At 45.3% G+C, this 71541-nt stretch overlaps 3 protein-coding genes and 1 pseudogene across 7 annotated transcripts; 2 read left to right on the plus strand and 2 right to left on the minus strand.

Moving 5' to 3' along the window:
* The first annotated feature begins 10224 nt into the window (after nt 1–10224).
* LOC100279748 (phosphoenolpyruvate carboxykinase homolog 2) lies at nt 10225–15031 on the plus strand. Its single transcript, NM_001152706.1, is given in 11 exon segments — nt 10225–10282; nt 10416–10691; nt 12075–12277; nt 12378–12531; nt 12623–12808; nt 12905–13203; nt 13447–13620; nt 13700–13765; nt 13867–14215; nt 14314–14482; nt 14625–15031. Coding segments are annotated over 10 exon segments (1980 nt in total). The 5' UTR covers nt 10225–10282; nt 10416–10455; the 3' UTR covers nt 14769–15031.
* A 5181-nt stretch (nt 15032–20212) lies between these two features.
* On the plus strand, nt 20213–27347 carry LOC100276880 (Protein CHAPERONE-LIKE PROTEIN OF POR1 chloroplastic). 3 transcript variants are annotated; one of them, XM_008660174.4, is made up of 5 exons: nt 20213–20429; nt 21222–21408; nt 21509–21609; nt 21970–22414; nt 22963–26786. In XM_008660174.4, exons 2-5 carry the CDS (start codon nt 21260–21262, stop codon nt 22973–22975), a joined length of 708 nt encoding a protein of 235 aa, XP_008658396.1. In that variant the 5' UTR covers nt 20213–20429; nt 21222–21259; the 3' UTR covers nt 22976–26786. The 3 variants fall into 3 exon arrangements, with proteins under 3 accessions (XP_008658396.1, XP_008658395.1, NP_001144055.1); XM_008660173.4 differs by lacking the exon at nt 22963–26786 and adding an exon at nt 26808–27300 and having other exon boundaries at nt 20247–20446; NM_001150583.2 differs by lacking the exon at nt 22963–26786 and adding an exon at nt 26808–27347 and having other exon boundaries at nt 20258–20429.
* Nucleotides 27348–30752: 3405 nt separating this feature from the next.
* LOC111556098 (Alpha-glucan water dikinase - pseudogene) lies at nt 30753–33107 on the minus strand (annotated as a pseudogene). Of its 2 annotated transcripts, NR_152446.1 has the most exons (6): nt 32158–33107; nt 31904–32072; nt 31719–31833; nt 31514–31592; nt 31351–31442; nt 30753–31116 (listed from the first exon to the last, which is right to left on the minus strand). The product of NR_152446.1 is annotated as an Alpha-glucan water dikinase - pseudogene, transcript variant 2 (transcript). The 2 variants fall into 2 exon arrangements; NR_152445.1 differs by having other exon boundaries at nt 30764–31116; nt 31904–33101.
* Nucleotides 33108–33510: 403 nt separating this feature from the next.
* On the minus strand, nt 33511–37114 carry LOC100193384 (uncharacterized). Its single transcript, NM_001138513.2, has one exon. It carries the CDS (start codon nt 36785–36787, stop codon nt 33860–33862), a length of 2928 nt encoding a protein of 975 aa, NP_001131985.2. The 5' UTR covers nt 36788–37114; the 3' UTR covers nt 33511–33859.
* Nucleotides 37115–71541: the final 34427 nt, after the last annotated feature.

Genomic DNA, 71541 nt, shown 5'->3' on the forward strand with positions numbered 1-71541 from the left:
TAGCAGGCGGTGTTGACCGCTTCGGCCCAAAATCGGTCCGGTGTCTTGTACTCATCAAGCATGGTTCTTGCCATGTCCAATAGAGTTCGATTCTTCCTCTCCACTACACCATTTTGTTGAGGTGTGTAGGGAGAAGAGAACTCATGCTTGATGCCCTCCTCCTCAAGGAAGCCTTCAATTTGAGAGTTCTTGAACTCCGTCCCATTGTCGCTTCTTATTTTCTTGATCCTTAAGCCGAACTCATTTTGAGCCCGTCTCAAGAATCCCTTTAAGGTCTCTTGGGTTTGAGATTTTTCCTGCAAAAAGAATACCCAAGTGAAGCGAGAATAATCATCCACTATTACAAGACAATACTTACTCCCGCCGATGCTTATGTAGGCAATCGGGCCGAATAGATCCATGTGGAGTAGCTCAAGCGGCCTGTCGGTCGTCATGATGTTCTTGTGTGGATGATGGACTCCAACTTGCTTTCCCGCCTGACATGCGCTACAAATCCTGTCTTTCTCAAAATGAACATTTGTTAATCCTAAAATGTGCTCTGCCTTTAGAAGCTTATGAAGATTCTTCATCCCAACATGGGCTAGTCGGCGGTGCCAGAGCCAACCCATGTTAGTCTTAGCAATTAAGCATGTGTCGAGCTCAGCTCTATCAAAATCTACTAAGTATAGCTGACCCTCTAACACACCCTTAAATGCTATTGAATCATCACTTCTTCTAAAGACAGTGACACCTACATCAGTAAAAAGACAGTTGTAGCCCATTTGACATAATTGGGAAACAGAAAGCAAGTTGTAATCTAAAGAATCAACAAGAAAAACATTGGAAATAGAATGGTCAGGAGATATAGCAATTTTACCAAGTCCTTTGACCAAACCTTGATTTCCATCCCCGAATGTGATAGCTCGTTGGGAATCTTTGTTTTTCTCATATGAGGAGAACATCCTTTTCTCCCCGGTCATGTGGTTTGTGCACCCGCTGTCGAGTATCCAACTTGAGCCCCCGGATGCATAAACCTACAAAACAATTTTAGTTCTTGACTTTAGGTACCCAAATGGTTTTGGGTCCTTTGGCATTAGACACAAGAACTTTGGGTACCCAAACACAAGTCCTTGACCCCTTGTGCTTGCCCCCAACATATTTGGCAACTACTTTGCCGGATTTGTTAGTCAACACATAAGAGGCATCAAATGTTTTAAATGAAATAGCATGATCATTTGATGCATTAGGAGTTTTCTTTCTAGGCAACTTGGCACGGGTTGGTTGCCTAGAGCTAGATGTCTCACCCCTATACATAAAAGCATGGTTAGGGCCAGAGTGAGACTTCCTAGAGTGAATTCTCCTAATTTTGCTCTCGGGATAACCGGCAGGGTACAAAATGTAACCCTCGTTATCCTGAGGCATGGGAGCCTTGCCCTTAACAAAGTTAGACAAATTTTTAGGAGGGGCATTAAGTTTGACATTGTCTCCCCTTTGGAAGCCAATGCCATCCTTAATGCCAGGGCGTCTCCCATTATAAAGCATGCTACGAGCAAATTTAAATTTCTCATTCTCAAGGTTGTGCTCGGCAATTTTAGCATCTAATTTTGCTATATGATCATTTTGTTGTTTAATTAAAGCCATATGATCAAGAATAGCATTAACATCAACATCTCTACATCTAGTGCAAATAGAAACATGCTCAACATTAGATGTAGAGGGTTTGCAAGATTTAAGTTCTACAACCTTAGCATGCAACATTTCATTCTTAGTTCTAAGGTCGGAAATGGTAGTATTGCAAACATCAAAATCTCTAGCCTTAGCAATCAAATTTTCATTCTCTAATCTAAGACTAGTAAGAGATACATTCAATTCATCAATCTTAGCAAGCAAGTCAACATTATCATCTCTAAGATTGGGAATTGAAACATTACAAACATGTGAATCAACCTTAACATTTAAAATAGCATTTTCATTTCTAAGGTTGTCAATCATCTCACGGCATGTGCTTAGCTCACTAGACAATTTTTCACATTTTTCTACTTCTAGAGCATAAGCCTTTTTAACCTTAACATGTTTCTTGTTTTCTTTAATTAGACAATCCTCTTGGGAGTCCAAAAGGTCATCCTTTTCATGAATAGCACTAATCAATTCATTTAGTTTTTCTTTTTGCTCCATGTTAAGATTGGCAAAGAGAATACGCAAATTATCCTCCTCATCACTAGCATTATCATCACTAGACGATTCATATTTAGTGGAGGAGTTGGATTTAACCTTCTTTTTGCCGTCCTTTGCCATGAGGCACTTGTGGCCGACGTTGGGGAAGAGAAGTCCCTTGGTGACGGCGATGTTAGCGGCGTCCTCGTCGTCGGAGGAGTCGCTTGAGCTCTCGTCGGAGTCCCACTCGCGACAAACATGGGCATCGCCGCCCTTCTTCCTGTAGTACCTCTTCTTCTCCTTTCTTCTTCCCTTCTTGTCGTCGCCTCGGTCACTGTCACTAGACATAGGACATTTAGCAATAAAATGACCGGGCTTACCACATTTGTAGCAAACCTTCTTGGAGCGGGACTTGTAGTCTTTCCCCCTCCTTTGTTTGAGGATTTGGCGGAAGCTCTTGATGACGAGCGCCATCTCCTCATTGTCAAGCTTGGAGGCGTCTATTGGTTGTCGACTTGGTGTAGACTCCTCCTTCTTTTCTTCCGTCGCCTTGAATGCAACGGGTTGAGCTTCGGATGGTTCGCCAAGCTCGTTGATTTTCCTCGAGCCTTCTATCATGCACTCAAAACTTACAAAATGCCCGATAACTTCCTCGGGGGTCATTTTAGTATATCTAGGATTACCACGAATCAATTGAACTTGAGTGGGATTTAGAAAAATGAGAGATCTTAAAATAACATTTACCACTTCGTGGTCGTCCCACTTCTTGCTCCCGAGGTTGCGCACTTGGTTTACCAAAGTCTTGAGCCGGTTGTACATGTGTTGTGGCTCCTCCCCTTTGTGAAGCCGGAACCGACCGAGCTCCCCCTCGATCGTTTCCCGCTTGGTGATCTTGGTGAGCTCATCTCCCTCGTGCGCGGTTTTGAGTACATCCCAAACCTCCTTGGCGTTCTTCAACCCTTGTACTTTGTTATATTCCTCTTTACTTAGTGAGGCGAGGAGAATTGTTGTGGCTTGTGAGTTGAAGTGCTCGATTTGGGCTACCTCATCCTCATCATAGTTCTCATCCCCTATGGATGGTACCTGCGCACCAAACTCAACAACATCCCATATGCTTTTGTGGAGCGAGATTAGATGAAATCGCATTAAATCGCTCCACCTAGCGTAATCTTCACCATCAAAAGTTGGTGGTTTGCCTAGTGGGACGGAAAGTAAAGGTGTATGTTTGGAAATGCGAGGATAGCGTAGGGGGATCTTACTATACTTCTTGCGCTCTTGGCGCTTAGAAGTGACGGAGGGCGCATCGGAGTCGGAGGTCGATGTTGATGAAGTGTCGGTCTCGTAGTAGACCACCTTCCTCATCCTCTTGTGCTTGTCGCCTTTCCGATGCGGCTTGTGGGAAGAAGATTTTTCCTTCTTCTCTTTGTGATGAGAAGAAGATTTCTTCTCCTTCCCTTTGTTGGAGGAGCTCTTCTTCTTCTCCCTCCTTTTGGTGCGGGACTCTTCCGATGAAGTGCTCCCGTGGCTTGTAGTGGGCTTTTCGCCGGTCTCCATCTCCTTCTTGGCGTGATCTCCCGACATCACTTCGAGCGGTTAGGCTCTAATGAAGCACCGGGCTCCGATACCAATTGATAGTCGCCTAGAGGGGGGGTGAATAGGGCGAAACTGAAATTTACAAATATAAACACAACTACAAGCCGGGTTAGCGTTAGAAATATAATCGAGTCCGCGAGAGAGGGCGCAAAACAAATCGCGAGCAAATAATGAAGTGTGACACACGGATTTGTTTTACCGAGGTTCGGTTCTCTCAAACCTACTCCCCGTTGAGGAGGCCACAAAGGCCGGGTCTCTTTCAACCCTTCCCTCTCTCAAACGGTCCCTCGGACCGAGTGAGCTTCTCTCCTCAAATCAAAGCCGGGAACAAAGCTTCCCCGCAAGGGCCACCACACAATTGGTGCCTCTTGCCTTGATTACAATGGAGTTGTGATCTCAAGAACAAGTGAGAAAGAAAAGAAGCAATCCAAGCGCAAGAGCTCAAATGAACACGGCAAATCACTCTCACTAGTCACTAGGGTTTTGTGTGGAATTGGAGAGGATTTGATCGCTTTGTGTGTGTCTAGAATTGAATGCCTAGCTCTTGTAAGTGGTTGAGAAGTGGAAAACTTGGATACTATGAATGGTGGGGTGGTTGGGGTATTTATAGCCCCAACCACAAAACTTGACCGTTGGCTGGAGGCGTCTGCTCGATGGCGCACCGGACAGTCCGGTGCACACCGGACAGTCCGGTGCCCCTGCCACGTCATCACTGCCGTTGGATTCTAGCCGTTGGAGCTTCTGACTTGTGGGCCCTCCTGGGTGTCCGGTGCACACCGGACATGTACTGTTTGATGTCCGGTGCACCGGCATGGGCAAGTCTGACGTCTGCGCGCGCTGCGCGCGCATTAAATGCACCGCAGGGAGCCGTTGGCGCCGAAGAGAGCCGTTGCTCCGCTGGTACACCGGACAGTCCGGTGCACACCGGACAGTCCGGTGAATTTTAGCGGAGCGGCTGCCACGCGAATCCGAGGCTGGCGAGTTCCGGAGACCGCGCTTCCTTGGAGCACCGGACATGTCCGGTGCACACCGGACAGTCTGGTGAATTATAGCGCGCCAGCTTCCGAGAAATCCCGAGGGTGAAGAGTTTGAGTCTGAGTCCCCTGGTGCACCGGACAGGTACTGTTCACTGTCCGGTGGCACACCGGACAGTCCGGTGCGCCAGACCAGGGGTGCCTTCGGTTTCCCCTTTTGCTCCTTTATTGAATCCAAAACTTGGTCTTTTTATTGGCTGAGTGTGAACCTTGTACACCTGTATAATCTATACACTTGGGCAAACTAGTTAGTCCAAAGATTTGTGTTGGGCAATTCAACCACCAAAATTATTTAGGAACTAGGTGTAAGCCTAATTCCCTTTCAGGAGGACATCTCACCAACATTTTCCAATCCCAGTTCTTCTTTAAACGATTTGTCTCCCACATTCCTGGCTTTTTTGCCAGTTTTTTCACAAGTAGGGTCATCCAGACCTTGCCTATCCACTGAAGCTCTTTTACTGAGGTTAATAGAATCATCATTCCAACCCTCCTCAGTGATATCATCAATCTTAAAGAAAATGTCATAAAGGAAAGGTTTAACACCCACCTCAATGATAGGAGGAATCATAGCGACACTCTTGACATGGACTTTGAATCTAACCATATCCTTAGTATCTAAAGATAGGATATCCACTTCTTCGACAGCCCCTATAGTAGAACCTAATTCACATATAGCCTGATAATTTTGCAGCTCCTCTGGCACATTTTCGGACACAACCCACACTGCATGCAGTTTAGAATTAGGTTTGGCTTGAGAACTCCAATGGGAAACAAAAAATTTCGCTCCTGACATTTTCATTTTGAGTTCAGGGAAATTAATCATTTCGTCAAACTTCTCTTGAGAAGGAAACTGCATAAGGAATCTGGCATGACACTTGGTGGCTTTCCAAGTCTTGCCCCAGGGAAAGTGAAACCCGAAGTCTTTCTCAAGATCTTCAGCAGAAATCAAACCCTCCATAACAGTCACCAAACCGATGAAACTTCTTTTAGGTTTTCTGGACAGGGGTTTAGCAAAATGGGAAGAGTAAAACCCTAATCCATCAGCCGCCATACCCACAATAGGCATACAAGGTTTGTTCTGTTTAGGCAACACACAGCGGGCAGTCTTGTGGGTTTCTTTGTGACAAATGTCACACCACAAGGACCGAAAGCAATCACGAGCATGGTGGCCATCAACCCCACATTTTTGACAAAAAGGACGACGCACAACCTCAACCTCTTTTTTCAGAGCCGCGAGAGGGGTTTTGAGGATACTTGTGTGACCTCCCTCGCCAGCAGACGAAGCGCCAATGTCTTCCTTGACGTCTGATTTTCCCATAATCGGCTTCAATCTCCAGCTGGGATTCCGGATCTTGTTCCACGATTGGGAACCTTGAGGAGTCTCTTTCTGATTCCACCGGTCCCAGTTAGGGTTTCGCCCCTTCGGATCCATCTTTGACACCGACACCGCGCGAGACAGCGCCGACCACTCCTCGTCCACAAGCGGGGGACGAATCGGGGATTCAAACCACCCACCGCGGAAGCTAGCACGAAACGACGACGGCAGCGACCAAAGTCGCGAGAGCGAGGAAGCAAGATGCGGAAAAGAGTGCGAGCCAACAAAGTCCGACGGAAACCCTAAGACGGAACAAGAAGACTTTACCTCACCTCGATGAGAAGGCAGCGAGGAGTTCTGGGTCGCGGCAAAAGGGCTTCCATCCGTCGCGTGATTTCCCACCGCGAGCGACCCGAGCCGGACATTGTGAGCGCGCGGAGAAGACGGCCCAGAAAGTTTCCGGTCCACGATGCTACAGGAGGAGGAAGACAACAGCTATTTTTTTTCTTTCGAGCCATGTTATAGAGGTAAGATCCAAGGTAGCAATGATAGATCTCCACTCAAGAGACACAGCTTCTATGACGACTTCTGAAATTTTGGCCCGTGATGCTAGTTTTGTCTATCTATGTTTTCTTGTGTTGGAGCCGTGTAGTTTTGTAGATCTGTGCTTTTTTTTCTTTTTTATACTCCATCTGTATTAAAATAGTAATTGTTTTAGCTTTTTATTCCTATGTTTATATTTAATGGATGAATATAAATTTAGACACACATATGTACACGCATACATTAAGTGTTAAGTATTGTGTGAATTTAATAAATTTCTAAAAACGAATTTTATTTTTTGAAAGACGAAGTATAATATAAAGTCTGCCGGCCCTAGGACCTTGTGTGTACACCACAACTTTGTGCGATATAGCAGTAGCCTGCCTGCCATACTGCTCGAGCCGTAAGTTATGCGTAGGTGACGTTGCGCACCAAACCACACGCTTGTCCTGTCCCGGGCAAGAGCCTCGAACTGCCCGGCGGGCGCGGGCCGCTACACCGCATCGGCATGGCGCGGGCCGCGTCCACACCCCCATCAGCCGTCACCGTCACCGTCACCGGAACGGGGTGATCTCGACGGCTCTCCGAGAGCATTCGTGGCTCGCGGGGGCGCGTCGTAAAGCGACCGGTGGCCGCGCCTCGCTGGCTGCCGGCCGCTACCTATGCCTGCGCCCTGCCTCGCACACGCGCGTATGCCCCGGCTGCTGCTCGGCCAAAACTCGTCCGTGATGTGATCGTTTCGTGCGTGTATTGGGCATTTGGGCGGAAAAAGCGGGGAACATGTGCGCTACTGCGCTGTAATAAAAATCAAGGGAAAAAATTTGGTGCAGATCTCCTGCAAACCAGAATGTTTGCAGTTACTCATAAAAAAAATAAAAAAAAGGATAAATCGCATCCACAACAGTAATAACACAACTAAAACATTATCTAATAGACCTACAGGTGAGATGTATCCGCGTTTTTTTGTAAAGAGCTGTAAACATTGTAGTTTGCAGCAGACCTGCACCAAAAAAATTTTCCAAATCGCGCCGCCCAGTCACTTCCGGCGCTTACCTAGCCGAGCGGGCGCGGGACGAAGTCGTTTCTATTCTTGCCACGCGCGCGCGGTAACCAACCTACTACGATACCTGCCCGGAGGACTCGTTCAGGTCGCCGGAGTAGAAGTAGATCATGGAATGGAAGCCGCCGCCGCCGCCTCGGCGAGGGCATCCGGTGGATGAATGAAGACGCCTCGTCTACCTGCAAGACGAACGAACCAGGCGGCAGCAGGGGAGGGTGGTAGATGGATGGATAACGTCAGCCACGGCGCGGTCCGATGCCATGTCTGTGTCTGACCAGGATAAGCGTCGGATACGACACGGACGGGTTCTGACCTGCAACTTGACACCTCAGTTCATTTAACCAAGCAATTTAGTCAATTGATAAAATATGGTAATCTGCACACGGGACGTATATTTATGTACGTATACGGAGCACGGTGTTGGGGGGGGGGGGGGGGGGGGGGGGGGGGAAGTGATAAACAAATTTCCTAGTCAACCCCTCTCTTCATTATTAAATCAAGTGAAACACTCATACCACACTGGCACGCGGTGCACGCATCCAGCTCGGCCACGTTTTCCTTTCGCTATATCAAGCCAGCAGCTCCTGCAAAAGAGGATGCACATATTATTATTATTATTATTTATCGTAAAGAAACGAAATGTTCAAAAAAAAAATATAGCAGAAAAATTTACTGCTAGAAGAAGATTCTACTACCTGACGAAAAGTCAAAACAGTTTCCACACCTCCATTTCGGTTCTGCATCCAAATCTACTGTAGACTTTAAAGAAAGATCAGACCCAACACCGCATTACTGTTAATCACCGGATTGTGTCGGGAACCTGTTTACCTCCTTCCCGTGAGCACCAGCACCATAATTGAGCCCCCTCCTTTTCCGCCTTTCCCCTGTAGCATCCTCGTCCATTCATCTCATGGTTAGTGAATAGTACTTAAACTAGAATCTATCCCCCCATTAGCTGCGCAATCGATCGATTGGAAACGGTAGTCATCATAAATGAAAAGGCTAAGGAAGAAACGAGAGGAGCTTAGGGTGATTGTCGAACACCTGTCAAGTTGATTAATAAATATCCTAGCCACAGCTAGCTGGTTGACTTGATCGCGCACAGCAAGTTCATCGCATTTATACTGCTGGGTTGTACCTGCCTAGTACGTATACTCCAGCTGATGACAGATCAATTGCAGAAATAAAAAAGAACTAAAATCTGCGAAGGGGCAATAGGTTGTCGTCCCTATCCATCCATCTCATACGCACGTAGTACGCAGCGGCAAACATGGAACACAAGGACACGGGGCTCGTGCTAGTTGGGACTCGATCAAAAGTTGACACTGCTCCAGCTGGTAACATATATATATTTTTTTCCAAAAAAAAGGCATGCTGAGCTGCTCAACTGTGTATGTCTTGCTTGTTGGGTGGTGTATCCCTGATGTTGGAGAACTGCACCGACTCGGTATGGTCACGTTATCTATGATGATAACGCTAGCTTAAGGTCAAACGAGCTACTGTGATGATAATGATTTTGATATTGATTTTTAACAACAACAAAAAAAACACTCTTAATTAGCTTCATGAATTATGGTATGAGCAGTACACACCTGTTGTTTACAAAAGATGCTAGCCAACGTTGCGAACACACGTCAAGCTTATCAACTCGAGAGGAATTAACGAAGGAAAGGACTGAGACATGGGAATTCTTGTTTTTTTTCTCTTTGCAAAAAGTCAGATTATTAAATATATGTTGAGTTTAAATTCCAGTAACTTTTACTTGTAAGCTTTTGGCAACAATCCACTTGTCTTTTCACAAACATATCTTAGTACGTGTTTCACTAAAAAGAGAAGAAGAAGAAAAAAGTGCATGCACATACATCCAAGGTAAAAGAGGGTCTGAACGACACCAAGTTTGAAGAAGATTTAGTATTATACAAGATCAAAGATACATAATAAAACCAACAAAAAGCGACCTCAACTCATGTTGCCCCTCTTATACACATCAACAAGATAACTCGTTGATTTGAAATCTAATTTGATGGTAATTTTCGACGAACCATCAAATATTCACCGCTTACATTCTTTTCCAAAGAAACCATGTCATCTAAGGCATTGTTCGATTATTCTCATCCCATACTTTTTTTTTTTGCTTTAGGAAAGTCAGTGGTTTCCTTAACTGCTTTCTCTACCTGGAAAAAGTTCGCAAGGCACAGCACAGCACAGCTGTCGCAATCGCATCGTTTTGGCTAGGCTCCGGTTAGCAACTTTGTAGCAATACAAGAGAGGGGACGAAGTGGTGAACAACCGACGTTATTGTATTTGATACTCCTCTCCGAACAAGTAGCTAAGCAAAGGCAGATTCAGATAGCCGTGCTGCTGCACAAATGTGCTGCAATAATGCAGATGAGGATGATTTTTTTTTGTACACAAAAAAGACCCAAAATCCAACCCGGAACCAAACCGCCGCCGCCGTTGAATGGTCGGGTAGAGAAGGCAACCATGGTTAAGTCCAGGCCCTTTAAAAGCCGAGCCGGGGGCTCGTCCCATCCGCCCCACACCGCTTCACTCGTTTCCTTCCGATCCATACACACCGCGCACGTACGCGTACTCCATCGTCCCGTACGTGCCCGTCCTCTCCTCCCCGTGTGTCGTGTGTGCCTGAGCTCCAAGAGATCGAGAGCATCAATGGCAGGCTTTGGTCCCCAAGGCTGCTTGCTAATGCGCGCTCGCTGCCGTGTTTCTCTGTGTGCAGGGTGCAGGCGGGTTCACGTCACGACCTCGGGCGAGACGAGATGGCGACGCCGAACGGGCTTGCTCGGATCGAGACGAACGGGGCGACCAAGCCCGACAACGGCGTGTGCCACGACGACAGCTCGGCGCCGGTGCGCGCGCAGACCATCGACGAGCTGCACTCGCTGCAGCGGAAGCGGTCGGCGCCAACCACGCCCATCAAGGACGGCGCCGCCTCGACCTTCGCCGCCGCGCTCTCCGAGGAGGAGCGCCACAGGCAGCAGCTGCAGTCCATCAGGTGACGCCCCGCGCCAAGCCTGGTTCTCGCTTGCTTTCCTCTCAGCCGTTTACTAGATACCTAGCCTACTATATATTAAACGAATTGGTAAAAACGATTTATTCATTGGATGGGGTTTGGTTCGTTACTAATGAAGAAGAGCTTCACGACAATGGCCAATCAGGAACATGAAAGGCTGAGCGGAGATGAATTCCTTTTCCTTTTTGGATAGAAAACAAAAACAAAATATTTTGACGTCTGCTGAACATCTTGTGAAGATGAACGAACGGAACACATCAAACGGAGTTCTGCTTCCGACGGCCAGGCGGAAATCACAGCCCGGCCCGCCTACTTTCACAAATCATGCCGTGGGCCCTCCTGACATATACTACTAGCACCTGTACATTTCTAAATTAGTAGAGTCCTCCAGATTTTCTAAACCCCAATCCCCGACTAGCTACAGCTAAATAAAATAAATCGATATTCTAGAAAATAAAAAAATCAATGCTAAAAGGAGAAGCAAAATAGGGTGACGCTCACGCCAGTTACAGTGTCATCCACACGATACAGTGTCTAGCTAGTTTATACCTTCCGTCCCACGTCTTTTTCCACACAAAAGCACAAGCACCCTCGGGAGTGAGACACAGAGGCGGGAGCCGAGGGAATGCCGTGACGCCGCGCCGGATCGGTGGGTCGGTTCCCAGTCTGGTTTCACCTAAAAACTGAGTCCAACATTGAATAACCAAGAACTCCTTCCGTTTCGTTTTAGTTGTCCCTAAATAATATAAAATTGAACTACCGAACCAAACTTTTGAAAAAAAAACCCGAACTTTTCGATCGGTTTGGTTCGGTTTACGGCTTTCAGTAGAGGATGTGCCCATCCCTCGCATCGATGTAGCGCATTTGATGTGATTTGTGGACTTGTGCTACTTCGATCTTATGCTGCGGACTGCGGCTATGGCAGGTGACGTATTTTCCCATTATTTATTTCTTTAGATTAGAAAAAAATGAAAAAAAAGGAGAAAGGGTTAGAGGAAGGAGATAGAAATAGATGGTGGGCTGATACGGTGGTCCGCACGTAACGAACAAGCATACGTACAAACACGCACCTTACCTGAGAGCCTGACGCGACACCACTGTCGCCATCGGCCACGCAACTTGCTCCACAGGAAACCTAGCAATCCTTTTTTTTCCCCGCAAACCTGCACGTCATGATTTCGGGGGTCGAGGCTGTGTTCATACAGATAGATACCAGTGTCCTCCCGGTCTCGCGCAGCACTTTGCGGTTTGGTGCTGATAATCGGGAGCGTAGCGTAATTAACATGCCAGACTGCTAGTTAACAAGCATACTTAAGGTTTAACCTTTTTTTTTTTTTTGCTCACCCGATCTCGTGATGGATGCAGCGCGTCGTTGGCGTCTCTGACACGTGAAACCGGGCCGAAAGTGGTCAAGGGCGACCCGGCCCGGAGGGGCGAGGCCCCCGCGACGGGTGCACCGCCGACGCCGCAGGCGCACCACCAGCACCACCACCCCGCCGCCCCCACCATCGCCGTCAGCGACAGCTCCCTCAAGTTCACCCATGTCCTCTACAACCTCTCGCCTGCTGGTACGCGTCGCGTGCGTATGCATGGACAACTTCTTCTTCTTAATTTGCTTGTGGTGCTTGACTGCTTGTCGATCATAAACTGGAACCCAAAAAAAAACAGAGCTGTACGAGCAGGCCATCAAGTACGAGAAGGGGTCGTTCATCACGTCCACCGGCGCGCTGGCGACGCTGTCCGGCGCCAAGACCGGGCGGTCGCCCAGGGACAAGCGCGTCGTCAAGGACGAGGTCGCGGCGCGGGACCTGTGGTGGGGCAAGTGAGTGCTCTGCTCTGCTCTGCTCCGCCGCACACCACACCCTTTCGTTCTTTTGGTTCGCTGGCTGCTGACACCTGGTGATGCCATGCAGGGGCTCGCCCAACATCGAGATGGACGAGCACACGTTCCTGACCAACAGGGAGAGGGCCGTGGACTACCTCAACTCCCTGGACAAGGTGTTCGTGAACGACCAGTTTCTCAACTGGGACCCCGAGAACCGGATCAAGGTCCGCATCATCTCCGCCAGGGCGTACCACTCCCTCTTCATGCACAACATGTAAGCCTGACACTGACACAATGCAACACAAGGCTACTCTATCTACGGCCCTAGCGAAAGCGTGACACAATGCATATGGGGGGTCGCCGGTCGCAGGTGCATCCGGCCCACGGACGAGGAGCTGGAGAGCTTCGGCACGCCGGACTTCACCATCTACAACGCCGGCCAGTTCCCCTGTAACCGCTACACGCACTACATGACGTCGTCCACCAGCGTAGACATCAACCTCGCCAGGAGGGAGATGGTGATCCTGGGCACGCAGTACGCCGGCGAGATGAAGAAGGGGCTGTTCGGCGTCATGCACTACCTCATGCCCAAGCGCGGCATCCTCTCGCTGCACTCCGGCTGCAATATGGGCAAGGACGGCGACGTCGCCCTCTTCTTTGGCCTCTCAGGTAACATGGATGGTTGTGGTGCCGTCACCTGCCCCCCCAAGTCGCATCTGACGTCATCCGCTTAGCTTATCCTTCTTTTGTCTGTACTGTACGTATACGTAGCAGTAGATGCCTCATATTTGCTGTTATGTGATGTCAGCGTCACTGACCTAGTGCATGTGTCCTGAATGCGTTGCCATACCATACCATATCTATCTATCTATCTGCTGATTCTGGAACTCTGGACTTACTTTCTCACTCCAGGTACCGGGAAGACGACGCTGTCGACGGATCACAACAGGCTTCTGATCGGCGACGACGAGCACTGCTGGAGCGAGAATGGCGTGTCCAACATCGAGGGCGGCTGCTATGCCAAGTGCATAGACCTATCGCAGGAGAAAGAGCCTGATATCTGGAACGCCATCAAGTTCGGAGCCGGTACTTATTGTCTCAACTCTCGGTTTCTTCGTGAAAGCTGAATTGGGTGACTGACGGAATAATGCTCCTGTTGCTGCAGTGCTGGAGAACGTTGTCTTCGATGAGCATACTCGTGAAGTTGACTACACCGACAAATCTGTCACCGGTAAGTAATAAATGTCATGGTCTCCGTACACAACAGACTCAAATTTTCGAGTCACACACAGGCATCACACACCGAAAAAAAAAACCATTCTTGCATCGTAGAGAACACTCGGGCTGCCTACCCGATCGAGTACATCCCCAACGCCAAGATACCATGCGTCGGTCCACACCCCAAGAACGTGATCCTGCTGGCGTGCGACGCCTTCGGCGTGCTCCCGCCGGTGAGCAAGCTGGACCTGGCGCAGACCATGTACCACTTCATCAGCGGATACACCGCCCTGGTCGCCGGCACGGAGGACGGCATCAAGGAGCCACAGGCCACCTTCTCCGCCTGCTTCGGCGCGGCCTTCATCATGCTCCACCCGACCAAGTACGCCGCCATGCTCGCCGAGAAGATGCAGAAGTACGGCGCCACAGGGTGGCTCGTCAACACCGGCTGGTCTGGCGGCAGGTGCGTGCGCCGCCGTCATGGTTTGCTTGCGCTGCAGTTGCAAGGCTTGAGTTCGTTCGTTAATTACGTCAATCAATAACCACATCCTCGCTTGCCAGGTACGGTGTGGGCAAGAGGATCCGGCTTCCCTACACCAGGAAGATCATCGACGCCATCCACTCCGGCGAGCTTCTCACCGCCAACTACCAGAAGACCGAGGTCTTTGGCCTGGAGATCCCGACTGAGATCAAGGGCGTGCCGTCGGAAATCCTCGACCCAATCAACACCGTATGCATGCTCTGACACTAACCAGCTCGCTTCGCTTCTATTCATCAGCCAGTCATCTTGAACTATACCGCCTGCTGAGAAAAGAAGAGTAGCCGATTTTTTTTTCGAACTTGACAAATGCTCTCTGTGTGTGTGTGTGCAGTGGACGGACAAGGCCGCGTACAAGGAGACGCTCCTGAGGCTTGCCGGGCTCTTCAAGAAGAACTTCGAGGTGTTCGCCAGCTACAAGATCGGGGACGACAGCAACCTGACCGACGAGATCCTCGCCGCAGGCCCCAACTTCTGAACTAAAGCAGTGGGTCCGGATGAATAAAACGGTGGTATGCGTGTGAAGAAGAAGATGATGACGACGAAAATAGTGTGTTGGATCGATGGGCCAGCACAGTGTAGACTAGCTTTTGTATATTATCTCGGGTTGGAAATCTGGTGTTGTTACCTAAAATGTTGGTCTGTTCTATCGGCTTGTTGAAAACAGTTTGCGCGTGCTTGCATCTTGGCCCCCCTGTATTCTCTGTGGTTTCAGAATTTGAACACGAAACAGCTTGGTCTCGGGATCATGTTGGTTTCATATGTCATTGCAGTATCGCACCGACACGACACATACCAATTGATTTTGCCTGGAACTGCCATATTTTGTGGCCATCGCCCATCGCCACTAGAAGCTCCAAAGTGGTGTCATTGGATTGGACCCACCCATCTTCTCGAACACAACTTGGAGTGCAAAGCTATACGGCATATGCTGACAAGTTGAAGCATGGCCGAAACAAAGAAGTTCCAAGAAAAAAATGCCGGTATTGGAGGAGTTTCATAAAAATATGCTGCCTTAATTTTTTTTTGAGTTGCATTGGGCTAGCATGGATTATGGTCTCACATTGTAGGATGTTGTAAAGCCCGTTGGTGCTTCGAGGATGAGAGTTAGTGTTGTAATGGATAACTCGCTACCTCATAGTCGACCACGTCGTATGATCCTCTATGCTCATTCTTAATGATTACATAATGTAGAATGATAAATGCATGTGTCAAGGTGTAAGACCTCGAGCCTTTGGACCTACGAGTCAACGAGGGAAAAGGGATGTTCTAGGCAAACCACTTATGGCCTGTTGGTACTTGCCTTCTCGGCAAGTTGATCCAACGGGAGAGTGAAGAGAGTGTTTACAAAGTTCAACGGGAAATGGCAATGGCTCTGTTCATCTGGCCTCTCAAGGGCACAGTACGGGGGTATTTATAGGTACCCGGGTGTCCCCCGTCCTCTGGCAAGGACGTTTATGCCCTCGGGTACTCGGACTATCCTCAGAATATTCCCACAAGGGTAGGTTACAAATCGTCATTATGGAAAAGGCTATTACAGATGAGGCCTGTAACACGCTTATCCGTGCGGGGCCCGTTACAGTGGGCCGAATCCCACATGGACCTCCGGACGCGATGAGGACGTGGGACTAGCAGACTTCGTCGGAGTCCTGCCTTCGTCTTGCAATGGAGAGGACGAAGGGCAACCGCGCCGGTCATCATCCGACCGACGCTCTCGGCTCGCTCGGGCATGGTCTTCGTTGGTGTAGCGAGGCGACGAAGGCATCGACAGAAGGATAGCGACTTCGCCTTCGCCCCAACATGGCCCATTGACCTCCGCCTCGCCCATAGAGCGCCCCACGAGTCGAACCACGGGGGTCGGATGAGCCAAAAAACTGGCAGGGGGTCAGATGAGCCGAACAAGATCCACTTGAGCTGATTCAACGTACTCAGGCTAACTGTACCGCCATCTTTACGCGCTCCCCATTATCACTCCAACCAAAACTCATCCCTTTTTACTCATGACCTATGTCCCTTAAGTTGAAGCCTATCAAGGAGCTCTGCGACTCCGCAAAGGAAATAGGGAGAGGACCTACGAACGGGCTACAAAGTAAAAACGTCAACGTAGGGGAAAATATGGACAAACCCAAGTAATAATGACCACCTGGGGCTCACATCACTGATGCGGACCACACCATCTCTACAAGATATCCATGATAAGATCAAGGACCCATGCAACGAAGGGCGCTGACACACGACAAAAGTTACCGAAGGATTAATCTTCTTTATCATTTCACGTTCACTTCCAGTAGCGACCATTGTTAGAGGCCCCCTCCATGTGCTATAAAAGGAGGGGTTGGCCTTGCGAGTGGGGGGAGGGACAAAAAGAGAATGAAACACAACTACACGCAGTAAAATAGGAACACTCACACCTCACGGAGACTTAGGAACGCTTTCTCTTTCGCCCGTTTGTAATCCCCTACTGCAAGTAATCAGTTGTCAGTAGTGCAAACCACCGAAGACTGGAGTAGGGGCATTTAGCCCGAATTAGTATAATCCTTGCGTTCACTGCGCACATCATCTAGGTCTATAACATGCATACATAAATTTACTTGTCGGTGCTTGTTCGAAATACCGACAACACGCATGGTCACATTGAGTACTTGGTGAGAAAAGAACTGACCTAGGATAGCGAGTATATGAAATCGAACCTTTAGGACCTGATATACCCTCTCTATGTCCTTCTATGTGCACTTCTGATATGCAACAAACATTGGCTATTTTAGAATATATGTGAGATAATGGTCTTCACAAACACCTACCATCGAGGGTAGATGCGATTAGTAGGTAGTACTCTTGACTGTACTCATGACCATTTATCGTGAAGTTCACATTTGGTGCTTCACCCTTAAGCACGTCAGTGAACAACATGGACTAATTGAGCACATTGATGTTGTTGTTCGACCTCGCCACCACAGTGGGACAGTTTCTACACTTACAATACATGCAATCTATATTTCCTATCATAACAGAAAACCCTGTTTTCTATAGACTATATAGATTGTATGTTTATTTCTCTAGTTTAGCTTGTTAGACTAGTGATAAAATTAGAATATAAGTTACACAACTCTTTTGAGGTAGAGATAATAACACATATATCAAAACTGTGGTTACACATCTAGATTTTTTTTATTTTCTTGTGTAGATTTTGACTAAGTAAAAGTTAGAGACCATAATTTCTACACTTTTAAAGCACGAGTTTCATGCATCGCGCGTCACATGTGAAGTGTGTAGGTCTGTTTCTATCCCTCCCTCCTCGCCTATCAATGGATTATTATACCACATATGGGACATGAGAAACTAACCAAAACTACCACGATAGGAAACCACACGTAGGACAATGCTTTCATATAGTATCCTAGATGAAGAAGAACGAACGAGCAAGCAAGCTATATATAAAAAAGAGGGTCGAACTTATTTTCAACCCATACATTTCTCAACCTTTTAACTAAGATAGATTATAATATAGTGTTCTTATCGATTTAATATATAATATATGGATCATATATTTACTTTAATATTAAAATTATTTTTTATGAGTATTAAAGATGATTGTGTACCCTCAGTACGAACCGGCATTATACTAATTAGAAATAATTTATACGTTGACTAATTTATTACTTCTCTAGGCAACGTAATCTATTATCTTGTAAAGTCGAATCGCATCAATGAAAAGAGAGGCTATCCAGAAAGAAAAGGAAGGTAGCCGACGCTTGTTGTAAGGTGTTTAGTTTATAAAGACTAATTTTTAGTCCTTATTTTTTAGTCTATAAACTAATAAATATAGAAACTAAAACTTTATTTTAGTTTATGTATTTAGCAATTTAAGGATTAAAATAAAATAAGATGAATAGACTAAAAATTAGCCTTTTGAAACCAAACATCCCTGTAATCTCTTCTATAACCTTAATGCCCTATTACCCTATAGCAAGGCCATGTAAATTATATTTGTATTTGTAACCTGACAATGCATCTTGGCAGTCCAAAACTAAAGGAACAAAATCCAGGTGGGCAGACATGAGTGACGTTGTGTAAATCCATTTGAGTCCTGAACGAATCGAAAATTTGCCAACAAATGGCGGCCACACTTGACTAAACAACAAGAACCGTACACCAGTACCACTTTGGTGGTACGTTAAACCGTTGACATATCAAGCTATATATGAGCTTTCCTTTCCAATGTGACGGCACGGCACGAGCATACCTGGGCGACTATTGGTGGAGCTCAAGTTCAGCGATAATGTAAATGCTGCAGCCTGCGAGGTTTTGACTTTGACGACTACGAACCTTTTTTTTCATATCCGACATCAAGATAGTACTAACTCCGTTCTTGAATATATCGACTAGTTCATTTTTAAATTAAACCGTGATAAATAAAAAAAGAACAAAACGAGTAGATATGTGTACTAGTACAACACAATTTTCTCATTTTTTTCCTTGGATTAACATTTTTTTTGTTGATGAGAGAGGATTGAAAGCGACCTGTCTGAATACTGGACCCCAGTATGATAGGCACTAGTATTTTTTTCTTACACGGATGCATCAGGTTGTCAACATCATGTTTAGCACAACTGGATTTTAAACACAGCTGGTTTGGATGCATGATTAAACTTGAGCATGGGCCAACCGACCCGATCAACCCGATCCTACTCGTCTGAAAAAACCCTAATCCGAACTAATCCGATCAACACAATGAGCGAGTAAGAGCCATAGTTCTTTATCCGTAATAATCCACGAGTCGGGTACGAGCATGATTTTTTTTATCAAAAACTGACCAGATCTGAAAATCCGACTAGATACATCTAAAAGGGAGGCACGAGCAAACTCGACCCGATCCAACACTAGGCACGAGTGTCGTGCCAAACAACCCACAACCCGATCTTGACTCGGCCCGACGTTTGAACAAATCTATGCATGATTCCCATAAGGACTAAGAGGGTGTCCCTCAATCCCCTCCAATCCTATGGAGAATGAGTGTATTCAAACTAGCCCTACTGGATTTTAAACCCTATCGCCTTTCCACTGGAGGTACTAACTTGAGTTACCTAATTACAATATGAACTCAACAGAAAAAGTGATCAAAATCCCAATCAATCTTACAAAAAATGTCTCAAATTACATAACAAATTGTCGCCTTGCAGGGAAGCTTTGATCTTTTGAGCAACTTCAATCCTTCATTTCTCACTAGTCTAATACTCGTGCTAACACTACGATCTTGGGGGAAGGGGAGGGAGAGGGGCCAGCCAGTGGTGACAAAATGAGGTAAGGGGAGGGGGAGGCAGGGGGTTATTATGCGTCTGTGCGTGTGAGGGACAATGGAGGAACGATGATCTAAACAATATTTTCCATTAGATTTGAGTGAGTAAGATGAAGAAGGGTTATCCAGCGATCTAAATCGTTGATTTTGATAGTATATTATGTGTGGTGCAATTCGTTTGGTGAATTTATGTGGGGTTATGAGTGATAGTGATTTGGTTAGACGGATTTTGTAAAGTAAAAACTGATAGGTTATGTTATACTAGTTAGCTGTTCATACATCACTACGATTTCTATATATAATATAGCTGATCTTGTTTTACAAGGGGTATAGATAGGTTAGCAATCAATCCTCACTTCGTGATGACGGATGAGGCGGGCCATGACGTTGACGTGGCCTAACGGGACCCGCCTGCAGAGAGGGACGGTCTCGTCGTGTGCAATCCCGTCCTTGTCATCCGCCCGCCGGTCGCCTCAAGGGAACTTTATCTTTTGCTTGATGAAAAAATTGGCCCGGGCCAGGGGAAATTTCTCTGCCGGAGGGAGCCGAAGTTAGCTGAAAATAGGTGGCCCAATCTGCAAACTGCAATTTAGTTTTACGTGGGCTGGTCCAACTACGGCTGGGCCTCAAATTGAGCCTTTTCTTTCCTGTGCGCGAGGATGCGCCAGCCCGTCCCCGCCCCACTGCTGCCCATTCCTCTCATCCCAGCGAACGACCCTCCAGCACGCCATCCGCTTAGCCGCCCCGGAGCATTGCCATCGTCGCCATCGTCGCCGCCACCTTCTATCCCGGTGTGGAGCGGGAGAGAACCCGTCTGCACTCAGAAGCTGGTTTAATCCGGTGGTGGGAAACCCTTCGATGTATTTTTTTCTCAGAGTTTCGTTTTCTCCCGCGAGATTATTCGCTTCTGCGAGTAATTAAATCCAAACTTTTGTTTCTCTCCATCGGTTCCTCGGGTTTGTTTGTTGCTTGGCGGAGTACTGATCTGGCAGTTAACCATCCGCGGTTCTGTTGGCATCGATTAACCTCTTCAGCGCGCGCTAGGTCCATCTCAGTTGGTGCCGTAGGGCTTTGGGTGCGGGTGCGGTTTAAGTTCCAGATAAGAAAAAAATGGGGGTTCAGAACCCATAATCCCATATGCCCCTGTTCATTTCGAATTACTATGATTCTATGACTTGTTTGTTGCATTGATTGAAATGGTCGAGATATCGTATTGGGTGGTAGCTGTACATTAAGGAGAACCATATGGTCTAGTGGTAGTGTGAAGGTTTTGCTGCTAGCAATTGTTTTTTAGTCCTGGTTGTAACTGCATTAGTTTAAGTCCTTGTCAATGCTCCTGTAAGGGTGCGCTTCATGGGCCCGTGTTGTATCCCGTTTTGGAACTTTATCGTTCTTATTATTAAATTCAAAGGTGTATACTATCAAAGAAATGTCTGTGGTCATGGGTTTTAAGTCCCCAATCTCCTTAGAATCTAAGACAACAGAGATGCATTTGTTTAGTGGATGATATCAAATTATGGACATTTGACCACAGAGAAATGCACCATAGATGTGCATTTATTTTCTTCCCAGTGGTGGTGTTGATTTTGCTTTCTTGTTTACCCGTTCTTGATATAGTACTGTTCTGTTTCATAGGGAGCACAAGTCGTGTCTAAAATATTCAGATTGCTAAGATGTTGGGTCATGGTCTAGTAACTGATCCCTCAAGAACCTTACGATGTCCAGTTAATTCAAGGGTATCAAGTGCACCCTTGGGGCTTGTTTCTTCGTTGAATTTCAACAGGGGATGCAAGGGAAAGAACAAAATATTCAATGTGGATAGGTATGGTTTCTTACACTTCTTGCGACTCAGCCTCAAAGCTTTCGTCTAGTTTCTGTTGTGATTAAGAAATACAGTTTCTCATCTAAATCATCCAATGCAGACACACCAAGTATAGTACTTCTTTCTGTTATGCGCCAAGAAATGCCAGAATCACACCACTAGCAACTGCATCATTTGGGGATATGGCTGATTCTTCAACTCGTGAGTATTTGTTACCCATGTATATGACAAGAGAATCTTACATAATTAGTTTACCTACATTTGAGATTATGTGGCACTTTTTCATATTGAATTTCAATAAACATGAGATATGGTTTTCTAAGGAACATCAAAGTAGTAACTTGTTCTCCAGAATAATTGATCTTACATAAACATTGAATGTTTTCATTGCCATCATGTATGTAGGGAACGAGTAATTCCGGTAATCAGTATCACCTGTTTCGCTACCAAGCTTTGTTTTATAGATTATATGTACCTGTGATTGACCTTTTGATTTGTTGTTTGTAACAGTTCTGTATAATAATCTTTGAGCATTCTTTTGACTGCTTGATTTTATTTCAGCTATCTTTCCCCGAATCCATGTAAAAGATCCATATCAGCGTCTCGGAATCAGCAGGGAAGCATCAGAAGAAGAAATTCGAGCTGCTAGGAACTATCTGATAAGCAAGTATGCAGGCCACAAGCCAAGTGTTGATGCAATTGAGTCTGCCCATGACAGGATTATCATGCAGAGTTTCTTTGATAGGAAAAAACCAAAAATGAATCTCAAGAAAAAATTTAGGGAACTTAGTCAGTCACGTGCAGTGAAGGCTATTCAAGGCAGATTTCAAACACCACGTAGCAAAGTCATTTGGCAGACAGCTATTGCTTTTGTCTTGCTTGGAGTGCTTACCCTTGCTTTCCCTACCGAAGAAGGGCCAACCCTCCAGGTGGCCATCTCTTGTGCAGCAAATATCTATTTCATTTATCAGAGGGTCAAAAGTGGATGGCGAGCATTCTTTTATGGGTATGCTTTCTTCTCATTGTAGGATTTTAGTTTATTAAGTATACATCTGCATTGGCCTATGTTTTGCTCTTAGTACAATTGCATTTGTTTTCAATTCATTTACTCTGTATATTAGATATGGTGCCACCATTTTTAGTCTGTAGAATTTATTTCCATTGATAAAGGATTTTTTTCATCAATAAATCCTATTATGGTACTTGAGCCTGACAACCTACAATTCTAGCACTAGCACAATAGACATCCCACCAGAAGAATAATTTTCTAGCTCCTGGCAGCAGTGTTAAGTACGCCTGTTGTGTTGGCATTGATTTGTCCACCACTGTCTTCAGGCTGTACAAGCCAGATATATGGTGGGGCATATTTTCTCACCGCATGTATATGGTACATAAAAGAACCTTTGCATTCTCATATCCTGCAAGCAAGCAAATGCAAAATAGATGATCTCCTATATCTAATCATTACCTGGTAGTCATAAACTTCTTCCACTGATAGATCCATTATTTGAAAATATGCTGAGAGATATATTTATGTTCCTGTGACTATTGCAGTGGTCAATGGTAGAGCTTGGACTTAACAACTAAGCACTTTAGTTTGGAAATAAAGCTTATTGTAAACATATATATTTTAGCATTGTAGGTTAGCCTGCAGATATATTGTTATGATATTTACAAGTTAGGGTTTTAGCTGTGCAATAGAAGTGAAGAGGCTACTGAATGCAGTATAAAATATAGTAAAATGCACCCTAAGTGGATCTGAGATATTCTTGGACTGGTGGGAAGAGGCTTCTGATGTTGTAACAGGGCTGATCAAGAAGGGGGGTGTACTCCCTAATCATTCTGGGGGCTTGGGTAATATGGAAACATCGTAACAGATGTGTTTTTGATCATTTGCCTCCAAGCCTGAACCTGCTTCTTCGGCTTGCTGATGATGAAACAAGGAAGTGGGTTGTGGTTGGGGCCAAGGGATTGTCTCACCTTGCTGCTCCTCTGCTAGTATTCTAAGTGGTGGTTTAGTTTTTTACCTTATGGATTGTTTCTTGAATGCTTGTTTTTGGCCTCCCTAAGGGGCACTTTGTGTAGTTTTTTGGGCGGTCTTTTGGCCATGTAACACTTCTGCTTAATGATAATGATGCGCAGTTCTCCTGCGCTTTCGAGAGAAAAAATGCACCCTAAGTCCAACTTTTAATGGATTCTCAGTTGGGTGCTTGAGCTAAAAAAATGACTATCTTGGTCCTCAATATACTGCTAATTCTCACTTGGGTTCTCGAACTAAAAAGTGACCATATGGGTCCTCAATCTACAATGGAGCTCGACTAAAGGTCCAAGCTACCAACAGCTGCCTACGTGGCTGTGTCGATTAAAGTTGCAAAAAAAAAACTCTCTATCTCTCTCCCCTTGTAACCCCCTCTCTCTTGTAGTTCATCTCTCTTTGTATGTTATATGGCCGCTGAGTGTGTGCCTCTAGAGTGCAGATGTAGCTACATGGTTGGCAGACCGTGTAGGCAAGTCATGCAGGCGAAGCCACGAGGCAGGTGTGGGAATAGGGATGGCGACGGGTCGGGTGGAGCAAAAACCCGCTCGCGATCGCATCCGTGAAGTCTACCTAAACCCACCTACGATCACACTCGCGGGTGCAATTCCAAACACCCGAACACGTCAAGTTTTGGGTGGCCATCCACATGTTTTTACTTAGTGTACAATTTTTAACAATAATTCAAGTATCAACAATAATTGAGTTGTATCTATGGATTTTAAGCTTTCTCACGTTGAGCAACAACAAAATATTTCATGAATCGTTAGCCACGTTACTTATTCAAAATAATTACTATTGTATATTAATCATTTTTGTGCAAAATAAAGAATGAACCAAATTTCGAGTTGGGTGTAGATCACCCGCGGGTTGAGGTAGAAACCCGCATCTGCACCCGCGAAACTTCAGGTCGGGTGCGGGTGCACCCGTGGCGTGGGTCAAAATCTTCACCCATACCCTCACCTGTCGGGTTTTCGGTTTGCGGATTAAATTGCCATCCCAATGTGGGACCAACAGGAGACAGAGGAGGGACCGAACATGGAGGAGATGGGTCGGTGTTTGGTACCGACGGCACACTACGAGGTGTACCATGTGCTGCTTTTGGGAGGACGGCGAGGTCGATTGTAGGACATGACAGAACAATGATATATACATGTTCGGGTCGCTTGAGCGCGTAATACCCTACGTTCTGTGAGTTTGTGGATGTGTATTGCTCGGTGATTGAGGATTACAGAGGGTTCTGAGGTGGAAGATGATGAGTACGCTATTGTGGTGTCTCTCGTTTTTGTAGGGGTTCCCCCCTCAGTCTTATTGCCGAGCGAAGCGGAGTTACAATACAACGCATGACTTGGTACGTGATCTCTATTCGCCCGCCTCTGCTAGAGTCGTGCCGAGTTTCTTAGTGGTCGGCGAATCCTTAGGAGGTTCGCACGTCCCCTACATGTGCGGAACGCGGCTGAGGAGTCTTCACGCCCACACAACGTCTTCCTCGCTCGCTCCCGGTAGCGCCCAACTGAAGTCCCCCAGGGAGGGACACACACCCGGCCCATTAAAGGCCTTTTAGGCGGCCGACAGAAGATAACCAAGCCGTGGTGACCCGGGGGATATCTATCCCCCACAATGGGGGAGGAAGGGGAGGTTCTGCAAGTTTTACATAGCCTCATTCACGGTGGCACATCCTCAGACATATAGAGGTCATGTGATGGGATTTGGACCTCTACTTAGGTGCGACATTAGTTGAAGTACCTATGTTGTCTCTAGCAGCGTCCTCTATATTCATGATCTATATCTATTTTTACAATTTCTTCTAAAAGGTTCTCTCCTCTATATCTCGTTCCTCTCCTGTTGCTCTCCAGCAGCGCCCTCTAAATCTCGTCCTATATACATAAATAACTGTATTAGAGGCATGTTTTATTTTATTATACATACTTATTTGTCATACCCTTTAATTTTTAATACATATTTTAGTTTTCTTAATATGTTGCTTATATTGAAATGGATGAGGAAAGGAGAGAGTCTTTATATATAGAGGGTGGACTTCCTCTATATTTAGAGGACACTGTTGGAGGGGATAGGGACAAAATCTCCCTTATATTTACAACACCCTTTAGGGCTTGTTTGGTTATTCCTATCCCATGTGGATTGGATGGGATCGGAAAAAAATATGAAAGATTTTGACTTGTTTGGAATTTAAACTCACTCAATCCCATCCAATCTACATGGATTAAGAGCAAAACGAACAAGCCCTTAGAGGGCCTTGTTGGAGACAACCTAGATGGTAACCCACATTAGATTGATGACCCAGATAGTCACCTTTTTAGTTCGAGGACCTAAGTGAGAATTGATGAAAAGTTTAAGAACCCATGGTGCATTTTACTCAAATATAAATTACAGCGGCAGTAGTTGCAAAGCCTAAATGGTTACTCCATGGAGTGGGAAATATGTTTTTTCCCTAATACAGTACTATAATTTTTGCCATGCTAGGATCAAACCACAGACTTGGCAACTTTTCCATGTAATCAAATTCGAATGTTTTCTTAACCAGAATATTCAAGAGGATCTGTTCTTATCAGCTCCATGTTCCCAAACAAACTCTTTGCTGGTGTAACTTATGGTGTCACAGCTCACAGGGGCGGAGCGAGGCCCAATGCTGAGTGTGCTGCAGCATGGGTCCAGCCAAGTTTATCTTTGGTAAATATTTGTAGGTTTAGTCTAAAAAATGCTAGAGTTTGGTTCAAATTATGGTAATGCAGCACCTGTCTACTAGCACAGGCCTGGTTCGAACCCATTTCTAGCACTGTTCCTTGGTGTTCACCGATAGATCAACCGCATGCCTAGTTTCTCACGAGTTGTGCGGAGACCTGTCAACTTGTTAATGTCAATAATGCTAGTCCATATTTGAACTAATGCCATTTTTCTGATGCATAAGCATACGAAAGTTGTGTGCAAATGCTTGTAGATGTAGGTCGTGTGGTCTGGGGCAGGTACACCAGATTGGCCCAGAGGGTAGATCTTTGTGATTGAACACTGCAGTAGCTGGCATTTTAGAATTATTTAGTTTGGTTTGGGCCATTTGGAGCTTATTGTATAATCTTTTGGCTTGGTAATAACGGTTTGGGCTGAATAGCGTCATCTAAGTTGGCCCACCAGCATTTCCTGTCCAATCACCATAACTGTTATTGCTGAGATTAACACAATATTCTCAGTGCTGGCTTTAGTTTTTTTTTTAAAAAAGCAGTCTTTGGCATCTTAATTTGTGTACATTGCTTTAGGTGATTCTTTTAAAAGAGAGCTTTAGTTGTTTTTTTAATATTGTTTTCTGCTTTAGGTGGTTCCTAACCCTGAGATTTATGTGACCTTTCAGGTTTGGTTCTTTCTTTGCTTCCTGGTTCCTTGGCACCTTCTTGATGGTATCTGTAATTCCCCCTATACTCCCCGGTCCAAGAAACTTGGAAGTGAGCACCGCGTGTGTTACTTATGTGCTCCTTTTCATATCGTCGACCTTCTTGAAGTAAGAGATCTTTGTGTTTCCATGTTAGCGCAAAGTCTTGCAGGAGTTATAAACATGGTATCATGCTTCAAATAGCTTGTACAATCCATCGGCTTTTTCTTTGCTTGTTTCACGTTTATGGAGCTGGAAATGCTAGTTCTTTAGTGAGTTGATAGTAGTTTTCAGGTTGCAATGTGAGATGTAGAACGTTTTTTTGCCTAGGCCCGTGATATCTTGAGCAGGGTCTAACACCTCTTGTGGGTATTTTCAGTTGATGTATTAAATACAGTTGTGTTCGAATAGATCATATGAGATAATATCTCATCAGTCTTCTTTTGGATGGACATCACGTCACCTTGGAACATTACAGTCCGTTCTCCCTAATGCTGATCGCGTTTGCAAGATAGGAACTGGAGAAGAATACCTTACTTAGGTTGCTACGCCTGATCTGTGATATTGGTATCTCTCGAGTTGTTGCGTCAGCATTGTCGTCTCATAATGTGCAGCCTATTAGTGCACTGTTGATTGGCGAATCGTCGTCTGCTTCGGCTATCCATTTCCATTATCTAAGGACTAAGGAGAAACTGGCCTCGGCTGTGGAAGGCCGTGACCCAGAGCCAGTAGTGTCTGGAACAATTAGTGCGACTTTACTACTAAATGGGGCTTTGGTCATTCGTCATTTCCTAATTGGATTATTAATCGCCTGATCCCTTATTGTACTCATTGGAATATAGTACATCACTTGATTTGGTGTGAGCGATAATATTAAGGTGCTGTTTGGTTCACATATTTGTAATGTAATAGATAATTAATAACGTTAGATCATGTTTATTTAGGATCAACCGTAATCAAATATCACACTAGGAGCTAATATCGGTCTATTCAAACTTGTTACCACTGTTATTCGAGCGTGAATCATTACCGTTGTCATTTATATTGCATTTTCATGAACCAAATAACATCTAATATCACATGTGGTACTAGAATGCCAATGGCACATGGTCCACTCCACCTAGGGCATAATCAATCAGCATGTTCGTTTCTGATTAAAGGTAGCTGTTTAGATTGTTGTAGTTGTAATTTATAGAGACAAAATAATAAAATATTGTAAAAGCAGCATAAGCATGTATCGCTACGGATTAATAGCTTCTGGTTGCATGTGTAGCATGTCCTGAATGTCGCAGGAGATGCCGATGTTGACTCCTTGATCCTTTGCAGTAGTTGCAGTAGGCACATTGCACATTGCAATTTGTGTTGACGACGTCTGCTTGGGCAGTTTGGTCCTCCTCTGTGATCTGTGCTCGAATCCCCAGCGCTTCGTCGAATGCAGATTACGTTTGACGAGTGACACTGTTGTCCATATCTATGGCCACCGCTCGAACTAGCTAGTTTCGGACAGGTCAACGTGATGGACGTACGGGGATAGATTAGATGCATAGCCACTGAGCAACACTAGAAAGCATGCTTTTGACTAGTGAAGTTGGGGGCATTTCCTATAGTGCAATCGATTACCGTAGATAGCACTATCCGCACTAGTGTTCGGTAAAACTCACGCTACGAGCCCTGTACGCAAAATCGCAAATACACCTGCAGCGCTGCACGCTGTGTATGCTTCTGCAAGAACAGGAGTCCGCCAAATACAGCGTAACTCGTTTCCTCCGCTAACTATCCCGTCATCACACAGTACTATGAATAATTATGTGTTATATACAGAAGAAAATACATAATATTCAGATTTAGGTTGAATATAGTATGTGGTAGTTGATATAGAGGGAATACATATAAGGATATGAACACGGAGGATTGCAGTATAGAGTAAAAAATCTTGCTGACTAGACTATAAATAACAGTGTAGAGTAAGAATATGGAGTAACCTGCACTGCCGGTAGCCTCACACTCAAGTACAAGCACAACATTAGTGAAAGTAGCAGAGGCATCACAGGATTCCCATGAAAAGAGACGAGGTGCCGACGGCAAAAAAAAAAGGTGGGGGGCGAGCTATTCATCTAACCATCTTGATTAGAGTCCTCTCCAGCCCAAATTTAGATGCCTATTTTCTCTTTAATAAAATAAAACCCGTCTACTTATTTCAAAGTTAAGAATTTACTAAGAGAGCTGTGTTATATAGTTTTGTGTTAAAGAAGTGCCTTTGATACAAAAGAAGCATACCAAGAGTATAGTGGCACAGATAGCCAAATCCACGCCCACGTTAGTACACGCGTATAGAGCAAGGCACGAAGTCGTACTCTCATAGTGATCCTAGCCCGGCCGCGTGGACCTCATCTTAGGCTGTCTCCAGCAACGTCCCCTAAAATTCATCCTCTAAGAGAATATTCTCTATCATTTACAGTCTCCTCTAAAAGATTTCATCCTCTATATCTCTTTCCTCTCCAACAACGTCCTCTAAATCACATCCTCTATACCTATATATACCTATGCTAACATAATCCATATCCAACATTACTTATTCCTTGGTTTTCATATATTTAAATTCGTGGTCACGCCCATAATAAAACAATACATAATTTTAATATTTCACTACTACAATTTGTGAACGTATAGTATTTAAAAAATAATTTTCTGTTCACTATATTTCTTTTCACACATTTCGTCGAACATGTTGAATACGTCGCTCGGGAGTTGTTATCTTCAAGCTCGTGAGCGAGCACAGGTGTCGCTCAGTTCTTGCTCATGTCCGTAGCAGCATCGCTGGAGGTTTCCGTCCTCGCTATACAAGCAGCAGAACTTGTCATCGCCACACATGCCATGGCGCTCGACCAAACAACCTAACCTCCAATCCTCCGCCATCTGCTCGTGGCAACTCGAGGTAGACCAAGTCATCACTGCCACGCCCGCCACCACCGTGCCTCCACAATCCGGCGGCGACCCATGTCTTCTGTTGTGCCTCGACTGAGCTGAAAGTGAATGGATAGAGGACGCACAGTAAACCGCCAACAATAACGTGTGCCAGGACCCTCCGCTATTTTAGCGAATGCTTTACAGGTCTTTGCTGGACTGGTCCAGAACGTCTCCATTCGTTAGATTTGGCGAACAGAACGCTTTAGCGTTCGCTGCTGGAGGCAGCCTTAGTAATGCTAATGTAAAGTAGATAATTACACGGACCAAATTTTTTGACCGAATAATGATAAATATCACGAAATATAATAGCATCCTTAGAACAGGCATATACCTAAAACGCAAAAATAAATGTTTGACGATAACAATAACACATTTCAGCAGGACAAAATAAATGTTTGACCTTACCAATACCGTAAAGTTTTATGTTAGGGGATCCTAGCGTGTCAGTATGTCACGTTAGCATGGATCAACTAGACACATTTTATCATTTCATGGTTCACACTTTGCGCGCCCTGCAATATAAACCTGCTCTGCGACCATGGCCAAACATTCCATAGATGGATTATGTGATAATTGTTAGAGATCTAATTGCTTTTCTGTAACCCAAATTCCTGCACTTCTTGTGATGTCAGGATTTTGTTGGAGCAAGCCATTGGTAAAAGGAAAAGCATCTAGCACGTGATTTGCTTCTGTACAGAAATCTATAGAAGGAATGACGAAGAGAATTAACCTGTAAGATCTGGGGAAAATTAAAAAGACATCTTTAGACACAACTATTTAGACAGCAATAGCAATAACCCTTCCTAGGAACACCTTCAAACTGTTGACAAAAAGGTCAGTTCGATAAGGGACACATGAGACATTCACTCTATTCGACATATATCAAATATACCTAGTGTATAAAAAACAGGAACATATGCTTAAGGCATTTCAAATTTTAACAGGATTCATCCAACAAGACCCTCGATAATCCAATCTCAATATATAAAATGCTAAAGAAGTATTGTGTCATCTACATTTTGTTTCATCAATCCAATTGGTGTGCACACATATAAAATTGAGCTTGGTTGTGGTAAGCTTGAGATCAAACATTATATTGCTACCAACACAAAAATGGATATGTATGTGAAGCCCTGATTCGTATGAACTATGCATTTGCCTATGGACAAGGAATCTGAGTATTTAAGAACTCACGCCTGCTGGACATGTACCCATTTATTTGGCTTTTCTCCTTTCCACACGCCGGAGCATCCCACACGCGAGATGCTTTGTGGCATGCCTTGAATTTGAATATACTTCAGGCTCCATCCACGGAGACGCTTACCTGTGAAGTGATCAGACACAGTGATTAATATATGATACCCAACAGTACCATGGTAAGCATGGTGCCCTTATTCCCTTAATATAGCGTGCACCACATTATTTTCTCGACTGGAGCTGAATCTGAAAATTCTGGCCATTGTTTTTAAAACTGTCCAAAGCAGAGTTCAAATGGTTGATATCTTGTGCATTGAAATAAACAAGCAATGGTACACAGTAATCCAAACAGCAGCATTACCATTTGTTATGTGTGTCGTCAAAGATGAGGGACTCAATATCTTGCACCACATGATCATCTATCTCAATTCACAGGGTAGAGTTATGACCCATCTGCACAGTTATGGACATTAGTAACTACTGTTCCATGGTAACAGAAAGATCCTTGATGCAAAAGGACTGACCTTGACAAAAGGCGTCCTAAGAGCCCTGTTCTTATACACTGTCGTTCTATCAGGTTGTCTGGACGGGAGGATCCAATCTCTGCAGCCAAGTAGCTCAAGTATGTCAAATTCAATCTAAAAGAAAGTACAGCAAAAGGCGTAAGAGCGTGTGTGAATCATAATATATTTTGTCATCAAAAGTGGCAAGAGAAGCAGTGCCTATCACCTCTTGTCTGGGCGAAGGATTCCACAATGCAGAATCAGGGAACCACTTGTGTTGGTCGCCTCCAGGCCGATCTTTGACACCAAACCAAACCCTGCGGCCCTGAGTTCACTGAAACCTGCTCCACACAATACACCAATAGTGTTACAGAGCAAATGGTGAATGAACCTGGAATCCCGTGGTCGCACCTGGAGCTCAGAGTTGGAAGAGAACACCGCCCATACCACCGCCATCGGGGAACAGCGTCGACTTCTTCTCCAGTATGGCAAGGCTGCTCATCCCTCCGCCTCACCTGCTGCCATCGTGCTTGCGCTGATGGCAGTGCGCTGCCAGGCCCAGGGGTCAGGGGAGGTCATCCTATTAAAAAAATGCTCTGATTTTTTATGTGGCTGCAGCAACACAATTGGCCAAAAGCCCAAAAGTGTTCTATACACAATCTCACCCCTATAAGATGCAGGAATTTTCTGAGTATGCTGTTCTGCTTTATGAACACCGTGACCTTAGCTGTTAAATCAACACGTGCAATATAATCACGCTCTACAAGTTCAAGTAGCTGTGATTTTTGAACCCACACAACAAGTTGCAGAGAAATAGTTACAAAATTATTTCACAAGCCAGAATAGCCCACATATAATGATACGAAGGCACACAATCACCCTGATACAACATCAGTTATCGCTTCATAATTTACTGATCTCTGATGTACTGTGTAAACATAATATAACCGATGAAAGAGCATTTGTGAGTCAGATAATCAAATATATAAATGACTTTCCCAATGGCCTAGGTAAATATTCATAAAGGTATCACTGGTTAAAATTACAACATTTTTGTTGCAGATTCTCTTGGTTGACACTTATTCACCGAGGATTTAAAATAATCTTGCAACATGCCACTTCTATGGTCCTATTTCCATATTTTTACAGGAACATTAAAATATTTTTGGTGATTTACGTGGCACTAATAAAGAGCATATCATAACGATGATCATCCATTTTTATCTCGCTGCAACATCAACGGTAAAAAAACACAAATTGCCAAGAAAGTTTCAATGGGACTTCGGAAAATCCCAGAAGGAACCAGCGAGAGATCAAGGACATCACAATACATTCAACATGTTTAAACCAAAGGAGTCCAGGACAATAGTTTTAACCAAACATTGAAAACTGCAGCCATGATTAACTGCAAATGGATCAAAAGTGGCATGTCAATATAAACAGGGCAAATATTGCCTAACATGTCAAAGCTCATTAAAAAAAGAAAGCAATCAGCAACAAGCAATAGCAGGACATGTCCACTGATGATCTAGCGCCTTTACGTGCAACAGAGAGCTGTAAAAATCACCATCTCTAAACAATAAAATTAGCAAGGTACATCTTGTTGTAACACAGCTACAGCCAAAATTTCCCTTTCCTGATCTCACCAATTATCTCAAAAAAGTGCATTACCAAGAAAGAGATGGAGAAGCCAGACAAATTTTAACAGACTGCCAGAACAATATCATGTTGCATAATTATATAAAAAAAGGTAGACCTAGTGCTAGAGGCTACCACATGAGTGGGGTCTGAGAAAGGAATAAACCAAGCCAAACCGTCCCCCCACAAATGCAAGAGAGGGCGAGAGGCTGCTTCAAAGTTCGAACCCAAGATTCGGTGACCCAACGAGACAGCTCACTGCACCAGGCCTGCCCTTCAATAAATGAAAATAGTCATCCATTTCCCATGCACAGATGATGAGCTCAGACTTCAGTAAATGAAAAATGACAAATGCAAATGACACCATGCACTAACCATAAGGAATAGGTTGCAAGATAGGCATGCAGCAAATGTATATTATCAGTCAACAAAAGAAACCAGAAATGTCAGCAGAATCTTGCATCTAAAGCCATCTCATTTCCAAAGTTCTAACTAGATGGTAAGATAGGTTATTCACTATGCACAAGATAATGGGCATCCAGCTTGCTACAACTGCTAAAAAGGTAAAAGGTTACAACAGAACTACCAACAGTCAAGTTTGATCTGCAATACTAAGGCCTAGCTGTTTAGTTGTACTGCCAGCTCTAAGAACATGCATGATTACATGTCGATGTAAAGGAAGGATGCCTCTCTGAATTCCGAACATAAAGGATCACAGAAGTAGACAAACTACCCCACATGCATACTGCCTCCCATAAAATAAGTGTCAGATTCCATATTTGGTCTCTTATTTGCATCTATCACCTGATCTCTCATAACAAGCTGTTTGGGATGGTAAACTGCTGGGTGTGGGTGCATTTGCATAAAATCTGTTGCGGCCATCGGCATAGAGCCACTCTCCAGGTTTATATCCACCAAATCGAAAGTGTGCATCCCATTCTGAGAAGTCGATACCATATTCATATCCACTCTGGCATCGCTCTGTATCAGGTGAGGGGATGTTATGTTCATATCAACCCTTCTGTCCCCATGTATCAAATGCGGAGATGCCAGATTCATATCAACTCTTCTGTCACCGTGTATGAAGTGGGGTGATGACAAGTTCATATCAATTCTTCTGCCCCCCTGTATCAGGTGAGGTGATGCCATGTTCATGTCCACTCTTCTTTCCCTCTGCATCAAGTGAGGAGATGTCATGTTCATGTCAAGTCTTCCCTCTCCATGAATAAGGTGAGTCATCGGCATTTTTATCTCAACTCTTCTGTCCCTATGAATCAGGGCAGTTGTATTAGATGTCATGGTATCACCATGGACTAAGGCTGGCGCATTTGGTGCTATATCCGCATCAACCCTTCTATCCCCGTGAATCGAAGCTGAGGTATGTGATGCCATGTTCATATCAACTCCTGTATCTGCAGACACCTGACCAATCACAGTCATATTTACATCAAACCGTTGATCACTTTGCTGGCTGTGATCAGGCCTAATCAGTCTGTCCTTTGCTTCCTTCATGGCTGACAACACAAACTCCTTCAGCTCAGGTTCTCTTGCTCCAATGTCAATGACATCTTCAAAATACTCATGTGCACGAAAATAGAGATCATCATAAAAACCCAAATTCCTATCTGATTCCATACAATTAACATTTGCAGATGAATTGAGTATTCTAAAATCCTTCCTCCAGCGGTTCAGGATGTACTTAGGCGGAAGCATCAGTACATTCTCTTGCTTCAGAACAGCCAGAGCATGACTGCAAAGAATACCCCTCGAGGGAAAGGAGCGACAAATGCACCAAACATCCTTGTCAGAATTGTCATAAACAACTGTATAGTCAACCTTCTTTCCCTGTATTAACTCACTGACCATGTAAGTAATTGAGTTCCCACTTCTGTCTACCTCTTTACAAATAACATGCATCAATTGCTTAATCTCGTCCTGGAACGTTTGAAACATAGTTACTGTATAGAGCTCCACAAGTTGCTCCTCAAATGGCAATCCCGACAGCAAAGTGAGTCTAGAATAGTATGAGCGCAAATCATCATATGCTTCCCTTTCCAACTTCTCTTTCAGGGTAGTCTCATATTGCTCAAGGAAAACTGGAAGGGTGGTTTTACTCACAACACTATCAAAGTATGGATCAGTTTTTTCAGCCTTCCTGATAGCAGAGGTGCCAGCCCAGAATGAATGATTGACATACCCAGGTGCCCATTGCTTCCGACAGCTGTACAAAGCAGAGAACCACTTGTTGTCTTTGAGACTATACTGGTCAACCATTGCTCCCCACTCTTTTTCAAAGTCGGTGAGAGTGACACTATCATATACAACCTCCTTGAACCTTGAGGAAATTGCCTCTTTCTCATGTGTGCGTCCCACATTTTCAAGTAGCTTCTTCAAGATATGCCAAAAGCAAAAGCGGTGTCTTGCATTTGGAAACACCTCAGCCACGGCCTCTGTGATGACATCTGAATAGCCGGTCGTGATCGCTTCTGGCGATTTGCCATTCATACAGCTCAACCACCTCTTCAACAACCAAACATAGTTCTCCTTGCTGTCACCGGACAGGAGACCACAGCCAAGAAGCACAAGGTGGCCATGGTTGTTCACCCCAAGGAGTGTGGCTAATGGGCGGCTGGCACGTGAATGCTGTAAATACATAACATCAAATGTAATGACGTCACCAAAGTAGCGGTATTGCGCCTGGGCCCTAGAATCAGTCCAGAAGAAATTCTTCACATGACTTTCCGGATCAAGATCCCAGCTGTGGATGAAGTTTGGTTTTCTGTGTTGCATCTTGTCAATGAACTTCTTAAGTGAGTTGAGGTCATCCTCCCCGAAACGCTGCATAAAACTCTCGAGCCTACTCAACCTCTGGCTACCAACAGCAGACCCAACGTTAGCACCCCTCTTGGGTCGTGTCGGAAACTTCCTTGTCTCAGCAATCTCGCTCAGCGATTTCTCCACCATCTCATCCATCTCATCCGTAATCTTGGCCTTCTTCTTTGTTGGCTCAGGCATCTCTCTGTACGCCTTTAAGAACCTCACCATATCTGGAGTACAAGGATGATTATGCTCCAAGTCGACAGACTCTACCTTCCACCTTCCATCCACACGCTTATCCCGAATGATCAGCATTGCCCTACATCCCGTCTTCTCGGTGGTGCCACGGTGAGACTTCTTCTCCTTGGCAGTCAACTCCCGCTTGCTGCGGAGTGGGTAGCGGGTACCTGAGACAACAGAGGAGCCAGCGCTAGTCCCAGATTTGCCGCCGTAAGTGCAGGTGAAGGTGGAGCGGTAGCGGAGTCCTTCGTAGTTGTGGCAAGTGCGGCGCACGGCATGGAACCCCGTGCGGTAGGCGTAGGCCTTGTATAGCGCGAAGGCCTCGTCCACGGAGTCGAACACCATGCCAACCCGCGGCACGAGGGCCTCCTCCAGCGTGTTGGGGACGAAGACGGTGTCCCCGCCGCCACCGTCCTCGTCGTCGTCGGAGGGGATGGCCACCTCATCGTCCTCCACGACCACCTCGTCCTCATCCTCCTCCGCAGGGTATCCGTTGAGGTCGTCAGCAAGCTCCCCCTTGACCTGCCGCGCCTCCTCCTCGTCGGACTCGAGGCTAGGGTTTTGAGCCCCGGTGGCCCGCCTCTTCGAACCCGCCCTCATGCTCTGCCCCTAGACTATTTACACACACCCTCTTGCGCGCGCGTGCGCCACACCACCAGCATTAAACACTAGAGGTACACTGGTACAGTGGGGCGGATACCCCGCGGCACGGAATGAAGAGGGTTCAGCGCAGGCGACGGTACGCGGGAGCGGGGGAGGTGGCGTGGGGCACTGGAGGAGCAGCGTCGATCTGGGCCAGGGCGGTTGGCGTGGGGAGTGGGGACGTCGCCGGGGAAGAGAAGGGAAATTGGGGGAGGCTCGGGCTGGGTTGCTTTTGCTTTGGTGGGCGGAGCGGAGCGGATGTGTGTGGGGAGGAAGACGGGGAGTTCGTTCCTGGGTGAGCTTAAGGATTTCGCCTGTGCCGCTGTGCGGATGTGGCGGATGAACGATGCCGTGGATCAGCGGGTTGGTGAGTATGACACCCGGGCCCCCTGGCCTTTTGCAGCCGAACACGAACACGTGATGCTGTCTTCACGCAATGACGGAGAATTTTGTTACAGTCGGCATGATTTCTCTCTACTCAGGTCCTATTTGGTTTCAATAGATTTTGGACATATTATAATACAGAGGTGACACTTTATCCAAAGCAAAATCCGGAATCTATTTCATTCTTGATAATTGGAGATATTGGAGAGTTGGCACATTATCCAATACTAAAATCCAAAGATCCAAACGTTGTGGATATTGATTCTTAGAATTTGAGTGAAATCAAACTTATAGCACTTTTTAATCTAATTGGGTCGTTAACTTGGGTAGCGAGAAAAAACACGGGCCCAACATGACATGAAGTGACATCAACGCAACGCTCTGAAAAGTTTCACATCGCTAGGTATAGAAGAATGAGCGATCGAGCTAACTATAAAAAGAGGCAAGTCTTTTTTTCAACTCATACATTTGTTGATCTTTTTGCCAAGAAAAATGTAGTATCTACGATTTAATATCTGACATGTGAATCATATATCTACTTTAATTTTTAAAAATTTTTATACTAGTTTATTTTTGTGTACGCTTCATAAGTTCTGTTGCGATTTAGAAGCTCCTACCTCCACGACATTTTGCATTGTGTGGTCCTAGACGGAGGGCATGGTGATGAGTCAATAGAGATGCAATCACCCGTGAGGGCAGTTATCGATGTTTCGAACATCACTCTGATAAGTAAATTTATTATACACGTTTCGGTCTCCGGACAGTGTGCGTGATGAGCAAAGGATTTTATACTGGTTCGGGCAGAACATCCCTATTTCCAGTCATCGACAGCTTGCGCTACCGGCACCATTGATGATCAAAACTCGTAGTAAGGGTTACAAGCGGACGACAGAGGGAGGAGAGGCTCCTAAGTCTCTTATTGCAGTGGAGGTGGAGCTAAGGATTACAAAGTGGAGTCCTAACTAAGTCTTAGGTTGGCGGCGGGGTTCCGGTCTCTCGGTCCTCGTCGGTGCGTCCTCCTCCTGGTCGTCGTTCCGTCGTCTTCTCGTACGGGGTCCGTCTATTGCTTGTGTGTACATCCCTTGTGTCCGTCCATTCATTTGGGAGACAACCTCTTTCTTTTATTGGCCAAGTAAAGGGTCAACCAGCGGTGGCTTCCTCAGGTGGAACCACCGTGCGGTGGTAAAACAAGTGTTTTACCCGAGGTTAAGCCACGTGTGGGTCGTGCCATATTATTTATGACGGGTGGCGTGGGCAGCGTGGGGCTCAAGCACCATCATTTGGGCTTCATGTCCAGGGGCTTTGTGTGGCTCGTCATGTTGCGCCCTGCCAGCGGCCTGTACACTCTGGCCTAGTCCTGATAGGTCATGACTGCGTCGCAGATCGAGGGGCGTGCGGGTCATAAATGTGCCACAATCCGAGGGGTTCGTAAGCTATGAGTGCATTGCAGTCTGAGGGGCTCGTAGGTCATGAGTGGGAGGCAGACTGTCATCCTGTTGTGGCTCAGCACCAGGTGCAGTTAATGCGGTCAGTCATTTATGCCGGGTCGGTCTTGGGCCATACGAGGGATCCACTCGAATGGATTCCTCTTGGCTCACCCAGCCCCATGTCTGGTCCTGCCACGTCCAACGCCGGGCTTGGTGCCACGGGGCTTGTCTAGGGGCGGTGAAAGTCGCCTATAGGGGTGGATAGGCGAAAACTAAAATTTACAAACTTTAAACACACTTCAAGATGGGGTTAGCGTTAGAATAAATGTTGAGTCCGGGAGAGAGGGGAAAACAAATCAACCAAGAAAATAAGGCGGATGACACGGTGATTTGTTTTACCGAGGTTCGTGAAAGGGAAATGTGCTCTTGGGCCATTTCTAGTATATTTTGGTGGTTAAGTGCCCAATACATATTGAGTGAGTAATTATGTGACAAATGATGAAGCGCAAATCAATAAGAAGGTATGATTCTAGACTTAGTACATTGGTTTTTGTGTACTAATATATTTGTCTAAGTGCTAGAATCAGAGAAAAAAGAAAAAGGAAAAGACTTGGCTGGAGCAGCCAAGACTCAGCGTAGTCTGGCACACCAGACTGTCCGGTGGTGCACCGGACAGTGTCCGGTGGTGTAGGCTGGCTTCTGGCGAACTGGCCACTCTCGGGAATTCGTCGGCGGCGTACGACTATAATTCACCGGATTGTCCAGTGGTGCACTGGACTGTCCGGTGAGCCAACGGCCGCCAGCGCAACGGTCGGCCACCAAATCTGCGGGCGACGCGTGGCCCGCTCCAACAGTCGACATGAGGCACCAGACTGTCCGGTGTGCACCGGACAGTGTCCGGTGCGCCAACGGCTACAACTCTGCAACGGTCGGCTGTGCTATTTTAGGAAGGCGATCTGCACCGGACCATGAACAGTGTCTGTCCGGTGCGCCACCCGACAGAAGGCAAGAATTGCCTTCCTAGATTGCCTCCAACGGCTCCTAGCTGACTTGGGGCTATAAAAGGGACCCCTAGGCGCATGGAGGACAAAAATCCAAGCATTCTTTGATCATCTCTAAGCACCAAGACTCCATTCTCGCGCATTTGATTCTTTGTGATAGTAACTTGAGCTCTATTTGAGTAGAGAACTCCTCGCATTGTGTTGTGAGCTCAAGTTGTGGCTTGTGTGCGTGATTGTGTTCGTGCTTTGAGTCTTGTGTGTGTTGCTCTCCCCTCCCTTACTTCTGTGCTTCTTTGTGATAATCAATTGTAAGGGCGAGAGGCTCCAAGTTGTGGAGATTCCTCGCGAACGGGAGATAGTAAAAGAAAGGAAAACACTGTGGTATTCAAGTTGATCATTGGATCACTTGAAAGGGGTCGAGTGCGACCCTCGTCCAGTGGGACGCCACAACGTGGAGTAAGGCAAGTGTTATACTTGGCCGAACCACGGGATAAATCACTGTGTCTCGTGTGCTTATTTTCTTTGTGACCATTGTGTTTCACAAAAGCTTGATCCTTAGCCACTTGATTCTATTGAGCTAACACTTAACCAAGTTTTGTGGCTACAAGTATTTGATTTTTACAGGATCACCTATTCACCCCCTTCTAGGTGCTCTCAATTGGTATTAGAGCCGTTCTCTTCACGCAAGGGACTAATCGCCCGAAGAGATGGATCCTAAGGGAAAGGGGATGGTGGCCAACGACAAGACAAAGGAGTCCATCGTCAACAAGCCAAGAGATGATAAGCCTTCGGATTCTGGCTCGAGTCATAAGAAAAGAGACGGGAAGAAGAAGAGGCGCATCAAGAAGATCGTCTACTACGACAGCGATGAGTCTTCTTCTTCCCCAAGAGACGACGACGATGAGAAAAAGAAATCGGTTAACTCAAACTTTTCTTTTGATTATTCTCGTATTCCGTTTAACTCCAATGCTCATTTACTTTCAATTCCACTTGGGAAACCTCCGCACTTTGATGGAGAAGACTACTCATTTTGGAGTCACAAAATGCGTAGTCACCTATTCTCTCTCCATCCAAGTATTTGGGAGATTGTTGAAAACGGAATGCTTTTTGATAGTACTGACAACCCCGTTTTCATTAATGAGCAAATCCATAAAAATGCACAAGCTACCACTGTTTTGCTAGCATCCTTGTGCAGGGACGAGTACCACAAGGTGAGCGGCTTGGATAAAGCCAAGCAAATTTGGAACACCCTCAAGATTTCTCACGAGGGGAACGACGCCACCATGATCACCAAGATGGAGTTGGTGGAAGGCAAACTGGAAAGGTTTGCAATGATCAGGGGAGAGGAGCCAACGTAAACATACAACAGGCTCAAGACCCTGGTCAACAAGATTAGGAGCTATGGAAGCATGAGATGGACAGACCACGACGTCGTCCGACTTATGCTTAGCTCCTTCACTGTTCTTGATCCTCATCTTGTGAACTCAATTCGTGAGAATCCTAGGTACACAAAGATGACGCCCGAGGAAATACTCGGAAAGTTTGTAAGCGGGCGTATGATGATCAAGGAAGCAAGATACGTTGATGAGGCATTGAATGGCCCAATGCCCATCAACGAGCCTCAAACCGTTGCTCTCAAAGCAACAAGCAGCAGGGAGTTGCTACCTAGCAAGGTGGCACAAGTTGAGGCGGCCGGGCTAAACGAGGATGAGATGGCCCTAATCATAAAGCGCTTCAAGACCGCATTGAAAGGACGCAAGGAGTACTCAAACAAGAACAAGGCAAAGGGAAAGCGCTCCTGCTTCAAGTGCGATAAGACTGGTCATTTTATAGCAAATTGTCCCGATAACTCTAGTGACCAAGAACAAGGAAAGGGCGGGAAGAAAGAGAAGCAAAAGAGCTATAGGAAGGCAAAGGGCGAGGCACACATCGGAAAGGAATGGGACTCGGACTGCTCATCTTCTGATTCCGACGACGAAGGACTCGCTGCCTCAGCCTTCAACAAGTCCTTTCTCTTCCCCAACGAACGCCACACCTGCCTCATGGCAAAGGAGAAAAAGGTAAGCGTCCGTGAAACTCCTAAGTATACTACTTCAAGCGATGATGAATCTAGTGATGATGAAGTAGACTATACTGAATTATTTAAGGGTTTAGATAGATCAAAAGTAGATAAAATTAATGAATTGATTGATGCCTTAAATGAGAAAGATAGACTACTAGAGAGACAAGAAGACATTCTGTATGAGGAACATGACAAGTTTGTTAGTGTTCAAAAGTCTCTTGCCTTAGAAAAAAGAGAAATGAATTACTATCTTCTGAGTTATCTACTTGCAATGAAACTGTGGCTAGCTTGAAGAGTATTAATGATGATTTAAATGTCAAGCTAGAAGTAGTTAACAAATCTAGTTCTTGTGTAGAGAATGTTGTAATTTGCAATAGATGCAAGGATTTTAATGTTGATGCTTATGATGAACATTTAATTTCCATTTCTAAATTAAATGATGAAGTAGCAAGTCTTAATGCTCAACTTAAGACTTGCAAAAGTGACTTTGATAAATTAAAATTCGCTAGGGATGCCTACACTGTTGGTAGACACCCATCAATTAAGGATGGACTTGGCTTTCGGAAGGAAGCCAAGAACTTAACAAGCCAACGGGCTCCCATTCTCAACAAGGGGAATGGGAAGGCCCCTATGGCTAGTAGCATTCAAAAGAATCATGCGTTCATTTATGATAGAAAAGTTTCTAGGAATGCTCATTATAATAGGAGTTATGGTGCTTATGATTCACATGCTATGATTGCTTCAAGTTCTACTTTTGTGCATGGTAGAAGTAGGCCTATGAAGGGAAATGTTATTCATCATGTGCCTAAGAAAATGCATAATGAATCCGCTGCTATTTTTAATGCCTGCAACACTGATTTCGTACTTTCATATAAAAATAAGAAAGTGGTTGCTAGGAAGTTGGGAGCCAAATGCAAGGGAGACAAGACTTGCATTTGGGTCCCAAAAGATATTGTAACTAACCTTGTAGGACCCAACAAGAGTTGGGTACCTAAAACCCAAGCCTAATTTGCCTTGCAGGTTTATGCATCCGGGGGCTCAAGCTGGATTATCGACAGCGGATGCACAAACCACATGACGGGGAGAAGAAGGTGTTCACCTCCTACGTCAAGAGCAAAGATTCCCAAGATTCGATCATCTTTGGAGATGGGAACCAAGGCAAGGTTAAAGGTCTAGGAAAGATAGCTATTTCATCCGAGCATTCCATATCTAATGTGTTCTTAGTTGAATCACTAGGATACAACTTATTGTCTGTTAGTCAACTATGTAATATGGGATATAATTGTCTGTTTACCAATATAGATGTGTTTGTCTTTAGAAGGAGTGATGGTTCACTAGCTTTTAAGGGTGTACTAGACGACAAACTCTATTTAGTTGATTTTTCGAAGGAGGAGGTCGATCTAGATGCATGCTTTATTGCTAAGACTAGCATGGGCTGGCTCTGGCATCGACGTTTAGCACATGTTAGAATGAAGAACCTTCAAAAACTTCTAAAGGGAGAACACGTGTTAGGTCTAACCAATGTATCTTTCGAAAAAGATAGACCATGTGCAGCTTGTCAAACAGGTAAACAGGTGGGAAGTACTCATCACAGCAAGAATGTGATGACCACGTCAAGACCTCTAGAGATACTTCATATGGACCTCTTCGGACCCGTCGCCTACCTTAGCATCGGGGGAAGTAAGTATGGTCTTGTTATTGTTGATGATTTTTCCCGCTTCACTTGGGTATTCTTTTTGCAGGATAAAACAGAAACCCAAGGGACCCTAAAGCGCTTTCTAAGGAGAGCTCAAAATGAATTTGAGCTCAAGGTGAAAAAGATAAGGAGCGACAACGGGTCCGAGTTCAAGAATCTTCAAGTGGAGGAGTACCTTGAGGAGGAAGGAATCAAGCACGAGTTCTCCGCTCCCTACACACCACAGCAAAACGGTGTGGTAGAAAGGAAGAACAGGACACTTATAGACATGGCGAGGACGATGCTTGGAGAATTCAAGATGCCCGAGTGGTTTTTGTCGGAAGTTGTGAACACAGCTTGCCACGCCATAAACCGGGTCTACCTTCATCGCCTCCTCAAGAAGACCTCGTATGAACTTCTAACCGGTAACAAACCCAACGTTTCGTACTTTCGTGTATTTGGGAGTAAATGTTATATTCTAGTTAAGAAAGGTAGGAATTCCAAATTTGCTCCCAAAGTTGTAGAAGGGTTTTTGTTAGGTTATGACTCAAATACAAAGGCGTATAGAGTCTTCAACAAATCATCGGGTTTAGTTGAAGTCTCTAGCGACATTGTATTTGATGAAACTAATGGCTCTCCAAGAGAGCAAGTTGATCTTGATGATGTAGATGAAGATGGTGTTCCAACGGACGCAATTCGCACCATGGCGATTGGAAATGTGCGACCACAGGAACACAAAGAGCAAGATCAACCTTCTTCCTCAACGACGGTGCACCCCCCAACTCAAGATGATGAACAGGTTCCTCAAGATGAGACGTGTGATCAAGGGGGAGCACACGAAGACCAAGTTGTGGAAGAAGAAGCACCACGGGCCCCTCCCACTCAAGTCCGAGCGACGATTCAAAGGAATCATCCCATCGACCAGATTCTGGGTGATATAAGCAAGGGAGTAACTACTCGCTCTAGATTAGCTAATTTTTGTGAGCATTACTCGTTTGTCTCTTCTATTGAGCCTTTCAGGGTAGAAGAGGCCTTGCTAGATCCGGACTGGGTGTTGGCCATGCAGGAAGAGCTCAATAACTTCAAGCAAAGTTTGGACCTTGGTGCCACGTCCAAAGCAAAACGTTGTGGGAACCAAGTGGGTGTTCCGCAACAAGCAATACGAGCACGGAGTGGTGACAAGGAACAAGGCTCGACTTGTGGCAAAAGGTTATGCCCAAGTCGCAGGTTTGGATTTTGAGGAGACTTTTGCTCCTGTGGCTAGGCTAGAGTCTATTCGCATTCTATTAGCCTATGCCGCTCACCATTCCTTCAGGTTGTTCCAAATGGATGTGAAGAGCGCTTTCCTCAATGGGCCAATCAAGGAGGAGGTGTACGTAGAGCAACCCCTGGCTTTGAGGATGAACGGTACCCCGACCATGTGTGTAAGTTCTCTAAGGCGCTCTATGGACTTAAGCAAGCCCCAAGAGCATGGTATGAATGCCTTAGAGATTTTCTAATTGCTAATGCTTTCAAGGTTGGAAAAGCCGATCCAACTCTTTTCACTAAGACTTGTGATGGTGATCTATTTGTATGCCAAATTTATGTCGATGACATAATATTTGGTTCTACTAACCAAAAGTCTTGTGAAGAGTTTAGCAGGGTGATGACACAAAAATTCGAGATGTCTATGATGGGCGAGTTGAACTACTTCCTTGGGTTCCAAGTGAAGCAACTCAAGGATGGCACCTTCATCTCTCAAACGAAGTACACGCAAGACTTGCTCAAGCGGTTCGAGATGAAGGATGCCAAGCCCGCAAAGACTCCAATGGGAACCGACGGACATGTCGACCTCAACAAAGGAGGTAAGTCCGTTGATCAAAAGGCATACCGGTCTATGATAGGTTCCTTGCTTTACTTACGTGCTAGTAGACCAGATATTATGCTTAGCGTATGCATGTGTGCTAGATTTCAATCCGACCCAAGGGAGTGTCACCTTGTGGCCGTTAAGCGAATTCTTAGATATTTAGTTGCTACGCCTTGCTTTGGGATCTGGTATCCAAAGTGGTCTACCTTTGACTTAATTGGATATTTAGACTCCGATTATGCTGGATGCAAGGTTGATAGGAAGAGTACATCAGGGACGTACCAATTCCTAGGAAGGTCCCTGGTGTCTTGGAGTTCTAAGAAACAAACTTCCGTTGCCCTATCCACCGCTGAGGCCTCGTATGTTGCCTGTTGGGGACTTGTTCTCAAATGCTATGAGTTAAGAACAAGGCAACACAAAAAATGTTAAACGTTAAAGCCCTTCGTCCTTCGAAGCATTATTTCCCTTAGGATTTAATGATCTTCGGACGAAGGTTATTAAGGACATACCTTCATCGATGCAACATATAATAATGAAGAAAGAATCATATGAAATATAAAAGATAACATGAACAATTATATATCAACTCATTTCTATTTTATTACTATGGAAAAATAGAAATGATATCAAATTACAAATGTACCTTCGGCTCGAAAGAAGGTAAGGGTACAAGTGTGACGCAAAAGCAAAACGCCAAGTCAACGTGAACAGTACGGGAGCACTGTTCATCTATTTATAGGCACGAGACGCAGCCCATGTACAATTACACTCATGCCCTTTACATTTGCTAATGACTCTATAGTAATCCATCGAGGTCTAAATAGCCTTTTCCCTTTTAAGTCGGTTCCCCTTTCTGCTACCATACCGAAGCTCCCTTGCGCACAGCTTCGGCTCTACGCCAACCTTCGTATTCTTTGTACTTCTTCAGATTATGGTTCTGATCCGAGTCCAAAGGTACCTGTTTATGTATCATACTCCAGAAACATTGTTAAATCATGTTTTTGAGGACCTTCGGAAGACGAAGGCCCCCAACAGTAGCCCCTCGCAAGGTTAATTTGTTAGAATAATGAATTCAGATTGCGATATGGACGAAGGCCCTAAGCCGAAGGTCCGATAAAACACCTTCCCTTTGCTAGAATAGCAACAGTCAATGACAGACGGGGCCCTCCGGCTTGGAGCGCGCTGGGCATATAAATAAGAACTCACCCCGAGCACATTTGCTACGCTACTTGCCGCATGTTTTGTTTGATTAATTTTTTAGCTCTTGCCTGCCAACGCTTGCTTGGTTTTTTAGATTTTCTAAGCTTCGGCTGTAAGAACACATTTTCACCATTTCCGAAGAGAAGATGTCTCAAGACAAGACGACAGTTGCTGAAACGAAGCTAACCGAAGAGGAGAAACTTCTTGAGGAAAAGACTGCTGGATTCATTGAGTCAATTGCAAAGACCAATACAGAAAAGATTACAAAAGAAATTCTAGAAGGCTTATCTGAAGATACCGATGACAGCGATAGTTATGATGCGGAAAGTGGGGGCGAAGACTCTAAAGATCGGCCCTGGCGACCAAGTCACGCAGTCTTCGGGAAATCGACTATCAGACAAAGTCATCTTGATAACATGAGAGGAAGGTATTTTCGAGACATATCTATTGTGAGAGCTGACAACGGAGACAGGACTGTTCCCGTTCCTGAAGAGAATGAAGTCGTAATCTACCGAAGCTTCTTCAAGGCTGGGCTTCGGTTCCCCTTAAGCAGGTTTGTGGTTGAAGTTCTAAAGATATATGAGATTTTTCTTCACCAGATTACCCTCGAAGCAATTATCAGAATGGGGATCTTTGTCTGGGCCGTGAGGAGTCAAGGTTTGGAGCCAAGTGCAAAATGCTTTTGCAGCATGCATGAATTGTGCTATGAAACGAAGCCTTGTGGTAAGGAACAGTATCATAACAATTTTGGTTGCTATAGCTTCGTGGCTCGTTCAGGCTCAAGCTGCCCAGTACCAACCTTTCGGAAGAGATGGCCCGGAGACTGGATGAAAGAATGGTTCTATGTGAAGAATGATTTAAAAGAAAGAGAAGATATTAAAGAAATCATCATGCGCCCCATCTGGTCGCGCTTCAGCCTTCGAAAGCCGAAGGTAGAGATTGATGAGGAAGCCGAAGCGTGTCAAAGGGCCTTCAGCACAGTCTGCGCATTTATTGGGACAAGGGACTTACTCCAAGAGCACGTGGCCTACATAATATGGCCATTGATAGGCAACTGGGAGATGCCAAAAGAGACCATCAGCAACCCTAACGAAGGTGGTTTGGTTCGATTAAAATATACCTTCAGGTTTAGAGACCAATTTATCGAACCAGACGATGACTGGCTGAAGCGTGTTGAAAACACCAGTGATGGACTACTTGGAGTCTACTCCAAATCTGAAGATAACACACTATCTGCGGCCTTCGGGAGCCGAAAAAAGAAGAGGCTAAATAGAGTTTTTGATGCTATTGGATTTATGTACCCTGACTACCGCTACCCACCACGGGGGCAGAAGAGAAAGAGTGCAACTTCTGGGAAGGATGTTGCTTCAGCTGCTCCAAGCGAGCTCGCGCCGAAGAGGAAAAAGGTGAAGGTTCTTACTCACCTACCGCGCTATATTGAACCAGCCACAGTGCCTGAATTTGGTGGTGAGACCTCTTCGGCTACCGAAGCCAAAGAACCTGCGCTTACGCAGAGGATTGAAGAGCCGGCGGCAATGCCGAAGGCATCCTCAGCCGAACTAGCTGAGTCGAAGGCCGATAATATTGAAGAGACAGGAGTCGAGGGGACCAAAATATTAGAAGTTCTAAGCTCTTCGGCAGAAGTGGCAGTGCCAAAGGCACAAAAAGGTCTTACAACGACCCCCAAGAGGAAAAGGATGACCAGTGTACTGGATGTGCTGGAGACGATAAAAACTTCAAGCTCTACTCGAGGGAAAACTGCCGAGGCTTCAAAAATGCAGACTGATACAAGGCCGACCGAAGCCGAAGCTACAAAGAGCCGGGCCAACACCGAGGCTGGGCCTTCAGAGCCCGCCAAGGAGAAATCCTTGGAAACCAGAGAAAAGGCAGCAGAAAAAGAAGCTGTAGAACAAATTCCGTCTGAAAAAGTTGGCACTCCTACTCCCGAAGCGCCTTCCGAAGCTCTTGATTATATTATACGACATGCTTCGGGAAAAAGGTTATCTGAAGAAGAGATTTTTGAAGCTAAACACTATGCCCGAGAACTGAAGTATCCGAAGGGGGCCTTAGTGTTCAATGGCACAGACGAAGATGACTTCTTATACTGTCTCCCAGACAACAAAGAATTATCTGTCTGCCGGGAGATGGCCAGAAGTATGGGGTTCCCGAAGCTTGAAGCTGGCCCCTGCGGCATGACGAAGGACGATCTTGCAGATAGCCTCACATATAACAGTCTGAAGGTACAAAAAATGTATATTTGGAAGTTTACAAATTCTGAATTATTCTTTTGCTCTTATATTAACTCGTTCATTCTTTTCATATAGGGTTTAATACTTAGCAATGCCTTAAGGGCGCAGAAGAATGCCGAAGACGAGAGTTGCACTATTGCTCTCAACAATCTTCGAACAGAGGTTATTAAGCTGAGGAACGAAGCTTTGAAAAAAGATAAAATTCTACTCACTCTGGTGGATAAGGTAAAGGGGGATGAAGCTGACTACAAGACCCAATATGAAATCCAAAGGGGCAAAATCGAAACCCTTCAAAAGCAACTGGCTGAAGCTAAATTGAAATGCGCTATTGCCGAAGCTGACCGAGACGCCAGTGATTACTGGAAAAATTATTGGGAAAAACAGTTGTAGAACTTCGCTCCTCAAAAGAAATATGTTATGAAAAATCTATAGAGTGTGTAAAAAAGATAAAAACTAGCTTCGCCGATGTTGGCGCATATTCAAGTGAAGATAACTTCGTACGGGGCGATCCCGAAGGTCCAATTGAATGGATCAGCAGCGACGCCGAAGCGTTTGAGGAGATTTTAAATGACCGTGGGGATGTCTGTGCCTTCTCTAGCGCGAGGGGAATTGCAGCTATTTTGGAGAAGGCAGGTTGCGAACATGTGAAAACTTTGGCGTAAGCCGAAGCTGCTTTATTTATTGATGATACGAAGGACCCCTCGGCCGAAGCAAGCTTAGTTGGTGGAAAATTCTTTACTGACATCTGAGAGAATGGCGGCCGAGGGATGGCCTATGAAATAATAAAGAAGAGCGAAAAAGATACTCATGATGCTAGGGAAGCAACGAAGGCAGCTGAAAAAGCCGCGGAACTCGAAAGACGGACAGGTATTGCTTAATAGCTTTTAACTTTATTGTTTATTTTTGTGACTTCGAACTTATTTACGTTTTCTACCGCAGCCGAACTATCTCCTCCCCCAGAGCCCTTCGAGTCATTGGTCAATCCAGAGGCAAAAGAATCAGCAGAAATTATTAAAATGGCCGAAACCATTATGGATGAAGTCGTTACTCAACTGCTGACCGAAGCTGCAGACAAAGTTTTGAAAGAAGAAGAATAGATATTGTAAAAATATTGCTAGAATATTAATGTAATATTTGCTGGACTATGCTTGTAATATTTGGTGCTCATGGGTTCTTGATGTAATGTATAAATGGCTTTGCAATTCATTTCTTTACGATGCATGAAACTTTTATGTACATACCGTTTTTGAGCCTTCGACGAAAAAACACCTTTCCTTCTTTTCATGATTCGTAAAGAAGAACTTTTATGCTTCGTGAAAAACCCTCCAATTAATGCTTCGTCATTAATAGACTTTCTTCCTCCATATCAGAGTGCTTTATAAAAAATGCTCCAGGCGTCGCCAAAACACTGATGCTTCGTCAACAATAAACTTTTTCGTCCACATCATAGCGAATAAAACTGTATTTCTTCAAAACTTATTTTGTGCCTTAGCACAATTTCACTTTTTCGAAGCATTCTCCAAAGGTCAACATTGTATCCCCTTCTTGTGCCATTGATGTGATATGATGTATGATGTTATGTTATGCGAAATGATGTGATGATGTTATGCTATGCAAAATGATACTTTGTGCCGAAGACACACACTCACATCCCCATATTGGAATACACAATCTCTTTGTCGTTTATTTTTCGGCTTCACCGCTTATTTTTCGGTGTATCAGCACTGACTTTTCGTTGTAAGTTCTGCATTCCCTTAGGAACGTCTTTTGAACTTCTTCGCCTTCTATTTCGGCGGTATTCACGTTGACTTTTCGCGCTTCGCCTTATATTTCAGTGGTATTTGGCTCTGCATTCCCTTTGGAATGACTTTTGAGCAGAAAACTTACACTGCGCTCCCTTAGGAATGACTTTTTGTAGCTTCGGCAAACTTACGCTGTGTTCCGTAGAATGACTTTTTGTAGCTTCGGAGATACTTGTGATGTACTTTTTTAGCCACGTGTTCTCTTAGGAACGACTTTTTGTGCTTCGGTGACTTTTTGGACTCCGTAAGTCTGTGGAGAAGATATATTTTCACTATGGCAAAAACGAAGCTATTACAAGGAATTGAAAATGACAAGAAAACTAGGTTTTCAACAATTGTTCCTTAGTAAGAAAGAAAATGACAATGAATGTAAAAACTGTTTCAGGGGTAGGATATCTCTTAATAGATATGCTTTGATTCTGGCACAGTACTGTTGACTGTGCGAGCTTCGGACTCCTCCTTGAAGTCTCTCTGCTGATGGGTCTGTTGACTCCCTTCTGACTGTTGGCCGCGTGAATATGCAGGTTGTAGTGGTGGCGGAGGTGGAGGCTGTGGCAGGATGCCTGTGGTTGACTAGCCGAAGCAACAGATGTTGCAGGATGGTTACCTACATACTCTGGTATGTAGGGTGAGTGATACGAAGCAGTATGCATGACCTACTTCGGCTGGTTCTGCTGAGCTGTAGCTTCTGCTGATTCCTTCTGTTTCTAAATGGTGACGTGGCACATCCTTGTAGTATGACCCTTGTCCTCACCACAGAATAGGCAATAATTTTTTTAGGTTGATCCCCAAACCTTCCTCCGAAGCCCCTGGCGCCTCTGCCTCTTGGAGCTGGCGGCCGAAGATAGCTTTGTTGCTGCCCCGAAGCTTGTGAGGAGTATTGTGGCCTCTGTTGTTGACTTCCTCTGTCGTCACTCTGGGTGGAGTGAATTGACCTGACATGCCTTGGGTGGATTCTACCTCCAAAGCCCCTGGTCATCTCAGAGAACCTGTAGGATTCCTCCCTTCTTTGGCGAAAATCATTGTCAGCACGGATGTATTCATCCATCTTTTGGAGCAGCTTCTCCAAAGTCTGTGGAGGCTTTCTAGCAAAATACTAGGCAGTAGGTCTTGGACGAAGCCCCTTGATCATGGCCTCAATGACAATTTCATTGGGCACTGTAGGCGCTTGTGCTCTCAGGCGCAAGAACCTTCAGACATATGCTTGGAGATACTCCTCGTGGTCTTGCGTGCATTGAAACAAAGCCTGAGCTATAACTGGCTTCGTCTGAAAGCCCTGGAAACTTGTTACCAGCATATCCTTGAGCTTCTGCCATGAAGTAATAGTTCCTGGCCGAAGAGAAGAATACCACGTTTGGGCCACATTCTTAACTGCCATGACGAAAGACTTGGCCATGACAGCTGCATTGCCTCCGTATGAGGATATAGTTGCTTCATAGCTCATCAAAAACTACTTCGGGTCTGAATGCCCATCATACATCGGAAGCCGAGGTGGCTTATACGATGGGGGCCATGGGATAGCCTGCAGTTCTGCTGCCAAGGGAGAAGCATCGTCAAAAGTAAAGGTATCATGATTAAAATAATCATACCATCCATCATCATTGAGCAAGCCTTCTTGATGAAGCTCTCTGTGTTGGGGCCTTCGTTCTTGTTCATCTTGAGCAAGATGACGTACTTCTTCAGTGGCTTCATCAATCTGCCTTTGAAGGTCGGCTAGACGAGCCATCTTCTCCTTCTTCCTTTGTACTTGTTGATGAAGCATTTCCATGTTTCTGATTTCTTGATCCAACTCGTCCTCCTGGGGTGTTGGACTACTGGCCTTCCTCTTCTGGCTTTGGGCCTCTCAAAGAGAAAGGGTCTCCTGGTTCGGGTCTAGTGGTTGCAGAGTGGCAGCCCTTGTCGCTGAAGCTTTCTTTGGTGGCATGACGAAGGTCACTGCTTGCCGAAGGTGGTCGAAAAGAGTTCATCGGAGGTGGGTGCCAATGTTGGGGACTTGTTCTCAAATGCTGTGAGTTAAGAACAAGGCAACACAAAAAATGTTAAACGTTAAAGCCCTTCGTCCTTCGATGCATTATTTCCCTTAGGATTTAATGATCTTCGGACGAAGGTTATAAAGGACATACCTTCATCGATGCAACATATAATAATGAAGAAAGAATCATATGAAATATAAAAGATAACATGAACAATTATATATCAACTCATTTCTATTTTATTACTATGGAAAAATAGAAATGATATCAAATTACAAATGTACCTTCGACTCGAAAGAAGGTAAGGGTACAAGTGTGACGCAAAAGCAAAATGCTAAGTCAATGTGAACAGTACGGGAGCACTGTTCATCTATTTATAGGCACGGGACGCAGCCCATGTACAATTACACTCATGCCCTTTACATTTGCTAATGACTCTATAGTAATCCATCGAGGTCTAAATAGCCTTTTCCCTTTTAAGTCGGTTCCCCTTTCTGCTACCATGCCGAAGCTCCCCTGCGCACAGCTTCGGCTCTACGCCAACCTTCGTATTCTTTGTACTTCTTCAGATTATGGTTCTGATCCGAGTCCGAAGGTACCTGTTTATGTATCATACTCCAGAAACATTGTTAAATCATGTTTTTTAGGACCTTCGGAAGACGAAGTCCCCCAACATTGTCGCAGGACAGTGTTGCGCGCAACTACTTTGGATGAGGCAAACCCTCCGGGACTTTGGCTACAATCTGAGCAAAGTCCCACTCCTATGTGACAATGAGAGTGCAATCCGCATGGCGGATAATCCTGTTTAACACAGCCGCACTAAGCACATAGACATCCGACATCACTTTTTGAGAGACCACCAGCAAAAGGGAGATATCAAAGTGTTTTATGTTAGCACCGAGAACTAGCTAGCCGATATCTTTACCAAGCCTTTAGATGAGAAGACCTTTTGCAGGCTACGTAGTGAGCTAAATGTCTATGATTCGTGTAACTTGGATTGATCTATAGCATACATGTGTTTTGTGCCTTTGATCATGTTATCTTATGCATTTATATGATTTATTGCTTATTTATGGTGCTCAAGTTGTGCAAGAAATCCCCGGACCTCACAAGTCCATGTGTGAGTGATGCACATATTTAGGGGGAGATGTGCTACAACTTTACCCCTTGAGATTAACCATGTGTTTGAGTTTACTTGATTTAGTCTCAAGAGTGAATTGAAAGGGAAAGGTGAACTTGGACCATGCAAGACTTCTACTGCACTCCGATGTGAGGGTAATTCACTCCAAGTTCATATATATGCTCTTATTGCCTTTTTGCTCTTAATTGACAATTTTGGTAAGGCAATGGGGTTAAAGGGCCAATAATGATCCTGTTTTGGTGCTTAATGCCAAAGGGGGAGAAATTAAGGCCAAAGCAAATGGATCAGATACCACTTGAGAAATTTGAAAATAGTAGAGTTAGCACTTTTGATTTGTCAAAATACTTGTATGTGCAAAATTTGGTCTCTTGTGGGGAGAATAATTGGTTATGGGAAAAGGGGGAGTTTTTGGCTCTTGATCAAAATTTTCTCTTGGAATACCTCTCTTTATGCCTAAACAAGTGTGTTTAACTTAGAGATAGGAAAATGAGTTTGATTTCAAAAACAAACCAAGTGGTGGCAAAGAATGATCCAAATATGCCAAATTTGAATCAAAAACAATTTTTGTTCTCAAGTATATTGATGTTGCACTTCTATTGGTTGCTTTTTGATGTGTTGGCATAAATCACCAAAAAGGGGGAGATTGAAAGGGAAATGTGCCCTTGGGCCATTTCTAGTATATTTTGGTGGTTAAGTGCCCAACACATATTGAGTGAGTAATTATGTGCCAAATGATGAATGAAGTGCAAATCAACAAGAAGGTATGATTCTAGACTTAGTACATTGGTTTTTTTGTACTAATATATTTGTCTAAGTGCTAGAATCAGAGAAAAGAGAAAAAGGAAAAGACTTGGCTGCAGCAGCCAAGACTCAGCGCAGTCTGGCACACCGGACTGTCCGGTGCGCCAGGCTAGCTTCTGGCGAACTGGCCACTCTCGAGAATTCGTCGGCGGCATACGACTATAATTCACCGGACTGTCCGGTGAGCCAACGGCCACCAGCGCAACGGTCGGCCGCCAAATCCGCGGGCGACGCGTGGCCCGCTCCAACGGTCGGCGGGAGGCACCAGACAGTGTCCGGTGCGCCAACGGCTACAACTCTGCAACGGTCGGCTGTGCTATTTTAGGAAGGCGATCTGCATCGGACCATGAACAGTGCCTGTCCGGTGGTGCACCGGACTGTCCGGTGTGCCACCCGACAGAAGGCAAGAATTGCCTTCCCAGATTTTCTCCAACGGCTCCTAGCTGCCTTGGGGCTATAAAAGGGACCCCTAGGCGCATGGAGGACAAAAATCCAAGCATTCTTTGATCATCTCTAAGCACCAAGACTCCATTCTCGCGCATTTGATTCTTTGTGATAGTGACTTGAGCTCTATTTGAGTAGAGAACTCCTCGCATTGTGTTGTGAGCTCAAGTTGTGGCTTGTGTGCGTGATTGTGCTCGTGCTTTGAGTCTTGTGTGTATTGCTCTCCACTCCCTTACTTCTGTGCTTCTTTGTGATCATCAATTGTAAGGGCGAGAGGCTCCAAGTTGTGGAGATTCCTCGCGAACGGGAGATAGTAAAAGAAAGGAAAACACCGTGGTATTCAAGTTGATCATTGGATCACTTGAAAGGGGTCGAGTGCGACCCTCGTCCAGTGGGACACCACAACATGGAGTAGGCATGTGTTATACTTGGCCGAACCACGGGATAAATCACCGTGTCTCGTGTGCTTATTTTCTTCATGACCATTGTGTTTCACAAAAGCTTGATCCTTAGCCACTTGATTCTATTGAGCTAACACTTAACCAAGTTTTGTGGCTACAAGTATTTGATTTTTACAGGATCACCTATTCACCCCACTCTAGGTGCTCTCAGCGGTTCCAAAGAACCTAGTCCCCGTTGAGGTGGTCACAAAGACCGCGTCTCTTTCAACTCTTTCCCTCTCTCAAACGGTCACTTAGACCGAGTGAGCTTTCTTCCTTGATTTCCCGGGTCACTTAGACCCCGCAAGGACCAACACACAATTGGTGTCTCTTGCTTCACTTACAAGGCTTTGAGAGTAAGAATGAGAGAAAGAAGAAAGCCAACCAAGCAACAAGAGCAACAAAGAAACACAAGACGATCTTCTCACAAGTCCTAAAATACTAGAGTTGAATTGTGGACTTTAATTTGATCGGAGGCTTTGATTTGTGTCTTGGAGTGTAGTGTTTTGCTCTTGTATTGAATGCACTGTTGTGAATGCTTAGATAGTTGGAGTGGAGATGGTTGGGGGGTATTTATAGCCCTCAACCACCAATTCAACCGTTGGGGCAGGCTACTGTCGATGGGCGCACCAGACAGTCCGGTGCGCCAGCCACGTCACCCAACCGTTCGGGTTCTTACGGTTTCGACCGTTTGAGCTTTGTCTTCATGTGGCACCAGACAGTCCAGTGCCGCACCGGACAGGTACTGTGCAATGTCCGGTGCGCCTCTAGCGGCTGCTCTGACTTCTACGCGCACTGTTCTTCACTGTTCACGTTGCACGCGACCGTTGGAGTCAACCGTTGCGCTGGCTAGCTGTTGCTCCGCTGGCACACCGGACAGTCCGGTGAATTATAGCGGAGCGGCGCTTCTGACACCCGAAGGTGGCAAGTTCAGACTCGTACGGCCCTAGGCACCGGACACTGTCCGATGGTGCACCGGACACTGTTCGGTGGCACACCGGACAGTCCGGTGCGCCAGACTAGGGTTCTCTTCGGTTTCTTTTGCTCCTTTCTTTTTGAACCCTAACTTGATCTCTTTATTGGTTTGTGTTGAACCTTTAGCACCTATAGAATATATAATTTAGAGCAAACTAATTAGTCCAATTATTTGTGTTGGTCATTCAACCACCAAAATCATTTATGGCAAAAGGTTAAACCCTATTTCCCTTTCAATCTCCCCCTTTTTGGTGATTGATGCCAACGCAAACCAAAGCAAATGTATAAGGGCAGAATTGAACTAGTTTGCATAAGGTAAGTGTATAGGTTGCTTGAAATTAAACCAGTTTATACTTCTATTAGATATGCATGGTTGGTTTCTTTTATTTAACATTTTGGACCACGCTTGCACCACTTGTTTTGTTTTGCAAATTCTTTTTGAAAATCTTTTCAAAGTCTTTTTGCAAATAGGCAAAGGTATATGAATAAGATTGTGAGAAGCATTTTCAAGAATTGAAATTTTCTCCCCCTGTTTCAAATGCTTTTCGTTTGACTTAAACAAAACTCCCCCTGAATGAAATTCTCCTCTTAGCTTTCAAGAGGGTTTTACTAAATTTTTGTAAATATCAATTGAAGAAAGATCAAATACATTTAGATACCAATTTGAAAAATTCTTGAAATTTTTGACATTGGTGGTGGTGCGGTCCTTTTGCTTTAGGATTAATATTTCTCCCCCTTTGGCATAAATCGCCAAAAACGGAGTGATGTGGAGAGAAAGATTATACCAAGTAAATATGCGTGAAAGATTATACCAAAGTGAGAGTGATGTGGAGTGATGGCGAAGGGTAAATGATTCCGATATAGTGGAGTGGAAGCCTTGTCTTCGTCGAAGACTCCATTTCCCTTTCAATCTACGACTTAGCATAGAAATACACTTGAAAACACATTAGTCGTAGACATAAAAGAGATATGATCAAAGGCATATAAATGAGCTATGTGTGCAAAGTGGCAATCAAAGTTCTGAGAATCAAGAATGTTTAGCTCATTCCTAAGTTTGGTAAAGGTTTTCTCATCTAATGGTTTGGTGAAAATATCGACTAATTGTTCTTTGGTGCTAACATAAGCTATCTCGATATCCCCCTTTGTTGGTGATCCCTCAAAAAGTGACACCGAATGTCTATGTGCTTAGTGCGGCTGTGTTCAACGGGATTATCCGCCATGCGGATTGCACTCTCATTATCACATAGGAGAGGGATTTGCTCAATTTGTAGCCATAGTCCCTGAGGGTTTGCCTCATCCAAAGTAATTGCGCACAACAATGGCCTGTGGCAATATACTCGGCTTCGGCAGTAGAAAGAGCTACGGAGTTTTGTTTCTTTGAAGACCAAGGCACTAGAGATCTCCCCAGAAACTGACAAGTCCCTGATGTGCTCTTTCTATCAATTTTACACCCTGCCCAATCGGCATCAGAATATCCTATTAAATCAAAAGTGGATCCTTTGGGGTACCAAAGACCAAACTTAGGTGTATAAACTAAATATCTCATGATTCTTTTCACGGCCCTAAGGTGAACTTCCTTAGGATCGGCTTGGAACCTTGCACACATGCATACGGAAAGCATAATATCCGGTCGAGATGCACATAAATGGAGTAAAGATCCTATCATCGGCCGGTATACCTTTTGATCTACGGATTTACCTCCCGTGTCGAGGTCGAGATGCCCATTGGTTCCCATGGGTGTCTTGATGGGCTTGGCATCCTTCATTCCAAACTTGTTGAGTATGTCTTGAATATACTTGGTTTGGCTGATGAAGGTGCCCTCTTGGAGATTCTTGACTTGAAATCCTAGGAAATACTTCAACTCCCCCATCATAGACATCTCAAATTTTTGAATTATGATCCTACTAAACTCTTCACATGTAGATTTGTTAGTAGACCCAAATTTGATATCATCAACATAAATTTGGCATAGAAACAAATCTTTTGCAATGGTTTTAATAAAGAGTGTAGGATCGGCTTTTCCGACTTTGAAGCCATTAGTGATAAGAAAATCTCGCATGCATTCATACCATGCTCTTAGGGGCTTGCTTGAGCCCATAAAGCGCCTTTGAGAGTTTGTAAACATGGTTAGGGTACTCACTATCTTCAAAGCCAGGAGGTTGCTCAACATAGACCTCTTCTTTGATAGGTCCATTGAGGAAGGCACTCTTCACGTCCATTTGATAGAGCTTAAAGCCATGGTAAGTAGCATAGGCAAGTAATATCCAAATTGACTCAAGCCTAGCTACTGGTGCATAAGTTTCACCAAAATCCAAACCTTCGACTTGTGAATATCCCTTGGCCACAAGTCGGGCTTTATTCCTTGTCACCACATCATGCTCATCTTGCTTGTTGCGGAATATCCACTTGGTTCCTACAACATTTTGGTTAGGACGTGGAACTAAATGTCATACCTCATTCCTCGTGAAGTTGTTGAGCTCCTCTTGCATTGCCAACACCCAATCTGAGTCTCTTAGTGCATCATCCACCTTGTATGGCTCAATAAAGGACACAAAAGAGTAATGTTCACAAAAATGAGCGACTCGAGATCGAGTAGTTACCCCCTTATGAATGTCACCGAGAATTGAGTTCACGGGGTGATCTCTTTGAATCGCTTGGTGGACTCTTGGGTGTGGCGGTCTTTGACCCTGAATTTCTTGCTCATCTTCCTTGTCTTTGTCATGGTCATCTCCCCCTTGATCATTGTCCTTCTCTTGAGGTGGCTCATCCTCTTGATCTTCATCTTCATTGTCTTGAGCCTGATCCTCATCTTGGATTGGTGGAGATGCTTGATTGGAAGATGGCGGTTGATCTTGTGCTTGTATAGGCTCTTCGGATTCCTTAGGACACACATCCCCAATGGACATGTTCCTTTGCACGACGCATGGAGCCTCTTCATCTAGTTCATCAAGATCAACTTGCTCCACTTGGGAGCCATTAGTCTCATCAAACACAATGTCATAAGAAATCTCAACTAATCCAGTGGATTTGTTGAAGACTCTATATGCCCTTGTGTTTGAGTCATATCCTAGTAAAAAGCCTTCTACAGCCTTAGGAGCAAATTTAGTTTTTCTACCTCTTTTAACAAGAATAAAAAATTTGCTACCAAAGACTCTAAAATATGAAACATTAGGCTTTTTACCGGTGAGGAGTTCATAAGATGTCTTCTTGAGGATTCGGTGAAGGTAGAGCCGGTTGATGGAGTAGCAGGCGGTGTTAATCGCCTCAGCCCAAAACCGGTCCGGTGTCTTGTACTCATCAAGCATGGTCCTTGCCATGTCCAATAGAGTTCTATTCTTCCTCTCCACTACACCATTTTGTTGAGGTGTGTAGGGAGAATAGAACTCATGCTTGATGCCCTCCTCCTCAAGAAAGCCTTCAATTTTAGAGTTCTTGAACTCCGTTCCATTGTCGCTTCTTATCTTTTTATTCTTAATCCGAACTCATTTTGAGCCTGTCTCAAGAATCCCTTTAAGGTCTCTTGGGTTTGTGATTTTTCCTGTAAAAAGAATACCCAAGTGAAGCGAGAATAATCATCCACAATTACACGACAGTACTTACTCCCGCCGATGCTTATGTAAGCTATCGGGCCGAATAAATCTATGTGGAGTAACTCTAGTGGTCTATCCGTTGTCATGATGTTTTTGTGTGGATGATGGGTACCAACTTGCTTCCCTGCTTGACATGCGCTACAAACCCTGTCTTTCTCAAAATGAACATTGGTTAGTCCCAAAACGTGTTCTCCCTTTAGAAGCTTGTGAAGATTCTTCATCCCAACATGGGCTAGTCGGTGATGCCAGAGCCAACCCATATTAGTCTTAGCAATTAAGCAAGTATCGAGTTTAGCTCTATTAAACTCAACTAAGTATAGCTGACCCTCTAATACTCCCTTAAATGCTACTGAATCATCACTTCTTCTAAAGATAGTAACACCTATATCCGTAAAAAGACAATTGTAACCCATTTTGCATAATTGAGAAACTGAAAGCAAATTATAATCTAAAGAGTCTACAAGAAAAACATTGGAAATAGAATGGTCACGAGATATAGCAATTTTACCAAGTCCTTTGACCAAACCTTGATTTCCATCCCTAAATGTGATAGCTCTTTGGGGATCATTGTTTTTATCATAGGAGGAAAACATCCTTTTCTCCCCTATCATGTGGTTTGTGCATCCGCTGTCTATTATCCAACTTGAGCCCCCGGATGAATAAACCTGCAAAACAATTTAGGCCTTGTTCTTAGGTACCCAAATGGTCTTGGGTCCTTTCACATTAGAAACAAGCACCTTGGGTACCCAAACACAAGTCTTGGAGCCCTTGTGTTTGCCCCCAACATATTTGACAACTATTTTGCCTAATTTGTTAGTGAGCACATATGAAGCATCAAAAGTTTTAAATGAAACATTGGGTTCATTTGATGCAGTAGGAGTTTTCTTTTTAGTCATTTTAAAATGGGTAGAATGCCTAGAGCTAGATGCCACATTCTTGTACATAAAAGCATGATGGGAAACAGAATGAGACTTCCTAGCATGAATTCTCCTAATCTTGTGCTCAGGATAACCAACATGATATAAAATGTAACCCTCGTTATCCTGAGCCATGGGAGCCTTGCCCTTAACAAAATTAGACAATCTTTTGGGGGCATTAAGTTTGACATTGCTTCCCTGTTGGAAACCAATGCCATCCTTGATGCCAGGGCGTCTCCCACTATAGAGCATGCTTCTAGCAAATTTAAATTTTTCATTTTCTATTTCATGCTCATTGATTTTACTAGTTAATTGAGCTATGTGATCATTTTGTTGTTTAATTAAGGCAAGGTGATCATGAATAGCATCAACATTAATGTCTCTACATCTAGTACAAATAGTAACATGATCTACACTAGATGTAGAAGGTTTGGAAACATTTAATTCATCTATCTTAGATTTTAGCATGGTATTTTCATCTCTAAGATAGGAAATAGATTCATTGCAAACATTTAAGTCTCTAGCCTTTGAAATTAAATTAGCATTCTCAGTCTTAAGGCTAGCAATTGATTCATTTAATTTATCAATCTTAGCAATTAAACTAGCATTATCATTTTTAAGATTGGTAATTGAACTATCACAAGCATTTAACTTCTCAACCTTAGCAAATAAATTAGCGTTCTCAGTTCTAAGGTTGAAAATAGTGTCATGGCAAGTGCTAAGCTCCTTAGTTAAAATTTCATTTTTCTCTACTTTCTAAGCATAAGCATTCTTCACCTTAACATGCTTTTTATTTTCCTTAATAAGGAATTCCTCTTGGCTATCCAAGAGTTCATCCTTCTCATGAATAACACTTATTAATTCATTCAATTTTCCTTTTGATGCATGTTAAGGTTGGAAAAAAGGGTAAGTAAATTATCCTCATCTTCACTAGAGCTACCCTCATCACTAGATGTTGTATATTTAGTGGAGGCTCTAGATTTTACCTTCTTCCTTTTGCCGTCTTTTGCCATGAGGCACTTGTGGCCGACGTTGGGGAAGAGAAGACCCTTGTTGACGGTGATGTTTGCGGCATCCTCGTCGAAGGAGGAGTCAGTGGAGCTCTCATCGGAGTCCCATTCCCGACAAACGTGGGCATCACCGCCCTTCTTCTTTGAAGCGTCCCGATCCTTTGGGACTCAAATGCGATACAATTACTTGTCCCAGGAGGCTAGTAACCACATTCCTTACTTCAAATAGTACAGAGTCTGAGTAAATGTTATTACAATACCGGGGTACAAGCTCGAGAGTGAGCCGGAATTATAGAACGCAGTGGAAGATAAACTAGCCCAGGCCACAGGCAGAACTGGGTGAAGACACAGCCCTCTCAATCAAGCATAGCAGAAAAGAAGTCTTCAGCTGCTGAAAAACATAAATAAAACTGGGTGAATACACTAGGTATTCCGCAAGCGCACCTGACTCCCGTAAAGAGAAAGAGACCTATATCATACATGCTTCATATGGTGGAGTTGAAGTCACTCTTCCTTTTCTCAGAGAAAAACAGTACTTGTTTTTAGGGTTTTCCCGAAACAATAGAAATAACACTTGCTTAACCACCACTGAGCTTCCCGCTCCCGTGGCACCATTTTCTTTTCCAGAGACACACTTACACACACATATTTCCCCGTTCCCGGTTGTTGTAGAAACACTAATTGTCATACCACACCAGACTCGTCCATACCAGTGGACACGGACTATTCGAATAGGTTTAAACTCTGCGTAGAGGGGTACACTTTACCCACTAGTCTAGCTCTGCGATCTCATGGCCAATGAGATCCGAATCCGAATCTGTTTCCTTTCTCGCACGTCCTAACCTTAATGGTTATACCGGAAGGAGTTAGGCCATCGCCATGTCCAAACCGGACAAAACATTCCCCCTTCTTATCCTCCCGGTGCTCTCCAGCCTTCATAACCCTGGGGTTAGACCGTACGAGTTTAGATCGAGTGACTGCCCACATAGCCTCGAGTGGTTGTACTTTTCATGAGTACAGGTAGTGAAGGATGACAAACCGGTCCTTATATGAGAGGACAATCCTTCTGCTCACGCCTAAACCAGCTGAGCCATCACCTTAGGCCCTCCCCTAAACCAGGGAGTCCCTGATCATCCTACTCACCAGGTGATGAGGGTGAATACCCTTCATCGCACACTTTTTGGAAAACACCGTTGTTCACACCCTTTTCTCATCCCATATCTTGTGATCAAAAGGTATTAGTTAATGCGGGCTCTCTCATGCTTACCATGCAAATAGATTCCAACCCTTAGTCCCGGCTTAGGTAGTGGTAGAGAGAATAGGTGAATTATGCATCAAGGGAAGGATGGACTTGCCTTCGTCGAAGCTTTCCTGGCACAAAAGATTTATCTCGGAGGGGTCGGGTTCCTGCCCTTCTTCCGGAGCTACAAATTCCGAAGGATCGGATCCCTCTTCCGCTAACAAACACAGATAAGAACAATACATCAATCATGGTGACTTTTAGTGGGGTGTGCTAATTCTTATACTTTATTATTTTTGTGCCCTATAATTTATTTAAACTATTTTTGTTGCATAAAATATCAGCATATAAATATATATATATATGAAAATGGGAAAAGAAAAATAAAAGGGTTTTCCTGCTTGTTGGGCCGAGGGGGATTTTGGCCCACCCGGGCACGAGCGCGCGCGCGGGCGCGGCAGGCGGCCCACGCGGCCCATCAGCGGGGGAGACGGCGGGGAACGGTGCCGTGGCGCGGGCCCACATGTCAGCAAGGGGAGGGGGGTTAACGACGTGGAGCAGGCGACAGAGGGGGGGGGGGAGGTCGACCGGGGCGCGACCGCCGGTGAAATCCCACGGCGGTTTTCCGCCGTGGGTCCGGTTCTATGGCGGGGGAGCGGTGGCGAGGCACGGGCGGGGGTAGGGGATCACGGGGGTGGGGTCAATTTGACTGGTGGAGGCCTAGGGTGGCCGGTCCACGGCGCGGTGGCGGGTGCTCGCGGCGGTGAGGTCGCCGGCGAGGCAGCCGAGCGCAATAGGAGGTGGGGGTGGGTGCATTGCGATCGTGAGGGAGTGGCGGAGCTCAAACACAAAAGCAATTCGACTGAAAGCTACTAGAGAGGCGAGAACAAAGCTCACCGGAGTGAAGGGGGAATGCGCCGGCGCTAGCTCAATTGGGCTCGGGGAGGAGTGGAGAAGATGGCCGGGGCTGGTGTGGAGAAAGCGGAGCTCGGGCGGTCCCTTTTATAGGCGCCCGTGAGGGGGAAGGAAGGGAGGGGACGACAAGCGCCGACGAGCTCGCCATGATGGCGGGGATGGAGCAAACGACGACAGGATGGCTCGGGCAGGCGAGGGGTGAGGGGATGGCTCGGGTACAGTGGCGGGGAGGTCGCTGAGGCTGGTGCGAGCGTTAATGGCGAAGCGACGGGGCGGGAGGCTGTCGGCGGCAAACGCGTCGGTGATGGCATGGGCGAGACGATGGTCCTGACAGGCGGGCCCGGGCTGCCAGTGGGAGAGCGGCGCGAGATGGAGATGGGTGGAGCCGCTGACCGGTGGGGCCGGGCTGTCAGGCGCGGCGCGGGGGCGTGCAGCTGGGCCGCTTGGGCCATGGGAGGAGAGGGGGGGAGAAGCGGGCGCGACGCGGTTTGGGCCGAAAACGGCCCAGCCGAGGGGGGGAGAATTTTTTTTCTTTTTTTCTGTTTTCTATTTCACTTTTCCATTTTCTATTTTTGTTTCTTTTTATTTCCTTTTCTTTTGAATCAACAATTTGCTAAATAATCTTAAGTGTTGAAAATAATCTATGTGAGGTGTTCCTAACAATCCAAGTGTATGCATATGATGAGATGACCTAAGGATGGAGTTTAGGGAGAAAATAGAAATAAGGGGGGTTTAGGAGATTAGGGTTCCAAACCTTGGGTTGAGATTTTGGGATGTTACAAACCTACCCCACTTAAAGGAATCTCGCCCTCGAGATTTAGACTGGATTTGAGAAAAGATAAGGGTATTCCCTCCTCAAGGAGTCCTCACTCTCCCAGGTAGCTTCCTCTTCTCCTTCTCTTCTCCACTGAACTTTACAGAGTTTCACTTCTGAGGTGCGGGTCTTCCGGACTGCTGAATCAAGGATCTTTACTGGCTTCTCACGGTACTGAAGATCTTTCTGAATCTGTATTGCCTCTTCTTCGACATGACTTTCTGGTGCTTGCAGGCATTTGCGGAGCTGGGAGACGTGAAACACATTGTGGATGTCAGACATGGATTCTGGTAATTCAAGACGGTATGCTGCGGGTCCCACTCTGCCGATGATGGGATAGGGACCGACGAATCGCGATGCTAGCTTTCCTTTCACTTGGAACCTTCTGACACCACGCATCGGGGAGACCTTAAGGTAGACGAAGTCTCCTTCCTCAAATCTGAGTTCTCTCCGCCTGTTGTCCGCATAACTATTCTATCGACTCTGAGCTTCAAGTAATCTCCTATGGATCAGGGCAACTTTCTCCTCAACCTCTTTGACAAAGGCAGGTCCTTCTAGTGCCTTTTCCCCTATGTTGGACCACATGAGAGGGGTCTAGCATTTTCGTCCATACAATGCTTCGAATGGTGACATCTTGATGCTGGCCTGATGGCTGTTGTTATATGAGAACTCTGCGTAAGGCAAACTGGATTCCCAACTTCTATCGAATGCTAACACACAGGCTCTTAATAGATCTTCGAGGACCTTGTTGACCCTTTCAGTCTACCCATCTGTCTAAGGGTGATAGGTGGTGCTGAAGTCTAGCTTGGTGCCCATAGCTTTCTGAAGGCTTGTCTAGAATTTGGAGGTGAACTGGGTTCCTCTGTCTGACACTATCTTTCTTGGAATGCCATGGAGTCTGACTATTTCTTTGAGATAAATTCGGGCAAGGGTGGCTCCTCCAAAGGTAGTTTTCACTGGGATGAAATTGGCTACCTTGGTAAGATGATCTATTATTACCCAGATAGAGTCATTCCCTTTTTGCGTCCGGGGTAGTCCGGTTACAAAATCCAAGCCTATTTCTTCCCACTTCCATTCAGGCACTGGGAGGGGTTGCAATCGGCCTGTAGGCTTTTGGTGCTCGACCTTCGTTCTTTGGCAGGTGTCACACCGGACCACATACTGTGCTATCTCTCTCTCTCTTCATCCCTCTCCACCAGTATCTAGTTTTGAGGTCTAGGTACATCTTAGTAGTCCCTGGGTGGATGGAGTAGGCTAAGTTGTGAGCTTCCTCGAGCAGGACTTCTCGTGCCTCCCCTTTTGGTACACACAGACGATTCTTGAACCAAAGGGCTCCTTGTTCATCGGTCCTGAGATCCGGAAGTTGTTCCTTGCGAGCTTTTTCCACCAGTCTTGCTGTCTCTGAGTCTAGGCGTTGAGCTTTGCATATGAGGTCTTCTAGCATTGGTTTGACTTTGAGACTGCTGTTGTTTCCCAATCATGCATTCAGTTGAGCTGATTCCTTCTTCCAATCTTCTAAAAAGTTGGTTCCCTTCATTCCGAAAGGTTTTCGGCTGAGGGCGTCTGCTACCACGTTGGCCTTTCCGGGGCGATAATGAATCTCAAGGTCATAATCCTTGATCAGTTCCAACCATCTTCGTTGACGGAGGTTGAGATCTGGCTGAGTGAAGATATACCTCAGACTCGTGTGATCGATGAAGATGTGACATTTGTTCCCAATTAGGTAGTGCCTCCATATCTTCAAAGCATGTACTATGGCTGCCAATTCCAAATCATGGGTGGGATAATTCTGCTCATGCGGCTTAAGTAGGCGCGATGCATAAGCAATGACTTTCTCGTTTTGCATCAGCACACACCCTAAGCCTTGCCTCGAGGCATCACAGAAGACGACAAAATCCTGATGTATATCTGGTAGTGTCAAAACGGGTGCGGTCGTGAGCTTCTCCTTTATGATCTGGAAACTTCCTTCACATTTCGGGGTCCACACAAACTTATGGTCTTTCTTGAGGAGCTCGATCATAGGTCTTGCTATGCTGGAGAATCCCTTGATAAAGTAGCGATAATATCCTGCCATTCCCAGAATGCTTCGAACCTCACTGACGTTGGATGGCTGCCTCCATTTTGATACTGCTTCCACCTTGGAAGGGACTACCTCTATTCCTTCTACGGTCAACATATGCCCAAGGAAGGCTATCTTTTCAAACCAGAATTCACATTTACTAAGTTTAGCATAAAGTTGGTGTGCCCTGAGCTTTCCGAGGACGGTCCGGAGGTGACGCTTATGGTCTTCGCAGTTCTTGGAGTAGATAAGGATGTCGTCAATGAAGACCACGACAAACTTATCCAGCTCTTCCATAAACACTTTGTTCATGAGGTTCATGAAAAAGGCGGGTGCGTTTGTCAGCCCGAAAGGCATCACTGTGAATTTATATTGTCCGTACCGGGTGACAAATGCAGTCTTTTGGATATCTGCTTCCTTGATTCTCAATTGGTGATAACCAGACCTTAGGTCTATCTTGGAGAAGTATTTGGCCCCTTGAAGCTGATCGAAGAGGTCATCGATCCGAGGAAGTGGATACTTGTTCTTGATGGTGACTTCATTTAACGATCGGTAATCAATATACATCCTCATACTTCCATCTTTCTTAGAGACGAAAAGGACTGGTGCTCCCCAAGGGGATGAGCTAGGACGAATGTACCCTTTTTGTTGAAGATCTGTGATTTGGAGCTTCAATTCTGCTAACTCGGTAGGAGCCATGCAGTATGGTCTCTTTACGATGGGTGCCATTCTAGGAATCAGATCTATGTAGAATTCCACTTCTCTTTCTGGTGGCATTCCTGGCAACTCTTCTGGGAACACATCCATGAATTCTTCTACCACTGATATGTTTTCTATTGCTAGATTAAACATCATTGGATCATTGGCGGGTGGCTGAGCCTGACAAGCGACTGACTTTCCTTGGTGGTCTGTGAGAAGGACTGTCTTGTTTGCGCAACTGATGATACCTTTGTGCTTGGTCAACCAAACCATTCCTAAGATCACATCAATCCCTTGGGATGGCAAGACAGTTAAGTCTGCTAAGAATACTACCCCACTTAAAAGGATTCTGACTTGGGAGCATTTGTGCTGGCATAGAAGGTCTGACCCTGGGGTTCGGGTGACCAAGGGAATCTCTAGAGGGGTAGAGGGAATGCCATGCTTTTCCACAAAACTAGTGGCTATAAAAGAATGGGATGCTCCTAAATCGAAAAGTACAGTAGCGGGAGTAAATTCAACAAGGAACTCACCGAGCACTACTCCCGGAGCTTGCTGAGCCTCCTGAGCATCGACGTGATTTACTCGTGCCCTTCCTTGATACTGGGTCTTGTTCTGTTGGCTGATGGAGGAGGGCGCCTTGGGGGCGGATGCTGAGGTATTCTTGGGGCCATTCACCGAGTTGGAGTAGGTAGGTCCTGATGGCTTCAACTGGGGACAATTGTTCTTGAAGTGACTGGGATCTCTACAGTGCCAACACGCATTTGCCGGTGGTTGGTTGCTTGCAACTGAGGGGGCATGAAAGGAGCTTTGACTCTGCTGACTGAACCATGATGGGGTGGGTCCAGTTGGTCTACTGAAGCTTGGTCCCTTGGGTGGAAATCCAAAGAATCGAGTTTTCTGGTGCCGATCTTGCTGCTGAGCCCAGAGGACTTGGAATTTCCTCTTGAGATGGCCTTTTTCTTCCTCCTTTGCCCTTTCCACTTGCATGGCTTTGTTGGAGAGGTGCGAGAAACTAAGGAAGTCTTGGCTGGCCAGGATGGTCTTGAGTTCTGGTCTGAGCCCCTTCAGGAAGCGGGCCATCTTCTTGACTTCGGTGCTGACGTCATCCGGCGCGTAGCGGGCCAACTCCATGAACTTGTGCACATATTCACTGACATATCTTCTGTCTTGAGTCAGTTCCCGGAATTCATCTTCCTTGAGCTGAACGATCCCTTGGGGCACATGGTGCTCCCGGAAAGCTGTTTCAAACTCTGCCTAGGTAGCATCTCTGATGGTGACATTGAAGGTATCCCACTAGGCTAAGGCCATCCCGGAAAGTTGATGAGCAGCTAGTTGAACACACTGATTTTCCGGGCATCCGATTGCTTCCAGCTTTCTTTTAATTGTGCACAGCCAATCGTCAGCATCGAGGGGATTGCTAGATCCGGCAAACGTGGGAGGCTTGAGCCTCAGGAAGTCTCCCATCCTGTCTTGTGGTCTTCCACCATTCGGACGTTGATTTTCCAGATTTCGAGTGAGGACCTCGATGAGTCGGGTTTGGTTGGCTAGAACTTGGGCTAGATCTAAGGGTAGTTCTGGAGGTGCGGGGAGGTGGGTCTCACTTTCCTCTCTACCGGCTTCCCTTTCAGCTCTCAGGGGAAACCCTGCTCCAATCCCAGAGGCGGTAGGCGTGGTTTTATCCGAAGCCATCTACCAGGGGGAGAGAGTCACTATTATGCACATGCCAATTGTTTTCAACCAAGTTATTTTATTCATTACACCAAAACATTACAAGCATACGACTACTACAAGTCGTACTACACGCGAGCGTTCTCATAGGTACTCCCGAACTCTTTTTCTAAAGTGTCCCCAAATTCCTTGAGAAGGTCATCAAAGCTAGCTAGGGACATATCCTCGATGTCATACAAATTCTCTATCCTGGTGGGAGCTGGTGCTGGGGGAGCCTTCTTCCTCCGCTCAGCTTTGCCTCCTTGGTTCCTGGTCTTCTTTTGGATTTTCTTTGTGGGGGCGAGCTTTTTCAGCTTCTTATCATAATCCATCTTTAGGGTTCGGTAGGCTTCACGGGTGTTGGCCTCCTCGCCTTCTGCTATATCGAGACACTCTTGGAGGGATGCCTTCTCCTTCTTAAGTTCCTTGTCCTGCTGCTCTAAGCTTTCCACCCGGGAGTTTAGGTGGGTGCAGTGGGAGGAGAGATTATCGTAGTGGTTATCGAGAGTGTGAAGGTATCTGGCCATGTAGACAATGGTGGGGTCATCCTTGGTGGGGTCTCACCCTGACAGGGCCTGAAGTCTTTTCCTCCAGGTGGGGGTATTTTTGTTGCTAGGTGGGAAGTAGCGAAAGGGGGTTTCAAAGATCTCTCTGCTGTAGTTTTGGCATAGCTGCTTAAGGGCTTTTCGGGCAACACTTTGGCAAGTGTCTGGGAAGTGGTGCCCGATGAAGGTGACTTGGAAGGGAGGGTGGTTTGGGTAGCTTCGTCTTTCTCCCAAGTAGACTGCCATAGAGCACTTCTCTATTCCATTTTCGCGGTATTCCTTCCAGACATATTCGAGCTTCTTGCAGATCCCCATGCGTAGTGCACAACTTCGTAGGAGGTGAGGAAATCCTTCCTCCTCTAAGCAGTAGGATGTCCTAATGACCCAAGAGCCTTCCATTTGGTAGGAGAAAAGAAGGGTCTGTTAATATCGGGGAAAGGAGAGAAGGTGTTTCTTGGGGGTAAGAGGTGTTTTCTTGTTAAGGCAACTTTTAAGGTCAGGGCTGCGGTCTACGACCAGTCCTATAGGCTCTGATACCACCTGAAGCGTCCCGATCCTTAGGGACTCAAATGTGATACAATTACTAGTCCCAGGAGGCTAGTAACCACATTCCTTACTTCAAATAGTACAGAGTCTAAGTAAATGTTATTACAATACCGGGGTACAAGCTCGAGAGTGAGCCAGAATTATAGAACGCAGTGGAAGATAAACTAGCCCAGGCCACAGGCAGAACTGGGTGAAGACACAGCCCTCTCAATCAAGCATAGCAGAAAAGAAGTCTTCAGCTGCTGAAAAACATAAATAAAACTGGGTGAATACACTAGGTATTCTGCAAGCCCACCCGGCTCCCGTAAAGAGAAAGAGACCTATATCATACATGCTTCATATGGTGGAGTTGAAGTCACTCTTCCTTTTCTCAGAGAAAGGCAGTACTTGTTTTTAGGGTTTTCCCGAAACAATAGAAATAACACTTGCTTAACCACCACTGAGCTTCCCGCTCCCGTGGCACCATTTTCTTTTCCAGAGACACACCTACACACACACATATTTCCCCGTTCCCGGTTGTTGTAGAAACACTAATTGTCATACCACACCAGACTCGTCCATACCAGTGGACACGAACTATTCGAATAGGTTTAAACTCTGCGCAGAGGGGTACACTTTACCCTAGTCCGGCTCTGCGATCTCATGGCCAATGAGATCCGAATCCGAATCTCTTTCCTTCCTCGCACGTCCTAACCTTAATGGTTATACCGGAAGGAGTCAGGCCACCGCCATGTCCAAACCGGACAAAACATTCCCCCTCCTTATCCTCCCGGTGCTCCCCAGCCTTCATAACCATGGGGTTGGACCGTACGAGTTCAGATCGAGTGACTGCCCACACAGCCTTGAGTGGTTGTACTTTTCATGAGTACAGGTAGTGAAGGATGACAAACCGGTCCTTATATGAGAGGACAATCTTCTGCTCACGCCTAAACCAGCTGAGCCATCACCTTAGGCCCTCCCCTAAACTAGGGAGTCCCTGATCATCCTACTCACCAGGTGATGAGGGTGAATACCCTTCATCGCACACTTTTTGGAAAACATCGTTGTTCACACCCTTTTCTCATCCGATATCTTGTGATCAAAAGGTATTAGTTAATGCGGGCTCTCTCATGCTTACCATGCAAATAGATTCCAACCCTTAGTCCTGGCTTAGGTAGTGGTAGAGAGAATAGGTGAATTATGCATCAAGGGAAGGATGGACTTGCCTTCGTCGAAGCTTTCCTGGCACAAAAGATTTATCTCGGAGGGGT

The sequence above is a fragment of the Zea mays genome, chromosome 9 (assembly GCF_902167145.1).
Source record: "Zea mays cultivar B73 chromosome 9, Zm-B73-REFERENCE-NAM-5.0, whole genome shotgun sequence".
Classification (NCBI taxonomy): domain Eukaryota; kingdom Viridiplantae; phylum Streptophyta; class Magnoliopsida; order Poales; family Poaceae; genus Zea; species Zea mays.

Coding starts and splice junctions, on each gene's coding strand:
- LOC100276880 (XM_008660173.4), top strand. CDS start 21,260: ATGTTGGGTCATGGTCTAGTAACTGATCCCTCAAGAACCTTACGATGT. Junction 21,610..21,969: donor TATGGCTGATTCTTCAACTC/GTGAGTATTTGT, acceptor ATTTTATTTCAG/CTATCTTTCCCCGAATCCAT. Junction 22,415..26,807: donor TGGCGAGCATTCTTTTATGG/GTATGCTTTCTT, acceptor GTGACCTTTCAG/GTTTGGTTCTTTCTTTGCTT.
- LOC100193384 (NM_001138513.2), bottom strand. CDS start 36,787: ATGAGGGCGGGTTCGAAGAGGCGGGCCACCGGGGCTCAAAACCCTAGC.